General features: G+C 46.3%; 1 protein-coding gene across 1 annotated transcript; it reads left to right on the plus strand.

Annotated features, from left to right (window-relative positions):
• Nucleotides 1-16,042: 16,042 nt before the first annotated feature.
• On the plus strand, nt 16,043-17,350 carry LOC136521981 (pathogen-associated molecular patterns-induced protein A70-like). Its single transcript, XM_066515769.1, has one exon. It carries the CDS (start codon nt 16,194-16,196, stop codon nt 16,986-16,988), a length of 795 nt encoding a protein of 264 aa, XP_066371866.1. The 5' UTR covers nt 16,043-16,193; the 3' UTR covers nt 16,989-17,350.
• Nucleotides 17,351-72,089: the final 54,739 nt, after the last annotated feature.

The raw sequence follows: 72,089 nt of genomic DNA on the forward strand, positions 1-72,089 counted from the left end.
AATACCTTCTCTGCAGTAGCCTCTATCTAAAAAGAAGGAACAACTGATGATGCACCAATAGCATCTGGTTGAATCGGCTCTGAGCTTTCAACATTGGTATCTGCAATGTTGACGAAAATTTTAGTTCATAATTATTGTAGAAGAATAAAAGGGACATATAACTTCCTTACCATTAGTTGCATGCTAAGCTAGGGAATCAATAGTCTGAGTATCGACGGCAACAGATCACCTTCGACGCCGACAGGATCATTAAGTGGACTGTCAGGCTCCTGCTCTTGCGTTGGTGTTTCTTCAGGAAGTATTTGGCATGGTAAGAAGCCAGATGAAGGGTGGAAATTGAGTAGATCAAAAAGTTAAAGGAAATGCTCTGACAAGCATCAAGGATAAAACTCACATTTTCTGTTGTTATGGAAGCATCGGTTATTTCAACCAAAATCGGCTCCTTTTTAGGATCAGCCGATTGGGGGTTCAGTTGGTGCTGAGTCAAACGCCTAGGATAGCAGTCCCGTGCCTAGAGCAGGTTAGGACGCAATGGTCGATAACTGTGAAGGAACGGGGTCAACAATTGAATATCATTATGGGAAGGAAATTAATTGTTTACCTGAGCAGCTGACGGTCTCGTTCTGTGGAGCCTCTTCCTAGTAGTGGTTTTCTGGGTTGTCCCTTGAGCCGCCTTGCACTTTGAAGAATGATATGTTACAATAGTGGAGGCAGCATGAGTTTTCATCAATTTTTTCAGTGAAAGCGCAGCCGATCCTATTCTTGAAACTAGGCACGGTGGCTGGTAATCTATAGGACGCCCCTTCCTATCCAAGCTCAGAAGATCAAATTCAGCATCCTAAAAAGGTCGATTAGAACAGTTGGCAGAGGAATTCGTCGAGTAGTTTTCTTAAAAAGAAATGGCAAGTTATCTCTCTGACAGAAGCAAAATTCCTATCTAGAGCTATACACAAAGGGTGAACCAACCCACAGAAAAGATGAGAGTGTCATTCTTGCCACCAGGAGTCAAAGAGAGTGGAAGAGAAGCTGACACTGACCTAATCATGCAAGTAGAGGGAAGAAAGATCTGACCCCAGCTAGAAAACTTTAGAGACTTCTAGTACTTCACTAATATCCTCTCTTGGCCTCAGTATATCCTTAAAGAAAAGTTGAGGGGGCAATTGACCAAAACTAAACCGATGAGCTACAAAAGAGGGGTTGTAGAATTCATAGGTTGGAAGGTTGCCTGGGAGGAAGGAACCTATGGCCATTTTGCCACGACCATGATGAAATTTGGCTGGAAGGACGTAGGGCTTGATAAAGGAATTGAAGATTGCAGCCACCGTCTCATCCGAGCAGCCTGATTCAAATCGAAATTTGAATGGGAAGATCAAATCATTGTCTTCATCCTTGTCGTATGGCAGCCAATTTAGGATGTCTGCATCAAACCCTCTATAAAACTTTTTGAAGAGATGGCCAATGTCAATATCGATTGTTATGACCGATGCAGCCTCACCATAGCTTGTACACTAACAGGTTCTTCCTTCTTCGCCTCTATATTCCTCGTTAAAGTTGGAGGAAGGGAAACTCAGGTTTCTGAGATCAAGCCTTACAATCTTGTGCATGTACCAGTTAAGCCACAATTGTATCAACCACCAGGGGCCACTGATAGCATGCACTGGTACATTCTTCAGTAATTGGGCAGCTACCTGGTACATCAGATGATAAGCGGCTCCTAACACATACTTTTCAAGAGAGATGTCCTTGCCTACTGCTAGATGCCCGCCCATGAGTTTATGATTGTAAGTCGGGCCACAAGATGATCCACAGAAGATGAATCTCTCAAGCCACATGTTCAGAAAGGCTACATATTCCCTTTCACTAACATTTGATTCGTCTTCAATATGGTTCAAAATATAATTGGCCCATCCTGTGTAGTCTGATATCTTGGCAAATTTCTTGGATCCGACACTCAGGTATTCATAAGGCTGTATTGATCCAGTAATTCTAAGGCCGGTCAACATATAAACATCGGCTAGAGTGATCGTCATTGGTGATGTAGACTAGACTCGATCTTCCGAAAGATATGATAGCGTCGATTGGTGGAGACTCGATGTTCACAATCTAGGCTTCGAACCAAGATTGATTCGGACCCCCATAACCGTTACACCACTGCTCCGTTGGTTATCAACCACGCGAACGCGATTGACCTCGCCGAGAAGGCTTTCCTGCAAGCGAATCGAGAACACAAGCAAGAACGGGATGAACATAATCTGAAATTGCAAATAAATATGAGGCTTATGAAATCAAGGAGTTCAAGTCTTTATTCAAAAGGACTAATCGTCCCAGGTGAACAAGATCAAGAACTGGGGCCCTGGTTCACAGCAAGCGGCCTTGGCGGCGATAGTTGCAGTAAAACGATGTCTGTTTCACGAGGAAATCAAGAACTAAATAAAACCCAAACCCTAAGAAGAGTGATGGTTGCTATTTATAGAGTTTTGGGCGTCACCCCCCTAGACGCGCCCCCTAATGGGCCCAAACACGATACATGGTCCAACGGACCAAAAGACGGTGTCGCAGCACCCTGGTAGATTCTGGACGCTGACTTGTTTCGACGATTACCGTTGATTCCGAAGGTCTTTTGACTTGAAACCACTTGAATTGGCTTCCTTATCAAATTAGCTTTCCAACCATATATGGATCGTCGAAAACGGAGTCCGGATGCGTCCTGAGTGACCAGTTTAAGGCAGACTGGTCCTGGAGCCCGAACCGGACTCGAACTTGAGTTGGACTAGGCTTCCACCATGAAAAAGACGAATTGGACGTCCATGCTGGATCTCCTCCTCTACTTGGCTTGTATGCGATGAAGTAGTGATGTCCTCATCAATTGGACTGTGACCAAATACAAAGGCAAAAAGGTCGAGTGAGTTGGAAGAGGTACTGTTAGGAAATTATATAAAACTCAGGCCGAAAAGTTAGGAATCATGCGTATATCTCGGAATGGAACGATTGCGGTATGGTAAACGGATAAATAGGAATTTTGGAATAAAATCACTTTTATCCCAAAAGTGGGGGGCATGTGTTTCCATCAAAATTTGGGAGAAGAACGCGGAAATTTAAAGGCTTCCAAGATTGTGCCAATCAAGGGATCGATTGCATAAGGATCGATATCAGCTGATTCAGATACGACTCTGGAATCAGATCTCTTTGGATGTTGTCAGCAGATAGCGATGATGAGCTACGGTTGGCGCTAGGAAACTACATATCGGACTCTACAAAAGGGAAATATTAGGGTTAAAATTATCTTAAATTAGGAATGTTTTCTTCTATGCCGAAGATTGTAACGAGTCATGCTCGAGTAGGATTCATGTTTAGGCTCTGGGTATAAATATCGGACCCCGGCTATTGTAAGATAACACACAATCAATCAAATACAAGTTACTTACTTTTTTCGGCTCCGGCCACCCCTTAGGAGTAGGAGTAGAGAAGATCTCGGCGAGTTCTTCAGCGAGCAGGGCTGCATCGGTCCGGCCGATCTCCGGCTTATCTGTAAGTACCGTCATGGCTTATACTTCTGTTCATACGGCTGCATTGATCCGATCGACCTCCACTGCGACTCTGGTATAAGCTAGTTATCGACTCTTGCTTAGTTCAAGTACGGCTGCATCGTTATCGACTCTGGTATAAGCTAGTTATCGACTCTTGCTTAGTTCAAGTACGGCTGCATCGATCCGGTCGACCTCTACTGCTCGAACTAGATTAAGGTCAAGTTATCGGCTCTATCTAAGAGTGGTATCCTTCGGATACATTCATTAAGTTACCGATATTGCTTATTGCTTTCATTATTTATTTAATTATAGCAATATTACTTCGTCCGATTAGGATTGATCTAGATCGGTCTTATATCCTGTTTAACCCATCGTTTATTAATCTAAACTGATTTGATCTGCATCTTAAACGATGAGTTATATTTTATCAGCTGTTTTATGTCAATCTTGATCGTGCATAGTGTACGGTTAAGGCATGTCTGGTCTTGAATAGATCTATTGGCTAACGAAAACCGTTCCACGGCCCATTATCACGGCCTGTGTGATTCTGCCTCACACCCCACTGTTAGCACCGTGGAGTGGGGATCGTTACTTGATAGATCTGTTCCTTATAGGGCATGACCTTAACTGTGCGCTATGTCTAAATCGGCTGTTTTAGCCGATATCGAGTGCTTTTACATATGCGGTTCACGCCACGAGACCGTTGAAGTAAAGATAGGTTGAAAGATGTGTTAGCCCCATAATCTTATTATTGTATTATGGCCTACATGATTTTGTCTCATGCCCCACTGATATTGGTAATAAGTTAGGGTCGTCGAATTTATCGTTGTTTCTACGGCCTGCAAGATTCTGCCTCATGCCCCACTGGTCATAACGATAGATGAGATCTAATATGTTCATTAGATTTATCTCTATTGAATGGTTAAATGATGATAAGTTGCTTCTTTTATATAAAAAGAGATTCCGTTACTTGCAGTCATTGGTTTAGCATAAACTAATTATTATTGACATCCTATTGCTATTGACTAATATTTATCTGAATAACGATATTCATCCTGAATGATAACCGATTTTTCTTCCACAACCCCATGAGATTTGACTGATTTATTCTTATGAGTATGCTAAAATCGACTATTTAGTCGATCTCCTTCCACATCGGCTCTCAGAACCGCACATTCGGGACTGTCTGGCAACACCGGCATGTTCCGCCTTAAATTACTGATTAGCTTTCTCTTCTTGTCAATTATAGGGTCAAATTGACTGGCACGTCTCGGGAGGAGTACGCAGGATCGATAATCCCTACGTTGAAGCTAGACGAATCTCCAGCTTCATCGAGCGGACCCTTCCGGCTTGCTCGTGTACCCCGACACAGGACGAAATTTTTGTGCGGACAAAAACGTATGCAACATCTAGAAAAAACACTTAAGACTTGCAACATGAAAACACTTATTGCAACATAAGACTGAAACAATTGAAATATTTCGAACATACTCTTACAACTATGTGTAAAACATATGCAACATCCAGATAAAAAACGCTTGCAACATACGTCTGAAATAGATAAAATATTTTGAACAAACATTTACAAAAACACGCCTCTGAAAAACTTGCAACATGTATCTGGAACACTTTACAACATATGCAACATCCCGATCTACTTTTGTAACATCCATATGAAATACTTGCAATATACCTATGGAACGTTTGAAACACTTGAAACATACGCTTGCAACATGTCAGACGCGACACTCTAGTGAGAGGCGGCCACCATGTCAGGCGCATTGAGAAACTCGATAACCACCTCGATGAGCAGGTCGAGCTGGGAGGTGGCAGAGGGAAGAGCACCACGGGCTTGCCTGCCCGAGCTTCTTTCGCTGGGGGCACCGGGGCGCGCGGAGCTTCGATGTGAGCGCGAAGTACGGCACATCCCGATGCCCATGAGGAGGATGCTGGCGCCGGCTCTAGCAACGAGGGTAGGGGCGGGCGGCAAACGCGAGTCTAGCGGCGCAGCTTGGCGTCGCGGAGGCAAGCGAGGGCCCCGGGGCGGAGGAAGCGGAGGTGGTCGGTGAGCGGCGGGCGAGTGGTAGGGAACGCGGTGACGACCGTGCTAGCTGGGAATGTCGCTGTCTTTTTTTTATTTTGAGAAACGGTAAAACAACGAAGGCAAAGGAAATAGGACTATTGGGCTGGTAGTGCACAGATCCAAGAAGCGCAGCGTCTGAACGTCCGGACACTGCACTGTAGCATTTCCGAATGATTAATGGCCAGCGAACCGAGTGAGTTTTGTTGTGGTGAAATATATTTATCTGGGTTAATTAAGTCCTCGTTGTATATATAACAGGTGTTTGAATTTATCCCAATATTTAACAACGCTATTTTTCAACGGTAGGAGACGTATCTGTTGATAGTCTATCTATGATGATTTCATTTCAAGATCGACTAATTTAAGTCTTTGGAATATGTTTATAGAGATAGAGTGTGTGTGCAAGCCTGTTTAGAAAGATAAAGTGCATGCCTTCGTGTTTGTAAGCCTAAAAATAATAAACATCCACTCCATTTGAGCATGGATAGGCAAACATCGATGCAAAGTGTTTGAATCCAGTGATTAAAGTTTAGAGGTGTCATATCGGGTGTTACGGGGGTGTCACATTGAGTGTTCGGATAGTAATAATAAAACAAATTAAAAAAGTTCTCAGTAATCCGCGAGATGAATTTATTAAGCCTAATTAATCCGTCATTAGCACATCCTTACTGTAGCACCACATTATCAAATCATGGACTAATTAGACTTAAAAATTTGTTTCGCAAATTAGTCTCAATTTGTGTATTAGTTTTGTAATTAGTCTATATTTAATAATCCATACATGTGTCAAACATGCGATGTAACAGGGACTAAAGTTTAGGAGAGAAACAAACACAGAACCTATAAATACATTCAATTTTACAGATTATATCTAATATAATTCGTAAAAATAAATTTATTTATATATCTGCAGACAATCCCGCTTGCATCTCCTGTTGAAATGGACTGCAACGGACGGCCGCGGGCGTCATCGCCTTGCGTTGGACGGATTACCTCATCAGCGCGTGGCGGGAGGGCCCGAGAAGCCGCCGCGAAGGCTACGTGCGCGCGTATCATTATTGATTTCTTTCTTTTCTGGTGGGCGGTTTTAATTAATTAATTAATTGGTACTAACACTCTCCTAACGATGAAGCTTTGCGGCATCAAGTGTGAACAGGGCCTGCCGTTGGCATGATTCACAAATTTTATCACAGATTTTGTAGGGGCTCATCTTGACGTTGACGAAGCATCATAGTTTATGACGGACGGAAGATGGTCGAAGCTACGTTTTTTTTCTCTCACAAATATCAAATTCAGAACTATTGAAATCTCAGGAACCGTTGGAGCCTGTAATTCAGGACGGAGAAACGAACTCAAAGAAAGAAAGAAAGAACGAACGAACGAACGATAGCAATCTAGAGTCCTATAATTCCATAACTGAGCATGTACCATTCAAATAAGACTTTATTAACTAGCAAGGTGATCAGCACAATTGCACGGCAGGTTAGTATAATATATTCTAGTTTTATGCAGCTTAGCTGACACTCTTCCACCCGTTTTCACTCTAAAGTGAATGGTTTCATTACCATTTGTTGTCACCCAAAATAGTTGTTCCACCATAAGCAATCTACACGGTATTTTCCTTTATTGATCAATTAGTTGCATGATCTTGAGGTATATATGAGCCTAAGCTTAGTAAGATAGCTCCTGTCATCTTGTACAATTCACTTATACATCACGCTTGCATATTAATGACACCATCGACATTCTTTTTCGTTAACCGATGTCAATGTTTTACCATTATGTCAATGTTTTACCATTAGCTCTATAGATTTGCCTTAGTTGCGCAGTTTAAGTTATTGGGTCTTATATTCTAAAGCTTTTATATGCTCATTTTAAAACTTTCATACTAAACTATCTTTATTTTTCTATTATTAAAACTGACATCAAGAGATACTTTGAGGTGCAAATTAAATTTGAATCTCCTCTTCTTCCAACTCTAAGATCAAAATTTTTTCTTTGAAATGTGAAGATTCAATCACTTAGCAACTTAGAGATTCTATTTTTTAAATAATGGCGTGTGTTGGTGATAGAGGAATATATTAAGGATATTTTTGAGTAGTGGCAGTGGTGGATGATTTATCAAACGTGCAAAGGGGTACGTTGATTTTATTTTCTTTGATTATTGTGTTAACTTATATGTCTTGAGAATTAATGTGAAGGCTCATTTTGTTGACCAAATACTAAAATAATAGATTGGATGTCAATCTCACAAGACCTGGTAAAAACAAAGATAAATCATAGAAATTCTCATAGAGGTGGGAAACGTAGGGACATAGGTTTGGCACACTCTAATCGCTATATATCGGCAATAGCAACCACTAGATCTATTCTACTTTCTAAAAAGAAATGCCCACCACCTATGCTGTTATAAAAATACTCTAAAGTGACCCTAAATCTATATGTAAATTACGAACATCTTCCATTATAAAAAAATAATTTAAAGTAACCCCCTACTTGTCATTTAAAATACTCACATAGTCACATATACCATTATGAAAAATGATCAAATGTAATCATTGAAAGTAACCTAAAGTAAACCCATCTATATCCTTATGAAAAAAATAATATATCTAAATCCCCAAATTTGTATATAAAACAATCACTCCACCATAATTTGAAATAACCGTATACATTTAATTTCTATCTAAGTTACCTGTATATGTCATCATAAAAGAAATATAACCCAAGTACTTCTATGTTTGCTTCTAAACTATCCACTCGTGGCATTGTTATTGAAAAAGCAACTCAAGATATACATGTATAATGTGTCACCATTCACACCAAGTATATGTAGGAAGCGATTTCAACTAAACATAGTTTAAACACAAGTAGAGACGCCATGCAAAGGGTTAAAGTATGAATAGTGATAGGAAAATATACAGAGAATAATTATTAACAAAAGTTTATTATAACCATATAAGAAAAGTATCAATATGGATGCTGTGTTAGAATATGGACAAATTAGAGAGAGAAAATATATGAAATTTTGGTTAGCTATGGGCCCTAAGTGTATCCATGAATTTGTAACACTCATAGGTCTTAAACTTAAATGTCATGTGCTTCTGCATGGGTTGATGTACTGGTATTGTAGATATTAATTTGTTCCCTCAAGATAATTACTCCCTCCGTCCCACAAAGAGTGTCATGCTCACTTCGAGAAGTCAAACATTTTTAACTTTGACTACACATACATAAGAAAATATTAATATTTACGATGCATGATCATTAGATGATTCGTGGAATATATTTTTATAATAAACATATTTAGAAATACGCATGTTGCTAATATTTTTTATAAACCTAGTCAAACATGCATCCCTTAAACCCGGCTGATTCGCTTCTTTTTTTCATCCGAAACCGTGTTTTTCTTTCACAAATTCCTCCAGATTCATCCAGATAAAATTTTGGAGGAATCTGGATGAATCTGGAGGAATTTGTGAAAGGAAACACTGTTTCGGATGAAAAAAAGAAGCGAATCAGCCGGATTTAAGGGTACGCGAACGGGGCCAAAAGTGTAACATCGACTGCACATTGGCTTGTTGATATAATAAACCGAACATTAGAAAATTGACACTTAAGTACCACCATACCTAGTACAACTCAATGCCCTCCAAATTTCATTGTAGTTTCCAATAATTTCCACCACCATTTATATTATTTTCCCATGTATAGTGATCATCGAATTTGCTTTCGCACCACTATAATAATGTGCATTATTATCGTGTTTTCTCTCAAGGAAAACAATTTTAGTGACTCCAGTGTTCAGTGTTCACATGCCGAGGAGGTCAATGCACCAGCTGAAGCCTCTTGATTGTACTTACACCAGTATTAATCGATGACATTTTATACCAACCGACCAAGCGCACGGTCCAGCCTTGCATATATAAGCTGACGCTACTAGCTTGAGGTGACCAAGACCAAGAGAACCCATGATAGCAGCTTGGCACATGAGGCCGAGGTTGTTAACCTCTCATCACAGGCTGAGACGACACTTATTGGTCCTATTCGGTAGGTAGCTCTCTTAATTTCACACACAGCAGAAGCATGCACACTTGCATTGTGTCCCGACTGGTAGGTAATGTGTGTGCTGTTGAGGTGTGGACACCCAGGTTTGTGTGGCACCACTCCACTCATCAAGGGGTAGAAACCGACTATGATTCATGCGCTTTTTGTGTGTGGTGGTGGAGCAAGGAAACGCCTTACTGGCTTAGGGTTAGCATCACATTTTCATGAAAAGTATTCTCAGGGTTTTTGAAAGAAAATAATGTATATATCCGTCAAGAGAAAGACATTGGGCACAAGTATGTTAAATACTTGGGCACGTTCTGCTTGAAAAGAAATATGTTGCAAATGTTAACATGGCGTGCCAAACCGCGCACTAGAATGCTCGCAACGGAAGATACAGTGCAAATGTACTCCTATACTACTATCATCAGTTGTGTTGGTGATATTTTTAGAATCTACATGTGCTCGCAACGGAAGATACAGTGCAAATGTACTCCTATACTACTATCATCAGTTGTGTTGGTGATATTTTTAGAATCTACATATTTTGCAGTGGGAACATGCCTCTATACCAATCAACCTCCATTCCGGAACCAACTACCAGCTGCTTACTTAATCTCTAGTGAGGTTGTTAGCATCATATCAACTATTCATCAAGTGTGTTGGTGACTTCGTGTTGCACACCAACTGCAGTCTCTTGACTCAGGCAGTTGGAGGATGCGGGGCCGGTCATCAGATTTTTGTGGCCCAAAGTAAGTTAAAAAAAAAAATAGACCCCCAATATTGAGCATCTCAAAAAAAATCTTTCTAAAACTTACTCTCTAAATCATCATTTGGAAAAAATATTTATATAAAGATAGTTTTTATATCTTTCCAGTCTCCAACAACTTTTCTTTATCTTGTCCGTACTCTGAACAATCATTCTCGCTTTCTATCTTTAGCTAGCGAGAAATATGGAATAGATGATTGGCTATATTTAGATAATTATTTAAAGAAGTTGTTTGAGGGTATTTTTCTATCAAAATCTCTATTCCTAATAATTAGGAAGGATGCATAGAGTCTCTTGGAGTTGCTCTAAACAAAGTATCAATTGCTATATAATATATGGAGAGAAAATATTAGATACATGAAAACTTCCTAAGGAAAACCAATGTTGATCTCAAACACTTTCTAGTGCAAATTATAAAGAGAAAGGAAAATTAAAAATGTTATAAATTATTATGTATAACTTATAAATCATAACAATTTCGGAGTATTTTCCTAATCTATCAGTTTATGGTTAAGACACAATAATGTTGATCATCAAACTTAAACACTCATAAATACGCACGCATAATCACTCCTATGAACAAACAAGCGTACATCGTACCCCTATGAACATCTCTAAAAGACTAATGAGCTCGTAATCACTACTGATGGACATCTCATCTACAACTAAAATGATAGTGATGTTAAGTCCTAGAATAAATCCAAGAAAATGCAAATACCTGTGTCAAATAGAGGATGTGAACCCGGTGGACAGACTCCACAATAAGAAACCTAACCAGCTAATTTACGTTCAATTCATGTCTCCACCATACTAATAACGAAACAAGAATTCAGTTCCTGAGACAATGGTCCACCATACACAATAATGGTTGACCATATTAATTTTTTAATTTGTTAATAATTTAGTCTCACTACTTTGATTTTTGCACCCATTAGTAGAGCAAACTCTTCACTAGCCTAAATGGGACACAAATAGTACAACCTGAATAACATGGGTCAAAATCTATATGTCTTGGCTTGTTTGTGACTGCTCCACTTCATCAAAATTAGCTCTGCTCCCCTATAAAGCAGTTCCACAAAATACTTAGAGTTTTTGGAGTACCCCTTTAGGTGCTCCATAAAACACCTGGAGTTAGCCTTCAACTTCACATTTTTCTAGAGCAAAGTTTGTAGAGATGTCCCTGTTTGACAAGCGAAGTTGGAGCAGAGCTGAAAAAGAAAGAGTGGAGTAGTCCCAAACATGCCCTTAATGGGGTCATTATGCCTCAGTCTAGCACAATAAGTTCAAGGTTGGACCTCGCATGCATTTCATTGTCTTTAATCTTTCTAATAACATTAAGGTTGATTTCATGGATTTTGCTACGAGGTAGACTTGGGCCTAGCTATGCGTCTGATGAGAGTCTCCAACCAATACTATATAATAGTATGATGACAATCTATACACAATTATTTTCTTATAATGTTCTAATTGAAAGTTGTAGATCACAATTTTTAACACAAGGCTCTAACAAATGCACCTAGTTAATCAAGCATAAAAGACAAATCAGTAGCATTTAAATACTTTGCACTTCTATCATCCAATTATAAGCAACCTTTTTATTCCATGGGGTCCTCAAAACAGCACCCCCTAACAATCAAAACAATCAAAATGAAGCCCTTCTCTTCACACAACAATTAGAGATAGAATGCACTTCATCAAAACTAGTTGATGCCTCCTTCAAAAATGACAAGTCCACTCTAAAAACAACATCTAGTTACTTTGCTCGTATGTCATCAAATCACAGTTACCTTTTTCTTTTACAGAATCCTGAACGCAGCTAACAATCAAAATCAATGACCTACCTTTAGAAAATCACCCATAAGAGTAAATCCACCTCGTATCAAGTCTTATAGTGTTATAAAAGGCAATCTAAACCATGTGGTGAATCCAAACCACATGGTGAATGTTCTCACAATTCTAATGTCAATATCATGCATGTCGATGACACCTTTCTTTGCTTTCAGTCCTCACATAAAAGCATCATAACATTTAAAATGGAACACACTCTCATGCTCCTTTTATACAATCCAATAGGTTCATCACCTCCTTTGGTAAAAAAAGACAAGTTTGTCCTATTATAGCATTTGTGTACTTCACGTATCTCTTATCTAATTAAAAACAAAGTTTTCCTTCCATAGAAGCATCACAAAGAGCACCCCTAACAACCAAAATCAATTGCCTTAATATAACTAATCAAGATGGTAAACATACATATCATTTTCACACATCTACATGTGTCAATAACATGTTATTGTCATATCTCTAAGAACTCATCATGCAAAGAACCATCACTACCTAGCTAATGTGTTCTTTTCTATTCTTTCACCATCATTATCATAAACAATAGAGAATAGAGATACAATACACATCATCAAAACTTATGGCCTCATAAAACCGAGGTAGCTATTAAAGGCAATCCAAACATCGCCCTTCTAGATGAACCATATCAATGCAACGACTAGACATGCATCAATAGTTCATAGTCTTCTCATTCCTTTAATGTCAATGTTTTGTATGATGGTAGTCTGTGAAAAACTTTTTCTTGTAATTTTTTATTGTGAAACTGTAGATGACAACTTTATTAGCGGAAAAGCCTCATAGAAAAGCATCGCTAACATTTGGAATAGAAACCTGGTTTTGTTCACTATTTCATTGGAACCGTGCTAGTAGCTTGAAACCGTAGATAACACATTTCTTAGCATAGAAGCCTCACAGAAAAGCACAACTAACACTTAAAACAGAACCGACTTTCATGCTCTGTTTCATCAGAACCGTTCAAAGAGGCCTCACAGAAAAGCACCGCTATCATTTAAAATGGAACCCCCTTTCATGCTCTGTTTCATCAGAACCATTCAAAGGGCCTCACTGGAAAGCACCGCTAACATTTAAAACAAAACCAACCATTCATAGAGGCCTCAATGGAAAGCACCACTAACATTTAAAACAGAACCTGATTTCGTGCTCTATTTTATTGGAACTATTCAACTAGCTTGAAACTACAAGCGACGCTTGCCTTACCATAGAAGCATAACATAAAGCAGTCCTAACATTGAAAACGGAACCCGATTTCGTGCACTATTTCATCAAACCCATTCAACTAGCTTGAATCTATGGACGACACTTTTCTGAGCACATAGACATTTATAGAAAAAGCCCAACAAACATTTAAAATTGAACCCGCTTTTTTGTAGTGTTTCTTTAGAATACCGCTCCAATTCATTGCTTGCTTAAAGACAACTTCATCATACCATATCTAGGTACTTTGCACGTCTGTCATCTGATTACAAGTAATCATTTTCTTTAACATAATTCTCGCAAGAGCACCTCACCACAATGCACTATAGTATGCATGCATGTTCCTTCACAAATAGATACCCGTGTATCCTAAAACTTGACGTGCAAAGAAAACACTCAGCAATCTACTGAGATCAAATTCATAAACAATGTACTCCACGTGTCTATTATCTGATCAGAAACAAAGTTTCCTTTCATAGAATCATCACAAATAGCACCCCTAACAACCAAAATCAACTCCCTTAATATAGCTACTCATGATGGTGAATATACATATTATTTTCACACGCCTACATGTGTCAATAACATGTGATTGTCATATCTCTAAGAACTCATCATGCAAAGTACTAGCACTACTTGTCTATTGTGTTCGTCTCTTTTCTTTCACCTCTAGGATCACAAACAATAGAGATACAAATCACATCATCAAAACTTATGGCCTCATAAAACCCATGTAGATTAAAGGAGATCCAAACCTCACCCTTCTAGATGAGCCATATCATTGCAATAACTGGACATGCATCAATAGTTCATAGTCTTCTCATGCCTTTAACGTCAATGTCTTGCGTGATGATGGTTTGTGAAAACCTTTTTCTTGTAATTTTTTTTGTTATTTTGAAACCGTAGTTTATTAGCGCAAAAGCCTTATAGAAAAGCAATGCTAACATTTGAAACAGAAACCTGGTTTTGTGCACTATTTCAGTGGAACCATTCAAGTAGCTTGAAACCGTAGATGACGCATTTCTTACCATAGAAGCCTCACAGAAAAGCACAACTAACACTTAAAACGGAACCTGCTTTCGTGCTCTGTTTCATCAGAACCATTCAAAGAGGCCTCACAGAAAAGCACCGCTAACATTGCTAACATTTAAAACAGAACCGGCTTTCGTGCTCGATTTCACCAGAACTATTCAAGGAGGCCTCACTAGAAAGAACCGCTGACAATTTAAAACAGAGCCCGATTCCGTGCTCTATTTCATTATAATAGTTCAAAGATGCCTCACGGGATAGCATCGCTAGCATTTAAAACAGAATCGGCTTTCACGCTCTGTTTCACCAAAACTATTCGAGGCCTCACTGGAAAGCACCGCTAATATTTAAAACGGAACCCGATTTCGTGCTCTGTTTTATTAGAACCGTTCAAAGATGCCTCACATAAAAGCATTGCTAACATTTAAAACGGACCGGCTTTCGTGCTCTGTTCACCAGAACTATTATTCAAGGAGGCCTCACAGGAAAGCACCACTGACATTTAAAAAGGAACTCGATTTCGTGCTCCATTTTATTGTAACTAGTCAACTAGCTTGAAATTGTAGTCGATGCTTTTCTTAGCGTAGAGGTATCACATAAAAGCATTCATAACATTGAAAACGGAACCCCGATTTCGTGCACTATATTTCATCAAATCCATTCAGCTAGCTTGAATCTGTGGACGACGCTTTTCCTAGCACATAGACATTATGGAATAGCACAACAAAAATTTAAAACCAAGCCCGCTTCCGTGTAGTGTTTCTTCATAATACCGCTCTAATTCAGTGCCTGCTTCTAAAAAGACAACTTTGTTATACCGTATCTTTAGTTCCTCTCCTAAAATTTACTCCCTATCACATCGGATATTTAGACATATGTATCGAGTATTAAATATAGACTAAAAAAATTAATTGCACAGATTGTGATTAATTTACGAGACGATTTTTTTAAGTCTAATTAGTCTATAATTTGACAACATGGCGCTACAGTAAAATATGCGCTAATGACAGATTAATTAGGCTTAATAAATTCATCTCACGAATTACTGATAACTTCTGTAATTTATTTTATTATTACTATCCGAACACTTCCATATAACACCCCGATATGACACTGATGTGATATCCCTAAACTTTACTCCCTAAATTTAAACACCACCCTCATGTACTTTTACACGTCTGTCATCCGATTACATGTAATCATTTTCTTTCACATAATTCTCACAAGAGCACCTCATCACAATGCACTATAGTAACCATGCAATGCATGTTCCTTCACAAATCGATACCCGTGTATCTCTAAAACTCGACGTGCAAAGAGAACACTCCGGCAATCTAATATAGAGTTGGAATGCTATTTATCAGAAAAATTTTATAATACAAGATTAAAAAGGAAGAAAGGGAAAAAGAAGAAGAAGAAGGAGAGAGAGAGCAATCCCAAAACTCACCTTCCATTTGTCCGTTTTCCTGCGTGAGCATGTGCTCGAAACGCCCCCACCTCACTCTCCCCTCTTTAAATAACCCCACTCCTGACTCCCCCTTCTTCCCCACCAGGCCACCACCACCACCACCACCGGCAGCAGCACCTCTGCCGTCCCCGCTTCCTCTCCCACTCCCACTCGCCGTCACCGAAACCCCACCGCCACCAGCCAACCAGATCAAGGCGACGCAGCCCGGGCGGCGCGATGCTGGAGGAGGCGATCCCCGCGCTGCTGAGCGCGGTCCACGGGTGGTTCACCCCCGCCGTGCTCTTCGTCGTCCTCAACATCGTCATCGGCACCATCGCGGTCACCTCCAAGGCCGCCGCCGCCTCGGCGACCGGCGGCGACGAGGAGGGCGTCGCCGCCTCTGCGGGCGCGGGATGGGAGATGCAGCACCGGCGGCTGGCCCGCGTGCCGTCCATGGCGTTCGAGCGGCTGCGGTCGTTCAACGGCCGCTTCGCCGCGGCGGCGCCCGAGCCCGCCGAGGCCGGGGTGGTGGATCTCGATCTGGGGTACAAGCAGCACCCCGCGGCGGCGGAGACGGAGAAGGAGGGTCCCGTCGTCGTGGTCGAGCCTGAGCCCGAGCACGCGGCGCACATGGAGCGGAGCAGGTCGGAGGCGGCGGCGGAGGTGGAGCTGCCGCGGCTCCCGGCGCGCCTGCACAAGTCGGCCAGCGACAAGTCGGCGTTCGCGCACTTCGGCGCCGAGGAGGTGGAGGAGACCGTGCGCGCGGTTGAGGCGCGGCGCCCGGCCACGACGAGGGAGACCAGCCGCGGCAGGCGGCGGTTCCCCGTGGCAGAGCCGGAGCCGGCGTCCGAGTCCGAGTCCGAGTCCGAGGAGGAGGAGGAGGGCATCAGCGGCGGCGAGGTGGACGCGCGCGCGGACGACTTCATCAACCGGTTCCGCCACCAGCTGAAGCTGCAGCGCATCGACTCCTTCATCCGCCACAGGGAGACGGTCCGCCGCGGCCAGGCCCAGGCGGCGGCCCGGGGCGTCTAGTCTCGTGCCAGCCGAGGGAGCGAGATGCTGCAAGAGTCCGTGAAGAGGGGTAGAAATGGATGAAGAGAAGATGCAGAGAAGGCATGCTGGGGGATCGGGAGGGAAGGAGATGGGTAATTCCTGCCCGTCTGCTTTGTTTTTTTTCCCGGTTTGCTGTTTCCTGGTGCGAGCATGTCGTAGCTCCTCCATGCGCTTTTTTGGATACAAGAACCTTGCGCAATGTGGCAATGCCATCGCATCGCATCATATAAGTTCATAATATGCGAATCGATAAAAGGAAACCCGTAGCTGTAAATTATGGCTCTGTTTGCTACCATTTCTGCTCCATGTTCTTTACTGTTTTTCTTTTCTTTTTTTTGATTGAGACTATATGCTCATGCTTGATAGTAACGATGCCATGATCACAGTCACAGGCAGCGATTCTCTTCTCTTTAACGTCTGCTCTGTTTGGAACAGAGGAATGAATGCCGCAGCGAATGTTGGTGCTCTGCTCTTAGCAACACGAACAATGCGTAGTAGCTGGAACAATCCCGCAAATCCGCAATGCTGATTAACCCTGTATTTCTCTGCGAACGGCACTGTTCGATTGCGCTGGAGCGCCACTGGCGATTAAGATAAGACACGGGGCGATTACCGCCTACGTAGTAGTCAGCAGGCATGAGCATCAGAGCACAAGCTGATCCCTTTGAGATTCCTCTAGAAACCTGTGTGAGGCGCATGGAGTACGGACAAGCGCCGAGGCCGAGCATCGAATCGGCGATCGCGGGAGCTCTCCAGTTTATTACCGCGGCGGGCACGCGCTGGCATCTGGAGCTGTCCCCCTGCCACGTCGTGTTCGGTCGCTTTCCCCCCCGCTCGTCGCCCTGCTTTCTTTAATCGCCGTCGCCTCGGCGCTCTCACATGCATGCCCACCGGCCGCGCCGCACGGCCGCATTGCTCGCTGCTGGCGACTGCTGAGTGGTGACACGGCACCACCTGCTCTGCCCCTGCCCGCTCGGTTACGCCCGCCCGTGGCCCGGATAATAATCTGCCATCCTTGCCACCACCTCATGCTCGACCTCCACGTTTGGTGCTGCTCGGCGCACCATTGTATTGCCATCGGTTGTGTGGCGACCCTTGCCGTGGGAGTGGTTGCCGGCGGACACGCTCGGCGGTGAGCACGGCAACGGCGCCGTCTCGAGCAGAGGAACACGGGAAGGGAAGAGACGTTTAGGGAACGAGTCTGTCTACCCAATAACCATACATTTTATGCGGTTTTTACATATGATTTTTTTTGCACCATAGAATTAAGATCCAACAGCCTCCAGCCTTCTTCTACCTACAACATTCTTCTACTTCCAGACAATCACAAGATCACCTGGAACAATTTTTTTCTATGCAAGGATAAAAAAAAAATCCGTCACGTCGACTCCACGTCCCGCGGTTCTCTGACGTATCAATACAGGCCTCGCTCCGCGATGCCGATGCACGCCATCGATGGCGATGGATGCCGATGCACGCCATCGATGGCGATGGTAGCGTCCATCCCACGTCAGAGTAGTGCAACTTCATACACGGACGAATCTGGATGAAAAGAGAGAGGGAGTGAGGGGGAAAAATTCATGTGTTTTTTTTTTACTAAAACACATGTGTGTTGTATAGCATTTCTGTTAGGGAATTTAGTTTGTTATTTTCGCTGACCACCCGACCACCCTCACAGCAGTCTTAAGGTTCAAGAATTCGTGGGCCTTGGCCCGATAAAACCTTGCGGCCCACGTACCGTCTTACATGCCCTTTCAAGTGAAAGCTCAAATTAACTAACGGTAACTATAAGCAGTCTGTGGCATCCCCTCGCCCTTATGCAGCATCGTGTCCTCGCGATGTAGACGGAACAGAAGTAGCTGTAGCTCCCATTGCGCCCAGTGTGTTGGGCAGGACTGCCGCTGCACCAGAGCTTCAGACACCACGTGTCGTCCGACCAGTTGAAGTCTGGTACCCAACACTCGAGCCGGAGGCAAACTAATAAAAAGAGTCAGCAGATTGAGTTCATCAACTGCCTTTTTCAGTCGAGAACATGGCGTTGGTTTGGTTCATCTTCAGTGCTCGCAATCCTTTCATCCTTCCTATGCAAACATGAGAAGAAGAGCAGGGCACACAGATAGGCTACCTGTCGCTGCATCTCCCTCTGAAAGACAGCTGTTTTGTAGCCTTGCGGGCGGACGGTGGGTGGTTCTTCTATCGCGTTTGTGTCGCCGTGCGTGCGTTTGTTAGATGTGGACGCTGATCTTTGTGTTTGCCCACTAATGTGATGTGCGGTGCACATGCGACCTGACCTTCGGCATCGGATTCTCTCGCCGGAACGAAATGGAACAGGACGAGGATTTTTTTTCCTTTTCTTTTTGACTAAGACAGAGTAGACATGATGCTTTTCTGATGAAGTGGAGCCTTTTCATGACGGCCTTTTTGTTCTGACCAACTACATATCACCGTAACTCTCACTTGGTAACCAGAAATGTACTACCAGATTTTTTTATGTGTAAGGTCCCGTTTGGTTTCTAGGGAATTTTGGAAATCTAGAGAAAAAAAGATCTCCGAATTCTAAAATCTTGTCTAAACATATTAGATTTTATTGAATTTTAACATATAGAGATACAGGATCTAATGAAATGTGCTAGACTTTTTAATCGACACTCCAAAAAGCCTATGAGGAACAGAAGTAAAAAAAATGCCCACCGTGGATGCACATCCGTGTCCGTGATGCTCGAGAAGACATCCATTGTCCGTCCCCAGATAGCCCGTGGGATGTTTGGTTCGTTGGCCGCGCCTATTCGTCCGGTTCGTTTGTGCTTGTTTGGCTTATAAGTCGTACTTTTTCAGTTAATGAATAGTACTTTTCTCTTACACTAAATTAGCAAACAGTACTTTCAGCCATGGCTTATTAGCTAAACAAGATCAAACGAACATAGCGAACATGAAGCAGCCACACACAAAAAAAAAAGGTAGATGTTTGGTTCATGCCTCAGATGTGGCGATCATACTTTTTTTTAGCACAAAACTCGCCACAAGTGATTGCAACAGCCAACAGGTGACTGAGGTTACGAGTGGGAAGGAGGGTTTTGGGGGATTGGAGGTGTTACTGCTATGTCTATGTATGGGCATGCCGGACAAGCACTAGGTGGCGTCGTGGTGGTCTAGCAAGGGGACAGCGGGGCCAACTGGCCGAGGAAGTGGCAGTTGCAGGGAGCGGAGGCAAAGGAAACAACCCCCGCTACCGCTAGCTAGCATGGGCATGGCAGAGGACTGCGGTGGCCAATCCGGCGGCAGATGGGCGGGGGTAAGGGTGGACGAAAACCTGGTTTGGTGTCGCTCGTCACCTTGCTCCGTCCTTGGCTCCGGCGATGGTGCTCGGCGATGTGCGACGACTGCGGCAAGCACAACGACCTCCTTGGACTTTGTCGTCATTTTCTTTTCGTCCTGTTCGCTTGCGTACTTTTTCAATCAACCAACGTTATTTTTTTCTTATACTAAATCAGCCAACGATACTAATCAACCAATATTATTTTTTTCTTACACTAAATCAGCCAACGATACTTTCAGTCATGCACCCTGTTCGTTTGATCGTAAACAATCGTAAATTTCCAGTCAGAACAGTATTTTTCTCTCACACCAAACCAGCCAGCAATAATAATCCACGATCGTGTACGATCGTTTTAGCTCCAGACAAATAGGCTGATGGAACATTCTCTCAATGCGTGTGTGCTGGGACAGCTGTCCCTTCCGTATCCTTCTAGTACCTGCCTGTATTTGTATGAATGCGTGTGTACGTGTTCTCCATAAGTCTTAATACAGGTATGTTTAATAAAAAAAAACCAAAATCAAAATACGAGCTGGGAGTTGAACTCGAGCTGTCCGAATCGTTCTTTGACCGTAAAATCCTTTCGGCCTTTTTTGCCAGGAATTGAGAGGGATGAGAAATGATTTAATAATAAAATGAGAAGAACTTTCTATATATTGGTTTTAATTTATGGGATCTAAACAAGCCCTTCAAGATATTACTCCTCCTATATCTTGTAAGGTTTACAAGGTACGTGATTCAAATATTATAAATCTTTGCTCGACAATTTAGCCAAAAATAACTATTATAATACAAATTCGATAGAATTAGAGTTATAATCAAATGTACTACCCAATTATCATAAATCATAAATAAACAATATAATATATGAGTTATTACTCCTCCGATCTCGTAAGGTTTACAAGGTATGCAAATATATTAAGATTAAAATATTATACCCTTTCAAAAAAAAAGAATAAAATATTATAACCCTTTGGTCAACATATTCTATTATAAAACAAACTCGATACAGTTAGATTTATAATCAAGTATACTACCTAATAATCATAAATCATAAACAATATAATATATAGAATGAATGAATTGTTAAAACGTAACCTGGGAGACTGTACTATGCCATACTGCATTACAAACTAAACCAAATATAGTATTGAAGTACCTCCCTATTCTAACATAATATTGAGTCAAACATTTTAAGTTTGATCAAATTTATTAAAAGAATACCTCTATCTATCATATTTATACAACAGTGTTAATCACTAATGCATGCGTGGTTTAACATAAAAAGAATCAAGCTCATCGGTAGGCTATGAAAGACTACCTTTTGATTTCATAAATATCAGATATGATATTTGTATATAACTTAATCAAACTTGAAGTGTTTAATTAAAATTAAAATTATAATTGTGTTCTGTACTTCTACTCCGAAAGGTACTGGATTCCACATCATCATGGCCTCGCACCAAGGTTGGAGCCGATGTACAACAAAGAGTCCAAGATTCATCATTGTGCCTGGTCGAAAGAGCTACTCCACTTCTGACTGGTTGCCGCTGTTCCATTTGTGGCTCTGGTTGGTGCTACGCAGCTGCAGCCTGGAAGCAGCAAGCACGGCCGAGCAGCAAGCATTGTCCTTGATCTGCTATATTCTATGGCGCCACCCGACATGTTCTTAGAAGAGGGAGGAAGCCGAGCATTTCTTTTTTTTTCTTTTGAAAAAGGAAGGGTTCTACGATAAGATCCTCTAAGTACATTGGAAGTGAATAACAAATGTTTATGAACCATATGGATCAGACCTTTTCATAATATGAACCCAGCCTTTTTTAAAAACTTTTTTTCAGTAAAGGCCAGATACGCCTTTTAGCTTGCTAATGATGCGCTGATGCAAAGCGGTCGCCATCTCACTTTCAGGTCCTGAGTTCACAAAGATTTTCAGAATACATAAACATAGACTAATCGAGTGTCCGGCTGGCTATAACCGGCTGGCTGGATGCCTTTTATTTCCAGCAGGAGAAGTATTTTTCTCTCACAAAAAATAATATGAACAGTGCAAACCAGCTGCTACAGTGCTTTTTTAGTGCAGCCGAACAAGGTCTAAGGGTTGTTTGGTTCCACCCTTAAAATTTAGTGGCCCCTCTAAAGTTTATTGATCTCTTGTTTGGTTATAGTGACTAAAGACCACTAAAGCAGCTGTCTTATGTACACTTTAGTTACTTTTAGCTACCTCTTGGTGATTAAAAACCACTAAACTTTAGTGGCCTCTAAACTTTAGCGGAGGTATTTAGCATTTTAGTAGCTAAATAAAAGTGACTAAAGTTTAATCACTAAATTTTAGGAGAGGTGAACCGAACAGCCCTAAGACGATCAGTTTTGATGTGAAACCGGCATGGTTCGGCCACCGGCACATGCGAGGTGTCATGCAACGTAAGCCCGTTCGTTGGTTGGTTTCTGGATTAATAAACCTAATGGATGCTAATTGTTTATGAAAAAAAATACTGTACTATAATTAATAAGCTGGCTGAGATAAACGAGCGAGACTGGATAGGAGCAGCGGTTACAGTGCAGTGCAGGGTTAGGTGCCACTAGCCTCCCCTGCCTGCCTGCCGGTGTCTTCAAAGCAGAGTAGCAGACGTCCACTCTTTTCTGGCTTCCTGCCGCTGCACCAGTAGGGTTGCTGTTTGGTTCATGAAACTTCTAAAATTTTTGTCGTATCGAATATTTGGACATATACATAGAGTATTAAATATAGATTAATTATGAAATTAATTGTATAACTTATGACTAATTTACGAGATGAATCTTTTAAACCTACTTAGTTCATGATTTAACAACGTGAGTGCTACAGTAAACATGTGCTAATGATAGATTAATTAGACTTAAAAAATTCATCTCGAAAATTAACCTTCATCTATATAATTGATTTTATAATTAATTTATATTTAATATTCTTTATTAATATCTAAAATTCGATGTGACATAAATTTTAGAAGAGACTATAGAACCAAACACCTTGAGATTACGAGTACCTCGTGCTTGGAATACGATGGATGGGGATGGGGATGGGGATGGGCACGTCCGCGTCCTTTGTTGCATTCAGACAAGTTGATTCTCGTAAATTTTCTGTATGTAAAAAAAAAATCTGTGTTTCAAAGGGGCTTTAAAATAGATTTCCTACTTCAAACTTTTTGAAGGCGAGTATTTCAATGAATCAGTGATGGTGGATTATCGGTGCCGACGATGGTTAGGGCGGCAAAAGTTTTGAGGGCAACGACGGAGACCCCATTTTTTCATAGGAGGTCATATTCCCTTGTTGTCTTATCTCTGAATAAAAATCTAGTCTGCTTTCTATGACAGATGACGACAGATCTTTTGCGTGTTGTTCTTTCTAGAAAATGTTGGCTGTGCTCGCTGCAGCTGAAACCGCGGCTTTTTTTTGGCTGCTCCGACAGTAAATCATGAGAGGAGTTTCTGCGGCTGTAGCTGCAGCCAGCACTGTGAAGTAAGGGTCTGTCTGGTTCGTCCAGCAGCTACTAAATTTAGTAGCTTTTAATCACTTTAATAATTTTTTAACCAAACACTATGACTAAAAGCTACTAAAAGAGATTTAGTCATCTCTAGTAACTCTGGAGTTACTAAAAATGACTAAACCGTTTAATAGCTACTAAAGTTTAATAGCTTGAACCAAACACCAGTTAAGGCTCGTTCCCTTTGGTTAGGATTGAAGCTAGATAATATTCCAACTAATCAATGTAATATAAATAAGCCTAATCATTCTGAACCCTTCCAAAGTTTAAGAACAAGCCTAAAACAGACACAGTGATACTTTGGTCTTTGGCGGATGCACTCTTCCGTTGTGTTTAAACCTTGGTGCGGGCTCTCTATTATCTCTCGTCTGGGTCTGTAGTTATTATCTTGTGATAGAGACCTTTTGGGCTTATTATAATACCCTGTTCGTTTGAACTTATCAGCCCGGCCTATTAGTCATGGTACAGTGTTTTTCTCTCACATCTTAGATAGTGTTTGGTTGGTGACAAGGGGTGGGATAGGAGTGGGATGATCCTGCTTTGGAGCTGTTTGGTTGAGAGGTGAGACCGTCCTATATTCGTCAGTGGATGCCGTGACTCCCATCTTTGTTTTTTTGACGGACAGAGTCGTCCTCCCTAGGATGAGCCACGACGGGGAAGACGAGCGCGGGCAGCGAGAGGTGGCGCATGTGGGTGAGCTCCGGCGCCGGCCATGCTGCGCGGTTCATCTCTGCCGCCAGCCATGCCGCGCGGGCGAGAAAGAGGCAGTGGCGCGCGTAGGCCCGGCAGAGCAGGGGGAGGAAGAGGAAGAGTGAGTGAGGTTTGGCGCCACAGCGTGGCCCAACCCTGCGAGCGCGCGGGCGGGATCCGACCTTGTACTGTGTGGCTGAGCTCGCCGGCGGAGGAAGTGCTCAGTGGCTCGCTGCCGAGCTCAGGGCAGAGGAGGCCCATGGCGGTGGGCGGCTGAGCTCGGGGAGGAGTACGGAAGAGGCACGGGGCGGGCGGCTAGCTGGCCTCGCCGGCGGAGGAGTCCCCAGGCGGGCCATGGCCGTGCTTGTCGGGGAAGAAACGAGGGGCGACGCGTGACCAAGGTATGGAGCAAGCGTCGGGAGGAAGAGATAAGGAGAGAGAGAGGAAGATATAAGGAGAAGAGAAGGAAAAAGAGAAAAAGAGAAAAACTTACAAATGGATCCCACTTGTCGGTAGCTCATTTCACTTTTTATGTCTCTGAACCAAACACAAAATGGATCGATCCCGTCCCTCGTCAACCAACCAGAAAATAGAGTCATCCTGTCCCCGTCCCGTTCCATAAATCAGAGACAGGACCGTCCCACTCCACCTTGACTCCCAACCAAACGCTACCTTAATAACAATTCATAAAACACACATGCGGCTGCAGCTGCAAAAACACACCTATGTGGTACTATAGCTAATACAAGCTGCACCTGCAATGGCTGCACCGAACATGACCATGAATTGTTTTGCGATAATGATACAATTAAGACGTCCGGACGCCTCCCACCGCTCACTCCCGCACACATCATTCGCCCAATGACCCTATCCGCTCCTCCCGTCCGTGCGCCTCAATGCTCGCTGCGTCGTTTCCTTCCTATGTCGTTGTGCCTATCCGCCCACCCCACTCCTCCTCATCGCCGTTGATCCCATAGCGTCGCGCCGCATCCCTTGCGGTCTCTCCTCCGTGCTGCCTCCCCACACTACCTCCTCGCCGTGACCGCCTCCACCGAGCCGGCAAGCCTCCATGACAGATGCTCCAACATGCAAGCGAGGGGATGAGATTTGTGATGTGACGTTGCGCCTGCTGGCTAGTTGCCCGTGCCACTACCGCACGACAAGGTCCATGCGCCGTCGACCTCCGCGCCGGCATGCCTCGCTCTATTGGTCCAAACAAAGCCTATGTTGCAAGAGTATGTTTTAAGTGTTTTAGATGTTTTATCTGGATGTTGCAAGTGTTTCATCTTGATGTTGCAAAAGTAGATCAGAATGTTGCACATGTTGCAGTGGTTATACACGTATGTTTCAAGTGTATGTTTCAAATGTTTTATCTTGTTTTCCAAACGTATGTTCTCAAGTGTTTCATCTAGATGTTGCATATGTTTTCACACATAAAGTGTTTTCAGGAGTTTTTTGCAAGTGTTTCATACACGTGTTTCGAGTGTTTCGGCTGTTTGATACGTATGTTGCAAGTGTTTCAAAAATAGATCTGGTATTGAAGCTAGTGTTTTAGATGCACATTTCATGTGTTTCATCCGCCTTCAGACGTATATTACAAATGTTGCATCTAGATGTTTCAAAAGTAAATCGGGTGTTGCATCTCTGTCATCGCTTTTCTGCTGCCTCACCTTCACCTCTGTGTCTCCTCCTCCTCCCGACGCTGTTTGGGCTTCCACCGCCCACTTCCCCTCTTCTGGATACTGGCAGAGCAACCTATTGTAGTCACCTCTGCAGCTGCTGGCTGTGTGCATGCACGTGAGAAGTGGAGGGGCGCAAGCTAGGACTCCCCACGTGCAGTTGCATGGGTCAGGCGGTGCGGGCCTATAGGGTCGAGATGGCAAACTAGAGGTGGATGAATAGTCCTTTCTAAAACTTAATCGCGTCGGCTAACAAAAACAAGTGCGGAATTAAAACTATCGGTCTAGCCAAGACTACACCCCTCTATCTATGTTCTCTAGTACCTTGCAAAGATCATAATTAAGCAACTAACATGCCAAGCTAGCTAGAGCTCACCTATCCTATTATAGGAGCAAGGTCACACAAACCTATGCCACTAGTATTTTGCACACCGAGGAGCTCCTTCACAATTCTAGAAAGCAAAAGCACAAAGCTCCTAAGCTCACTGGCAATGCTCAATAATAAGGCAACCAATGTCAAATTAGAGAGCGTAAATACTTAGCTACATAAACTAAGAAATGTGGCTAACAAGATTTCACAAACCAAATTAGCCATGCAAGGGAGCTGTAAGGAAAATGGACTCTAGGCCCATTTACTTTGGATTTTGGTGTTTGATGACCAAAATCACAAGATCGTGAAGAAACAAGCTCATGGAGGTGACCGGACGCTGGACCGGATGTTGGTCTCATAGAGGGGCTTGTAATCTTGTGAGATCACACCAACCGCGTTTGTTGTATGGCCGCCACTGTGTACCGAAGGGAACAAGGCCCACGGCGGTTTGGCCGAAAGCTTGATAGCGAAGACGACGGCGAGCATCCGAGAGAGGCTTGTCGAAAGACACATCAGAGGCCCACTTACACATGGGGAAGGCCCAAGGCTATCCACGGAGTTACCCAATCGGGAGCTTGGCCCTTGTGAGGGATTCCTTGTGAGGGGCTCCAACGAGGACTAGGGGGAAGCTTGCATGCTTCTCGATACCTCGGTAAAAATAACATAGTCATCGATGGGAGTTTATATATCTCTATCTTGCTCTTTAGTTTCCACATTTACATTGTCTACATTACTCCTTTTGCGGTAGAGATAGCAACACACGAGCAAAACCATAGTTGCACATTTAGATAGTTTATCTTTTGCATAGATTTTGCTAAGGATAGAAAAAGAGACCATAGTTTAGAAGTAGAATTTTAAGTTGCCTAATTCACCACTTCCCTCTTAGGCATCATGGTCCCCTACAAGTGGTATCAGAGATAGGTTGGTTCAATTTGGACTTTTGGCTTAATCGCCGCTGAGCCGACGCTATTTAGAGTGGTTGGGATAGATACCTCTAGGTCTCTGCACTTTGATTGCACTAACTTCCCCTATTATAAAGCTAGAATCCCAATAAACCCATGAAGAGTGAAGAAAAAGAAATTCATTTCAATGCTAGAGCTAAAAATTGCTTGTTTGAATCTTTTAGAATGGATGTGTTTAACCAAGTGTTCACTTTGAATATGGCACATGAAATTTGGTTAAAACTTCAAGAGCTCCATGATGGCACATTTAATGTCCATGAGCAAAAACATTGTTGAAAGGATCAAGATGCCCAAGAGGAGAGGTGAATTGGGCAAATTCTAAAATCTTTGCAATAATTAAACCCTACGGTTAGCTCACTTCACCCCTTGTGCCTAGAAAGTGTTTCTATTGTTCTACCGCACAAAAGTTTAGCAACCTATGTTCCAATCCTACTCTAGCATGACAATTCTATGAATGTAAAGACAAGAATTGATTTGCTCAAAGTAAATGCTCAAAGTAAAGAGAGAAGGAGGAATGTGGTGATGTTTTGCTGAGATATCAGAGAGTCGCCACTCCCCACTAGTCCTCGTTGGAGCACCCGCGCAAGGGTGTATCTCCCCCTTGATCTGCGCAAGGATCAAGTACTCTCTATGGGTTGATTCTTCGACACTTCGTCGCGGTGAATCACCCACAACCACTCACAACTTGAGTTGGGTCATCCACAACCTCCGCCGGATGATCACCACATTCCCAATCACCACCAAGTCGTCTAGGTGATGACAATCACCAAGAGTAACAAGCATGAACTCTCACTTGACCACGACAAGACTAATGAGAAGGGTGGATGCACACTTTGCTACTATTGCTTTCACTAATGAGGCCTCTCACTTGGATTCTCAAATCTCAATCACCTCACTTGGACCTTGCTCTTCTTGGCACTCTCAAGGGTGTTTCTCAGCTATTGGAATGAGCAAAAGTGATCCCTTGATTGAATAGAGGAAGTATTTATAACCCCTCATTCAAAACAAACCGTTATGTGCCTCTACGGGGTGATCGGACGCTCTAGTCAGTTCACCCGCCTCTATGTAGTTTAAGTTGTGACCGGACACTGGCCAGCGTTCGGTCAGCACTGACCGAACGCGTCCGGTCACAAAAACTGCCCTCTAGAACCTTACTAATGTTGATCGGACTCTGGCACCCAACATACGGTCACTTTGCTGATCAGCGTCCGGTCAGTAGCTGAAACCTTACCAGTGTCTGGTCATCGCTCACCGGACATGTGCCATCTGGAATGATCTGCTGCCTCGGACTAGAAACAACTGTCACTAACACTTCTGAGGCAAGGCCTCGATCCATACTGATGAGCTTGGCCATGAGTTGACTGACAACTGCCAATGAGACCTCAACAACACTGACTCACTGCATGATGGAATAGATCGGATATATATGAATAATTTAAATATACGTCTAAAGATATGAAACCCTAAGAAAGCAAGCAATAGATACAAAATTGGAAATGAGGGCTTGCTACCTGATGAACCGGTGAATTGATGAGAAGAGGAACGAATCGAGGAACCACCGGATCGGCAATGTGAGGCTAGGGTTAGGGTTGTTGCAATTTGGCGTGGATCGGCCATGGAGATGCAATGCGAGGAAGCTGTCGGCTCTGGCGCTAGGGCACGGTGTGCGACTCTGGTCAGATAGCGTGGTAGATTGTGTGAGGAAGGCATGGGCACGGATGGCGTGGGCGCGGCGATGCAGCACAGTGGCGTGGGACGGCAGCGCGGGAGCGGCACGGACTTCATGAGCAGGGCGGCGTGGCGAGTGGTGTAGCATGGCTAGGGCACACGGCATGACGGCTTGGGAAACGACGATGTTGGCATGGGTGTAGATGCAGAATAGGTCAGTGCTGCGGCGTTATATGGTGCCCCTCGATGGATCAAAAAAGGAAACGAGATAAGAGTTGGAATCCCACACGACTTCTATTGACTGGATGCTCCGGTGGCAACGACCGGACACTGCCACCCAGAGTCTGGTCGACTCCAGAGAGGTCCAAATCCTCTGGAGTCACGACTAGACACGTTCGATCACAACTGACCAGATGCAGCCAAAGTCTGGTCGATCCTGACTTTATCTTCTTCGCATGACCGGACATAGGATCACCTTTTGACCGAACGCTGGGAGAACATTGTTCTAGCATCCGGTCACTCCTTTGCAGCATGGTTCACCTCCTATGAACTGACCGGACATAGGGGAGTAGAGTCCGGTCCAACATCCAGTCACTCCTTTTTAGCAATTCTTCAAAGTCCTTCGAGCTGTCTATTCCCAATCGAGTCCCAACTTCAATAAGATCCAAATAAATACCAATTGGGACTGATGTGAGTGACCTCTCTCAAACCCTCAAAATTTTCAAAAATATTTTGCCTTAGGGTATAATTCTTTTAAAGAAAATAGGCAATAAAAGGGTGATTGAAGAGAAATGACAAAATAACATTCATGCATATGCAATGCAATACTTGAAAGTAATTCTAGTTGTTTGTCAAGTTTGATCCAAGGTTAAGCTTCTTCACACGCTTTTCGGCGGTTATCTTAACCATGTTAGACAAGCCCTAAGTGCATTACCATAAAGTAAACATGTTGTATATTACAATGCAATGCAAGGGACAACACAAGCTTATTTTCTAGTGAAGTTGCTAAAATCAAGCACCATAGTCTAGCAAAGTTTGTTTCATGTAAAGTTTTTGTGCATAAAAAGCACCCGCAGCAATGTATTCCACTTCAGCGGTGGATGAAGCCACACTATTTTGCTTCTTAGAGGACCAAGACACAAGTGATCTACCAAGCAAATGGCATCCTCCGGATGTGCCTTTTCTATCCACTTTGCAACCGGCATAATCCGAATCGAAATAGCCAACTAATTCAAATATAGCTCATTTGGGATACCAAAGGCCAATGCTTGGTGTGTGCTTAAGATACTTAAGGATTCTTTTTACGGCAATCAAATGAGTTTCCTTAGGATTAGCTTGAAATCTAGCACACATACACACACTAAACATGATGTCGGGCCTAGATGTGGTTAAATATAACAAGCTACCAATCATAGAGCGATAGAGAGTTTGATCAACTGTGTTACCTCCCTCATCTAGGTCGAGATGTCCATTAGTTGGCATTAGTGTCTTGATTGGCATACATTTATCTATTTTGAATCTCTTAAGAAGATTATTAGAATATTTCTCTTGAGAGATGAAAATCCCTTCTCTCATTTGCTTGACTTGAAAACCAAGAAAGAATGTAAGCTCCCCAATCATTGACATCTCGAACTCCTTCGACATTAATTTACTAAACTCTTTGCAAGAATCTTCATTTGATGATCCAAAGATGATATCATCAACATACACTTGACAAATGAAGATATGTTCATCAAGCTTCTTGGTGAATAGTGTGGTGTCGACCTTCCTAATGGTGAAGCCCTTCTCAATGAGGAAATCCCGAAGAAGCCCATACCAAGCTCTTGGGGCTTGTTTAAGTCCATATAACGCCTTGGACAACCTATAAACATGATTAGGATATCTAGGGTCTTCAAACCTGGGAGGTTGATCAACATAGACTAGTTCATTTATAAAGTTATTTAAAAATGCACTTTTCACATCCATTTGATATAGTTTCATTTCATGATGTGATGCATATGCAAGTAGGATACGAATGGCTTCTAGTCTTGCAATCGGTGCAAAGGTCTCTCCAAAATCCAACCCTTCAACTTGAGAGAACCCCTTTGCAACTAGTCTTGCCTTGTTCCTCACAACAATGCCTTGATCATCTTGCTTGTTGCGGAAACCCACTTTGTTCCAATAACTCTTGCACCTTTTGGTCGCTCTTCAAGAGTCCAAACTTCATTGTGGGTGAAATTATTCAACTCTTCATGCATGGCATTTATCCAATCTGGATCTTGAAGAGCTTCTTCTACCTTAGTAGGCTCAAAGCAAGAGACAAAAGAGTGATGTTCAATAAATGAAGCAAGCTTTTGAGAGCGAGTCATTACTCCCTTTGATGGACTCCCTATGATAAGATCTTATGGATGAGCTTATAGTAGAGGTGAATTTCTTCTATCAACCACTTGAGGGGGAGGTTGTGGAGCATCAACATCATGTGCTTGTGTCACCATTTGCTCGTGGAAGACATGAGTGTCTTTAATTTCTACTCTCCCATCTTTATCACCATTTTGTGGCACATTTGATGAAGAAGGTGGATTGATCACTTGCACATCATCTTCATCATCATTAGGTTTGATGTCTCCAACTAGAATGTTCTTCATAGCCTCCCTCAATCGTTCATCACCTACATCATCAAGATTCTCATGTGCTCCTTGGAAGCCATTAGATTCACCAAATTCCATATCATATGTTTCTTCAACCAAGCCAGTGACATGATTAAATACTCTATATGTTTTGGACTTTGATGAGTAACCAACAAGAAAACCAATATCACAACATCTTTGAAACTTCCCTAGGTGTTGTTGTTTCTTGTAGATGTAACATTTGCAACCAAACACCCTAAAGAAGGAGACATCCGACTTCTTCCCATTGAGCAACTCATAAGGTGTCTTGCCAAGAAACTTTTGAAGGAATAGGCGGTTGGATGCATAGCATGCGGTGTTGATAGCTTCTGCCCATAGTGCTTCGGGAGTGTTGTACTCATCAAGCATTATTCTTGCTAGTGTGATCAATGTCTGGTTTTTTCTCTCAACTACACCATTTTGTTGAGGAGTATATGTTGCGGAGACCTCATGCTTGATCCCAACTTCATCACAATAAGAGCGGTGAAATTGTGATCGGATGCGTCTGCCAGATGCTGGCAGCGTCTGATTAGTTGATTACGGCTCTAACGGTTGGGATGAGAGGACGCGTCCGATCAGGACGACTTGAGCGTCTAGTGAGTAATAGAAAAGTAGGATTTCATCCCCAACGGTTATTTTCTTAGTGGGCCTTATAAATGGACCCCCACTGGCCATTTGGGCTGTGTGGAGCTGAGGAAACATATCAAGGGTGCTAGTACACCATTTTAGCGATCTCCACTTACATAGTGCTTAGTGATTCATTAGGTGATTAGTGTATGTGCTTTACGAAGTGCTTAGGTTGATTAGACCACCGCTTATGCGCTTGCTCTAGGGTTAGGCCTAGTGTTTAGTGAGGTTTGCATACCTCTTACCACTCGGTGCTTGCGTGCACCATTGTTATACATCGTATGGGCTTGTAATCTTGCGAGATCACACCAACCACATTTGTTATGTGGCCGCCACTGTGTACCGAAGGGAACAAGGCCCGCGGCGGTTTGGCCAAAAGCTTGATAGCGAATACGGCGGCGAGCATATGAGAGAGGCTTGCCAAAAGACACGTCGGAGACCCACTTACACATGGGGAAGGCCCAAGGCTATCCACGGAGTTACCCAACCAGGAGCTTGGCCCTTGTGAGGGATTTCTTGCGAGAGCCTCCAACGAGGACTAGGGGGAAGATTGCATGCTTCTTGATACCTCGGTAAAAATACCAGAGTTATCGATGGGAGTTTGTATATCTCTATCTTGCTCTTTAGTTTCCACATTTACATTGTCTACATTACTCCTTTTGCGGTAGAGATAGCAACACACGAGCAAAACCATAGTTGCACATTTAGATAGTTTATCTTTTGTATAGATTTTGCTAAGGATAGAAAAAGAGACCATAGTTTAGAAGTAGAATTTTAAGTTGCCTAATTCACCACTTCCCTCTTAGGCATCATGGTCCCCTACAAGTGGTATCAGAGATAGGTTGGTTCAATTTGGACTTTTGGCTTAATCGCCACTGAGCCGACGCTATTTAGAGTGGTTGGGATAGATACCTCTAGGTCTCCGCACTTTGATTGCACTAACTTCCCCTATTATAAAGCTAGAATCCCAATAAACCCACGAAGAGTGAAGAAAAAGAAATTCATTTCAATGCTAGAGCTAAAAATTGCTTGTTTGAATCTTTTAGCATGGATGTGTTTAACCAAGTGTTCACTTTGAATATGGCACATGAAATTTGGTTAAAACTTCAAGAGCTCCATGATGGCACATTTAATGTCCATGAGCAAAAACATTGTTGAAAGGATCAAGATGCCCAAGAGGAGGGGTGAATTGGGCAAATTCTAAAAATCTTTGCAATAATTAAACCCTACGGTTAGCCCACTTCACTCCTTGTGCCTAGAAAGTGTTTCTATTGTTCTACCACACAAAAGTTTAGCAACCTATGTTTCAATCCTACTCTAGCATGGCAATTATATGAATGTAAAGACAAGAATTGAATTGCTCAAAGTAAATGCTCAAAGTAAAGAGAGAAGGAGGAACGCGATGATGTTTTGCTGAGATATCAGAGTCGCCACTCCCCACTAGTCCTCGTTGGAGCATCTGCGCAAGGGTGTATCTCCCCCTTGATCCACGCAAGGATCAAGTACTCTCTATGGGTTGATTCTTCAACACTTCATCGTGGTGAATCACCCACAACCACTCACAACTTGAGTTGGGTCATCCACAACCTCCGCCGGATGATCACCAAATTCCCAATCACCACCAAGTCATCTAGGTGATGACGATCACCAAGAGTAACAAGCATGAACTCTCACTTAACCATGACAAGCCTAATGAGAAGGGTGGATGCACACTTTGCTACTCTTGCTTTCACTAATGAGGCCTCTTATTTGGATTCTTAAATCTCAATCACCTCATTAGAACCTTGCTCTTCTTGGCACTCTCAAGGGTGTTTCTCAGCTGTTGGAATGAGCAAAAGTGATCCCTTGATTGAATAGAGGAAGTATTTATAACCCCTCATTCAAAACGAACCGTTATGTGCCTCTACGGAGTGACTGGACGCTCCGGTCAAGGTGACCGAATGCTCTAGTCAGTTCACCCGCCTCTATGCAGTTTAAGTTGTGACCGGACACTAGCCAGTGTCTAGTTAGCACAGACCGAACATGTCCGGTCACAAAAACTGCCCTCTAGAACCTTACTGATATTGACCGGACTCTGGCATCCAGTATCCTGTCACTTTGCTGATCAGGGTCCGGTCAGTGGTCATAACCTGACTAGCGTCTAGTCATCGCTGACCGGACATGTCCAACCATCACTGACCGGACATGTCCAACCATCACTGACCGGACGCGTTCGATCAGGATTCTCCCTCTCTGGAACCTTACTGGAGTTGACCGGACTCTAGCACCCAGCGTCCGATTACTCACCTCTCAAAGTCCGGTCATGACCGGACTCTATGCCAGCGTCCGGTCACACCGAAACCAGCATCTAGTCAACATTTGACCCTCCATTCACTTCTAACTCGTAATCATATGTGAATGAAGTTTGCTCCAATTGATCTAAGGGCTTTTTAGGATCTACCTAGTGCTAGATTTAATAAGTGTGCACCAAACCTAACCCACTAGACTCACCTAGGTCAAGCTACCCGTCCATAACCCCTTAATAGTACGGCCAAAGGAAAAACAAAGTCCTAAACTACTCTAAGTGTCTCTTCAACACCAAACGACACTTAGAACTAGTCCATCCTTAACCTTGTCGTCTATCCTTTGAAAACTAAAATGATTTCCATCATAGGGTGCATGATAACCATGATTGCCCAATCAATTGCCATTATCCTGACCTAACTTAATTGCATCTGCAAAACACACGTTAGTCATAGTAATCACGTATTGTCATTAATCATCGAAACCCAACAAGGGGCCTAGATGCTTTCAATCTCCCCCTTTTGGTGATTGATGACAATACTACCTCGAGTATGTAAAAGAGATGAGGTTTTCAACATGCTTGGTTCATATAAGCTTTTGACAATAAGAACGAAAGAGATAGGCAAGCTTATATGACCCAAGCCAACATGATATACTCAATAGATATGAAATAAGCATGAGTACAAGTAATAAAGCTCATTTGCATCAGAGTTAAACGCAGAAGCAAAGCAAATGAGCATATCACAAGTGATATGATATATAAATAATTCAAAGTAGAGAGCACACATGTCACATATCACATGAATATCACAATCACGTAGATATCACTATCACAAAAATATAGTTTGATGCACGAAAGTAAACACATGAATGCATAATAGTGTATCACACAAACAAACCAAATATAATAGATAGACTCCCCCTAAAGTATCGCTCCCCCTAAGTCTAACATACTCTATCCCTCTCCCCCTTTGGCATCAAACACCAAAATCGAAGGGTCGGTGGGCGGGGCTACAGCGGATGAGTCAGACGCTGAGGTGCGAGGAGTGAGCTAGAACTGTGTGCCATCATTATCTGATCCTGAGCTCTAAGCTGTATGACCCTCTATAGCTAGAAGTGATGCTGAAGTGGTCTGGGATGAATTAGGGATTGGTGCGGCCTGTGACTCTATAGGTATACTATAGCAGGTGGCTATAATGATGCAACAGAAGAAGGGAGCGTCTCTGTAGTCCCAGTAATAGGTGCAACTATGGAAGGACCAAGGACTTATAGATATGGTAGAGTAGGCTGCCCTGTCAACTCATTGAAGGTAGCACCAAGGCTCTTGAGAGATGAAAATCCCTTCTCTCATTTGCTTGACTTGAAAACCAAGAAAGAATGTAAGCTCCCCAATCATTGACATCTCGAACTCCTTCAACATCAATTTACCAAACTCTTTGCAAGAATCTTTATTTGATGATCCAAAGATGATATCATCAACATACACTTGACAAATGAAGATATGTCCATCAAGCTTCTTGGTGAATAGTGTGGTGTCGACCTTCCTAATGGTGAAGCCCTTCTCAATGAGGAAATCCCGAAGACGCTCATACCAAGCTCTTGGGGCTTGTTTAAGTCCATATAACGCATTGGACAACCTATAAACATGATTAGGGTATCTAGGGTCTTCAAACCTGGGAGGTTGATCAACATAGACTAGTTCATTTATAAAGTCATTTAAAATGCACTTTTCACATCCATTTGATATAGTTTCATTTCATGATGTGATGCATATGCAAGTAGGATACGAATGGCTTCTAGTCTTGCAACTGGTGCAAAGGTCTCTCCAAAATCCAACCCTTCAACTTGAGAGAACCCCTTTACAACTAGTCTTGCCTTGTTCCTCACAATAATGCCTTGATCATCTTGCTTGTTGCAGAACACCCACTTTGTTCCAATGACTCTTGCACCTTTTGGTCGCTCTTCAAGAGTCCAAACTTCATTATGGGTGAAGTTATTCAACTCTTCATGCATGGCATTTATCCAATCTGGATCTTAAAGAGCTTTTTCTACCTTAGTAGGCTCAAAGCAAGAGACAAAAGAGTGATGTTCAATAAACGAAGCAAGCTTTTGAGAGCAAGTCATTACTCCCTTTGATGGACTCCCTATGATGAGATCTTGTGGATGAGCTTGTAGTACAGGTGAATTTCTTCTATCAACCACTTGAGGGGGAGGTTGTGGAGCATCAACATCATGTGCTTGTGTCACCATTTGCTCATAGAAGACATGAGTGTCTTTAATTTCTACTCTCCCATCTTTATCACCATTTTGTGGCACATTTGATGAAGAAGGTGGATTGATCATTTGCACATCATCTTCATCATCATTAGGCTTGATGTCTCCAACCAGAATGTTCTTCATAGCCTCCCTCAATCGTTCATCACCTACATCATCAAGATTCTCATGTGCTCCTTGGAAGCCGTTAGATTCACCAAATTCCATAGCATATGTTTCTTCAACCAAGCCGGTGGCATGATTAAATACTCTATATGCTTTGGACTTTGATGAGTAACCAACAAGAAAACCAATATCACAATGTCTTTGAAACTTCCCTAGGTGTTGTCGTTTCTTGTAGATGTAACATTTCCAACCAAACACCCTAAAGAAGAAGACGTCCGACTTCTTCCCATTGAGCAACTCATAAAGTGTCTTGCCAAGAAACTTTTGAAGGAATAGGCGGTTGGATACATATGATGCGGTGTTGATAGCTTCCGCCCATAGAGCTTCGGGAGTGTTGTACTCATTAAGCATTGTTCTTGCTAGTGTGATCAATGTCTGGTTTTTTCTCTCAACTACACCATTTTGTTGAGGAGTATATGTTGTGGAGACCTCATGCTTGATCCTAACTTCATCACAATAAGATTCTATGTTTGTGTTGTCAAATTCCTTTCCATTGTCACTTCTAATCTTCTTTAGCTTCAATTCAAACTCATTTTGTGCTCGCTTGGCAAACTTCTTGAAGCATGATGCAACTTCAGATTTGTCATGAAGAAAGAATACCCATGTGTATCAAGAGTAGTCATCAACAATCACAAGACAATAAAGATTTCCTCCTAAACTCTTGTATGTTATGGGTCCAAATAAGTCCATGTGAAGGAGCTCTAGCACTCTTGTTGTTGACATGAAAGCTTTTGTAGGATGAGTGTTTGCAACTTGCTTGCCGGCTTGACATGCACTACAAAGCTTGTCCTTCTCAAACTTCACATCTTTCAACTCTCTCACCAAATCATTCTTCATTAGCTTCTTGAGTGAGCTCATCCCAATATGAGCAAGTCTTCTATGTCATAGCCACCCTAGTGTTGTTTTGGTGAATAGACAAGTCTTCAAATTAGCATCTTCGAAGGTGAAATCCACTAGATATAGGTTGTTGTGTCTAAATCCTTTGAATATCACTTGATCATCATCTTTCTTAGATACAACAACTTCCTTCTCGATAAACAAGCATTGGAAGCCAAGATCACATAATTGTCCAACGGATAGCAAGTTAAAACTCAATGAAGCAACATATAGCACATTTGAGATTGAATGATCATTTGATATTGCCACTTTGCCCAATCCTTTAACTTTGCCCTTTGAATTATCTCCAAATATGATTCTTTCTTATCCATCTACTTCTTCATATAGTGAGGTGAACATATGAGGATCACCGGTCATATATTGTGTGCAACCACTATCAATTACCCAATGACTTCCACTGGTCTTGTAGTTCACCTACACACAAGAGATCAAGCTTTAGGAACCCAAACTTGTTGAGGGCTCTTGACTTTCTCAACAAGTGACCTTGCTACCCAAATTTTCTTAGGCCTATTCTTATTGGGAGGTCCTAAGAACATAACTTTCATCTTTTCACTAGAGTCCTTTCTAAGTATGTAATGAGCATTGAAAGCAAAGGGTCTAGCATGCTTGGGCAAGGGTTGTGGTGGTGGAGTTTGACACTCATGGGTAAAGTGGCCTTCTTATCCACACTCAAAACACCTCTTTGACTTTGGCTTTGACTTGTGTTGTTGTTGTTGAGCTTGAGCCTTCTTCTCTTGGTTTGCTAAATACCTAATGCCACTTCTATCCATCTTCATGACGGTATTCATTAGTAGCTTACTTTGAAGATGCTTGCCTCTTGTGAACTTGCTCAATCTAATCTTGAGATGCTCTTTCTCCAATTTGAGCTTCTTGTTCTCTTCCTTGAGTGCATCATTATTTTTGTCTTCCTTGAGTTTCTTGTTCTCTTCTCTGAGCTTCTCATTCTCAAGAATCAAATCACCATCATGATCAAGAGTTTCTAGCACTATAGTGTTGGCAGTTTTGAGCTCTTCAAGATCTTTCTTGAGCTTTTCATTATCATGCTTGAGCTTGACATACTCATCATAGTTGTTGGTTTCAACCACTTGCTTGCCTTTGCTACTAGATCCTTGCTCAATGCTCTCAATAATTAAATCATCACATGATGTAGCTATATCAATCTTAACAATATCGTTAGTAGCATCATGTGGCTCATTGGATAAAAAATCTTGAGCAATAACAAGATTATCATGATTTATCTTGAGAGTTGTATATTCTTCTTTTAGCATATTATGGCTAGTGATGAGCTCTTTATGCATCCCCTCGAGTTTATCATGTTTATCTTTAAGCTCTTTCTTAGAAGATTTGAGCTCCTTGAGTTTGGATGACATAGCTTTATTTGCTTCTCTAAGCTCAACACTAGCCTTTTTGGGTATATCACATTTAGCTAAAAGAGAATCATTATTAGCTTCTAGCTTGTCATTCTTAGCTCTAGTCTTTCTAATGATCTTAGTATATTGATTTAGCAATTTAACAAGATCATCATATGAAGGCGATTCATATTCATCATCATCACTATCACTATCACTATTATTATTGTTAGCATGATCATCACCACCACTATCATCATCATTTGGTACCTTCTGTTCACCCTTGGCCATAAGGCATAGGTGTGTAGAGGATGATGGCGGTGGTGTCGGTGAAGATGATGAAGATTCAATCACAATTGTGTCCACCTTCTCATTATCACTATCATCATCGGATGAGCAACTTGATGAATCAATATCTGTGAGCCAATCCCTGATGATGTATACCTTCCCATTTTTCTTCTTATGGAAGTCCTTCTTCTTGTATGGCTTGTTTTTCTTCTTCTCATCTTCATCTTCATTACTTGAGTCATCTTTCTTGCCCTTGTACTTGTTCTTGTACTTGTCTTTCTTGGGCATGGTGCATTGATGTGCTAGATGACCAAGTTCTCCACAATTATAGCAATCCATCTCAGAGATTGGCTTCCTTCTTGTGCTAGTGAAGAACTTTTTCTTACCATCGAACTTGATGCCACTCTTGTTGAGCTTCTTTAGAATCCTGGTGGTTCTTCTCACCATGAGAGCAAGACTTGCATCATCAACTTCATCATCACTTGAGCACTCATACTCAATTCTTGCTTTGCCCTTCTCTTGGCTAGCCTTGAATGCTAAGTCTTTGTCTTTCTTCTTGATAGAGGATGAGCCATCTTGTGGTGTGATGTGCATGTACATCTCATGAGCATTAATCTTTCCCAAGATTTGAGTCGGTGTAGCGGTGGAAAGATCACCTTGATGAAGCACGGTAACAATATGTCCATACTTATCAATGGGGATGACACTCAAAAATTTTCTCACAACATCGGATGATTGTATTTGAGTAAGTCCAAGCCAATTGACTTTCTCTATAAGAACATTCAAGCGTGAGTACATTTCATTAGCACTGTCTTTAGGATGCATCTCAAAAGAATTAAGCTTTTTCATTACGAGATGATAATGTTCCTCACGCTCGCTCTTAGTTCCCTCATGGAGCACACAAATGTTTGACCATAGTGCATGGACATCCTTGTGGTTCCTCACCTGGTTAAACACATCTTTACAAAGGCCTCTAAAGATGGTGTTTCGAGCCTTTGCATTCCATTTCTCATAGTGTCGGGGACCAATAGTAGGGTATCCCAGAAGGTGGAACCGATAACCACCGAACGTGAAAAACTTCTGGATGCATAAGGGCGCCATGTCATCCCTTGTTCGAGTGATAGGAGTTCGGTTCCACCTCGCCCGACACCTTTGGGATGGGCTCGGTCTCGCCCGAGGGCCAAGGGATAAACTCCATCTCGCCCGACGCCTTGAGGGCGGGCTCGGTCTCGCCCGAGGGCTGAGGGATGAATTCCGTCTCGCTCGATCCTAGAGGGGCAGGGTCAGCCTCACCCGACGCCTTTGTGGGATAACCCTGCCTCGCCCAAAGGCTCAAGGCTAATCTCCGTCTCGCCCGATGCCTATAGGGCGGGCTTGGTCTCGCCCGAAGGCTAAGGGATGGATTCCGCCTCGCCCGATCCCGGAGGGATAGGTTTAGTCTCGCCCAAAAGATAGGGATTGGTCTTCGTCTCACCCGACGGCCCAGAACGAGCCTTGCCCTGATCGATATCTATCCCTCATAAAGATGGGTACAGGACGAGACAAGACGTTCGGGTCAACCATGACTCCAACGACCATACCCTGCGCCCTAGCAGGAAAAAGACTGCCAGGGAACGACAGGACTGATGCTTTAGACCCTTCCGGGCGCCGCAGAGGCCAAAAGGTATTACAGGTGCGTGCACCTCACCCTGTAGAGTTGTAGGCGCTGCCTTCAGCTCTGGGACACGGAACCCAATGAAGATATACGACAACCGCTATGCTCCAAGAACGGATTTGCTATCTCCACAAACGACAGATATTCCATCACCACGCTGTGGACCCGAGGGAGCGGCGCCCTCTTCCCAACCGCTCAGGTCCTCCTAGTCAGAAGGCCTTGGCCACGGCGCTACACCGAACCCTGACCCTGAATTCTCCCAACAAGGAATCGTGGGAACCAGAAGGCGCATGGAGCAAGGCTGGGAGAGGCTCATAAGTCAAAACCACTGTACTACAGCCCATACCCTACGCGGGGCAGCGCTCTGTGACTAACCTGACATCCTATAAAGACATCGACAATATTGTAAGCACTTATCTTCCTTCGCACTCATCAGAATGGAGGACCTAATCAGGTAGACGTGAGCCATAAGACTAAGTAGAATACACATCCTAGAGTCCTCACCCTTGTAAAGCCGGCCCCTTCATCTATAAAAGGGGATGCGCTTCCTCCATCAAGGGGACAGAAAAAAGAGGACCGAACAATAGAACACACTCATACACACATTCAAGCAGCTACGAAGCTCCTGACCACCTTTCAATCCTTCCATTAGAGACTTGGGACCAGTCCCTCTCTCGGCAGTTTGTATCCCTTACTACAGACCATTCACGGTGCTAATAACACAAGCAGCAACAAACTGGACGTAGGGACGTTCCGCCCGAACCAGTATAAATCCTGTGTCCTTTAGCGCACCATCCGAGCCTAACGCGCATTACTATAAATTTACTTGCCGGTGCTTGTACGAAACACCGACAGTTGGCGCGCCAGGTAGGGGCTTTGCGCGTTCCAAATCAGGTCTCGGATGGCCACCCACGCAATCACTTGGGCCCCGGGCGCACACGTGCGTTTCGGCGACCTGGATTTCATCATCACATTAGGAGGAGAGCTGGCGCTGACTCACTCAGCCGCTCCATCTCCCCCTTCCATCAACCTCAGCCGTCTCAGGCTTGAGGGCCCACCGGGCAACTCCCGGGGATTCCCGTCACCCAAGGAGGCCTCTCACAACGCCACCATGTGTCCGGAAGGGTCCGTATGGAGCGCCCCGACAGCGTTTCCGTTCGGTCTCCGCAATGCTGTGGCGACCGCTGGTCGCCTTTTGGCGCTACGTGTGGTTCAATCACCCATGGACATTGAGTTCGTAGGGGCGATTGAGCGGGGTACGGAGACCCTCTACGAGCTCCTCAACGAGGAGCCTGTATCGCTCTCCAGCTCTGATTCTCGACGACGCGAACCCGACACCAGCCAGCGTGCACCCTCAGTGCGTCCCACCAAGGACGCATCCATACACCAAACACCGCCAGCCGGCGGGCAGCCCTCTGTCATCCCAGTACATCAACGCCTCGACCGTGGCCGCGATGTACGCAGCATCATCGACGCCCGGAGACGTGCCCACGGCGACAATGGAGAAGCAGCGCGCCGCGGCTATCATCCCCGATGTGGCGGGCGCTACGACAGCAACGAGGACTGAAGCCCGAGCCCTGTCCTGCTAGGCCCTTAGGCCTTTGGCAGGCACATCCTCAACGCTGTGTTCCCCCTAAGGTATCGACCGCCTACGAATATTCCTAAATATTCTGGCGAAACAAATCCTGGGCTTTGGCTCGAAGACTATCGGCTTGCATGTCAGGCCGGTGGTGCGAGTGATGATAACTTCATTATTCGCAATCTCCCGCTGTTCTTGGCTGACTCGGCACGAGCATGGCTGGAGCACCTACCGTCCAATGCTATTCAGAGTTGGGCGGATCTGACTGAGATCTTCGTGGGTAATTTCTAGGGCACGTACAAACGCCCTGGAAACCCATGGGACCTCAGGAACTGCCATCAGAAGGCTGATAAAACCTTCTGCGGGTACATCCGGTGCTTCTCCCGACAGTGCAACGAGCTCCCGAATGTCGCCGACGCCGACGTGATAGGAGCCTTTTTGTCCGGAACGACCTGCGAATCCCTGGTCCACAAGCTAGGACACAGGGGCCCACGAACTACCAAGGAACTCCTGGACATCGCCACCAGTCACGCCTCTGGAGAGGAGGCGGTTGGAGCCATCTTTGATCGCTCCGACGGAAAGACAAGGCGGGACGAGGACGCCAGCGAAGGCGCCTCCAACCGTCCCGCCAAAGGGAAAAATAAGAAGCAACGGCACGACAACTCACTCATGGCCGCTGCCGACTGCAAAGGTGGCCGGAAGCCCGCGGAGGGCACTCCGAACCACTTCGAGAAAATGCTCGAGGGGCCATGCCCAAACCACGCCTTCCCGGCCAAGCACCTATACAAGGAATGCGGCCTTATGCGCAAATACTTGGCCGGGGGCCTGAACAAGGGGGAGCAGGGGAAGGATCCTATTCCCACCACTGACGACACGGAGGAGAAGGACGACACCTTCCCAACTCTAACTGGTGCCCTCATGATCTTCAGAGGATCAACGGCCTACGACTCCAGGCGCCGCCAGAAGGTCGCACGTCGAGAGGTCTATACCACTGGACCAGCCATGCCTGCTTTTCTCCGGTGGTCGGAATCCGCCATAACCTTCGACCGGACCGACCATCCGGATGCCATCCCACACCTGGGAAGGTATCCGCTTGTCATCGACCCGATCATCGGTCCAAAGCGGCTCACCAAGGTACTGATGGATGGGGGCAGCGGCCTCAACATCATGTACGCCAAGACGCTCGATGAGATGGGCGTCGACCGAACGCACCTCCGTCCCATCCGAGCACCTTTCCATGGCGTCGTGCCTAGAAGGCAGGCCGTGCCACTGGGACAGATTGACTTGCCCGTCACCTTTGGGGATCGATCCAATTACCGGACTGAAACCCTCACCTTTGATGTAGTGGGGTTCCCGGGGACTTTCCACGCCATTTTGGGGTGACCATGTTACGCGAAGTTCATGGCCATACCCAATTACACGTACCTGAAGCTGAAGATGCCGGGCCCCCGTGGGGTCATCACCATCGGCACCTCCTTCCAGCGCGCTTACGAGTGCGAGGTCGAATGCTGCGGACACGCATCCGTAGTCATCGCATCCGAAGAGCTCGCCACCCTTAGGGAGGTCATTGAAGGGACACCCGATGCAAAGAAGTCATCCAGATCGTTCGAATCGGCAGAAGGCTCCAGGGACGTCCTCTTGGATCCTAGTAGCTCCGAGGGCAAAAAAGTCCGAATCGGGACCGCGCTCTCCTCCACATAGGAAAGCACGCTCGTCGACTTCCTCTGCGCCAACAAGGACATCTTTGCGTGGAAACCCTCGGATATGCCGGGCATCCCGAGGGAGGTCGCCGAGCATACCTCTCCAGATCCTCCCGGGCTCCAAGCCAGGTGAAACAACGCCTGCGCCGCTTCGACGAGGAGAAACGCAGGGCCATCGGCGAGGAGATAGCCAAACTACTGGCCGCAGGATTCATTAAGGAAGTATACCACCCAGAGTGGTTAGGCGAATCCTGTTCTTGTCCGAAAAAAGAGCGGGAAATGGAGAATGTGTGTTGATTATACTGGCCTCAACAAAGCGTGTCCAAAGGATCCATTTCCTTTGCCATGAATAGACCAAATAGTCGATTCCACCTCGGGGTGCGAAACCCTCTGCTTCCTTGACGCATACTCAGGCTACCATCAAATCGCGATGAAAGAAGTCCGACCAGCTCGCGACATCTTTTATCACGCCCTTCGGATCATTTTGCTACGTTTCAATGCCGTTTGGTCTGAAGAACGCTGGGGCAACGTACCAGCGCTGTATGCTTAGTTGCTTCGGAGACCTCATCGGGCGAACCATTGAGGCATATGTCGACGACATCGTAGTCAAATCCAAGCGGGCTGACCACCTTGTCGCCGACCTTGAACGCACCTTTGCGAAACTCCGGGCAAACGGCATCAAACTCAATCCCGAAAAATGTGTTTTCGGGGTACCGAGGGGCATGCTGCTCGGCTTCATCGTCTCCGAGCGTGGCATCGAGGCCAACCCAGAGAAGATATCAGCCATCACGAGAATGGGCCCGATCCAAAACATAAAGGGGGTTCAGCGGATCACAGGGTGCCTTGCCGCCCTCAGCCGATTCATTTCACGCCTCGGCGAACGAGGACTCCCCCTTTATCGACTCCTGAAGAAAACTGACCGCTTCGAGTGGACAGCCGAGGCTCAGGAGGCACTTGACATGGTTAAATGATTTTTAACTAAGCCGCCGGTCCTAGTTCCTCCATGCTGACGGAGAATCTCTCCTACTATATATATCGGCCACCACCCAAGTGGTTAGCTCCGCCTTAATAGTAGAGCGAGAGGAAGAGGGGCACGCCTTCAAGGTGCAGCGCCCTGTATATTTCATCAGCGAGGTGTTATCCGACTCCAAAACCCGCTACTCCCAGATCCAGAAACTCCTCTACACCATCCTCATCACCAAAAGGAAGCTACGCCACTACTTCGAGTCACACCCCGTGACAGTAGTGACGTCGTTCCCCCTCGGCGAGGTCGTTCGTAGCCATGACGCTATGGGAAGAACCGCAAAGTGGGCACTCGAGCTGATGGATCAGGGCATTTCTTATGTCCCCCGAACGGCGATCAAATCTCAGGCACTAGCTGACTTCATCGCGGAGTGGACCGAGGTCCAGATGCCACCAGCAGCCGTCGATCAAGAGTACTGGATAATGTACTTCGACGGATCGCTGATGAAGAAGGGCGCCGGAGCAGGACTAGTCTTTGTATCCCCCCTCGGGGTGCACATGAGGTACATGGTTCGGCTTCATTTTCCCTCATCAAACAATACTGCAGAATACGAAGCGCTCATCAACGGCCTACGAATCGCCATCGAGCTGGGCATCCGACGCCTCGACGTCAGGGGCGACTCTCAGCTGATCGTCAACCAGGTCATGAAAGAATCAGGCTGCCACGATACCAAGATGGAGGCGTACTGTCAAGAGGTCCGACGCCTGGAGGACAAATTCGACTGGCCTCGAACTCAATCATATCCCCAGGCGCCTCAACGAAGCGGCCGACACACTCGCAAAAGCAGCATCCAGCCGAGAGCCAGTTCCAACAGGCGTCTTCGCCAGTGACCAACACAAACCCTCGGTACGCTACGCGGGGTCGGAACAAGCCGACGGTGGCCCTTCTAGTCCGACCCCCAAGGCCGATCCGCCAACTGTTCCTCCCGACCCCGAGGTCATGGAGCTTGAAGAAGACCCAGCAATGGAGTCCGATCCTCCCAATGACTGGAGAACGCTTTACCTCGACTATCTCCTCCACGACGTACAACCAATCGACAAGACAGAAGCCCGACGGCTCGCGCGACGCGCCAAATCCTTCGTTCTTGTAGAGGGCGAACTCTACAAACGAAGTCACATCGGAATTCTGCAACTTTGTATCCCTGGCGAACAGGGAAAACTCCTACTGAGCGACATCCACGGTGGAGCATGCGGTCACCATGCCGCACCAAGAACCTTGGTTGGGAAGGCATTCCGACAGGGTTTCTATTGGCCCACCGCAGTAGCCGATGCCGAGCAAATTGTACGCACCTGCGAAGGGTGCCAATACTACGCTCGGCAAACACACCTCCCGGCCCAGGCTCTCCAAATGATCCCCATCACGTGGCCCTTCGCTGGTCTGGGGGCTTGACCTGGTTGGGCCACTTAAAAAGGCGCCCGGGGGCTTTACCCACCTGCTTGTCACCATAGACAAGTTCACAAAATGGATTGAAGCTCGGCCAATATCCACAATCAAATCCGAGCAAGCTGTGCTGTTCTTTCTCGACATCATCCATCGCTTTGGAATACCGAACTCCATCATCACAGACAACGGCACGCAGTTCACCGGTAGGAAATTCGTTCGTTTCTGTGATGAACAACACATCCGAATCGATTGGGCAGCCGTCGCGCACCCCCGGACGAACGGACAGGTCGAGCGCGCAAACGGCATGCTTCTTCAAGGCCTCAAACCTAGAATTTTCAACCGGTTGAACAAGTTCGGCGCGCGTTGGCTCACTGAGCTCCCGGCTGTGCTCTGGAGCCTAAGGACGACTCCTAGCCGGGCCACCGGCTACACACCCTTCTTCATGATCTACGGTTCCGAGGCCGTTCTCCCGACGGACCTCGACTATGGAGCACCAAGAATCAGAGCATATGACGAACAGGGAGCCGAGGCATCTCACCAAGACGCCATGGACCAGCTGGATGAGGCCCGCGACATCGCCCTCCTCCGTTCAGCTAAGTACCAGCAAGCGTTACGGTGGTACCACAGCCGACGGGTGCGGGGTCGAGCCTTCAACGTCGGAGACCTCGTCCTCCGTCTTGTGCAGAGCAACAAGGATCGCCACAAACTCTCCCCAGCCCTGGGAAGGGCCCTACATCGTCGCTGGAAATACTTCGCCCAGGCGCCTACCGGTTGAAAACCATCAAAGGCGAGGTCTTCACCAACGCCTGGAACATTGAGCAGCTACGTCGTTTCTATCCTTAAAATAAGCTTACACTTTTCCTTATCAGTTTTTGTCTTAACAGAACCCCGATCCTTAGTGACTTCCGACCCCTGCAAATCGTGAGGGGTCAGACCTCACTCGGGGGCTGGCATGTGATCGTAACATATGTCATGTGTAATACAAGTATTACGCTTGCAAAAAATCCCTGTGTTATACTTACAAACATTCTCTAAGTTTTCCATTCGCCTCGTAAACGAGTCTCGAGGGCTAAGATCTTGGGAACCAATTCTGAATACAACTGGTAGGACTGCGAGACACCCACGCCCCAGCGGCTGCAACCTCTTTGCTCACCAGTTCAATCAGAATTAGTTCGCCCACGTTCCTAGCTTCCTATGACTTAGACCATGAGAAGAGTTGGAAAGCACTAAAATTGTTCCTACAGAAGAGAGAAAGATAAAAAATGACTTGCCATAAGCAAAGGATGTAATTTTGTTCATTTTTTGCACAAATTCACCACTTACAAAGTGATGTCATTACAAAAAAGGAACAATATACTCAGAGGACTGTTTACTCGGGGGCTTCCCCACAATGTTATTTCATTACAGTCTCGGCTCAGCTCTACCACAAGTGCTACTGCGGTCGCCGCGCCACGCTCTCCATCGGTGACGTCCGGGGCGTGTACACGGGCCTAGCTCGTCTACGGCGGTCGCCGTGCCACAGCTCTCCATCAGCGACATCTTCGCTGGATCCTCGAAGGCGCCACCATCTACGACGCCTCCGCCGGAGCGTCCGGGGACTACGCCATCGTCGTCAGCCGCTGACCCCGGCTAGCGACGCCACCGCCATGACATCTAGGGGACTACGCCATCATCCCCAGCCATAACCCTGACAACGGCGTATGGGCAGGAAACGCCTCCCGCCAAGGGAGGAGCACAGCGAACGACGGCGCAGTCAACGACGTACGACGCCCACCGACGCCTCCTTTCCTTCAGCAGCAGCGACTCCTCAGCAAGGGCCGCGCGCACCATCTCATCTACGTTGGATAACCTCTGGCTCGACATCACGCACCAGACTCACGAGCAAGTTTGTAAGTTCTCTATCTCTCTCTGGCATTACTCTTCCTCACTCAGGAACTGCCGCGACGCACGGACGCGTTCGGCGGAAAGGAAGAAGAAGGAGAGATAGCGGCTCGGAGGCAGAAGGGGAGGTGGGATGAGAACTCCTCTCCCCCTCCCTATTTAAAGAGGAGGCGCTGTAACTAAGGAAAGGCGAAAGGTCGGACGAAAAACCCTCTCCCTTCCCCTTTTTTAATACGCAATCAATGCTGATTGATATCTGAGGGGACGCGCCAGAAGTGATGGGACGAACCCCGGTCTACGAGGCGTTCCTCTTTGGTCAAACTGAACACTGCCTGGGTATGGCCCGCCACTGACCCGCTCCGGACACGGCGATTAAGGCACCCACATAGGCAGACAACTTTTCGCCTCCCCATGCAGGACCACGGATGACCCGACGACGGGACCTTTCAGATCTCCTGGGTCGGCCGTTCGGCCCAGAAGACACGACGAACGAACGACCAAAGAAAGATAAGCCTCTCAGCTTTCTCACTTTATGCGCTAAAATTCAGTTCGCAAGATTCCTGACCCCGTCAAATAGCAGGGACGCGAACATCACTCGGGGGCTGCCGAGGATGACTACCAGTCTAGACATCCTCTTCACCCGACCCCTCCGTACGCTTGAAACTAAGGGCGCGACATACAGGCACAAAGCTTTGAGTAAAACTGGACTGAACTAGCAAACCCTACGCCCCGATAGCTACGGTGTTTCTGTTCACCAGAAAAATCCTACTCAACGCCCCTCGCGTCTCTAGTTTCGACGTCTGCCTTCTCAAAGAAGGGATCGGAGGGGTCCGCCTACAGAATCTCCCCCAAAGGAGAAGCTGTCAGGCTGCCCAAGTTAATCGAACAGCTCGGATCGTCACCGAGACACGAAAACAAAGAATGGCAATTCTTACGCAGGTTTTTCCAACCTCGTCACAAACGTCAGGGCCCGAACCCATCTGGTAGGAGCTTTTCCGCCACTCATATCACCAAGGTAACGTTACCGACCCCGCCTTTATTTTCAATTAAATCTTGCATTCAAAACATTTACATATGCAGAAAATTGCATCCCAACGATTCGTGTCGCACCACGAAACGGCTGTCGCCTCATTCGATATAGGCAACCACAGGCTGAGGTTCGAAGGTCGGCCCGCGAAGGGCTCGAGGCCGCCTCACGCCGAACAGAGCCAGGGAGAGATAACCGAGACGAGCCCCAGCGGCCCTGCCCGACCCCGCTCAGAAGCGAAACCGGGACGTCTCGACCTTCTCTCGTTCGATTCTAACCTCGAGCCAAACCCATAGAATCTCCATCGAGGAGAGGCCATCGGGCCCCCTGAGCTTATCGAACGACTCAGGCATCTGCCGGGAGGCGGGTTAAGAAGTTGTGGAGTGCCACCAGAGGGCTCTGCCGACCCCATCAGCAAATGATGGACCCGGATTCCGCACGAACGTACCCGTTAGCGAGCTCGTTGAGCGCGGTACTCAAGCCGTCGAGGCAAGTGTCGTTCACTCAGCCCCTCCGATTGCGAAAACCGAGGACGGGGTAACACGCAAATAACGGCCGACCCCTATCAGACCCTAACAAGGCTCGGGGGCTCGGGCCAAACAATGCAGGGACACAGGTTCAAAGGCCCCACCTTGCCGAGCCCATAGAGTCCCCAGTTGGGATTTCTGTTGGAAGACAGGGCGGGGATTATTGCGATGACATCCATTGTCACCAAAACCACGATTCCGGTCTCCAGTAACACCCGACCCCAGCAGGTGCGGGGGTCGGACCTTACTCGGGGGCTGTTAAGGTACGGCCACCTCCTTTCCTTCCTTCGAACAATCTCCTCGCATTATAATCAGCGGCATAATTCAGGGGAACATATTGGTAAGACCGTAAAAAATCAAATCGCAAAAAATCAAACAAAACGAAATTAAGACGCAAAAGCACGAAAGGCGTCTAGACTCGAAAAGTACCAACACTTGTCCACATATTACATATAAGCTGTTCTCGAAATTGTTCGATTAATTACTCCCGCAGGAGGGAGAACCATTTCTTTCAGACTGTCTGCCAGGTTCTTCGCAAGGGGAGCGACCATCTTCTCCATTTCCTCCAGCTCTTCATCCTCGTAGGTGGACGGAAAGCCTTCGCTCATCACCTTAGGTTTATTTCCTTCTCATAATGGGCGTGGGCGACGGTGAAGGCCTGGGTAATCCCGGCGTGAAAGGCACTCTCCTCAAGTTGGCCCACCCGAGCCATGATACCTCCGACACGAGCCGCGAGCGGGCTGGTCTCCACCGGCTCCGTCACATTCAGGGCGTTAAGGACCACCCCGACCGCAGCTTGTAGAAGATCGTGCTCATCGCTCTCAACCTGAAGGGCCCTTCGCGTATAGGCAGCCTCTTTCTCCAGCTTGGTGGCGACGTTCTCAGCACTCAACCTTCCTTCCACCGCGTCACCAAGCTCCGCCCGGAGAGAGCGGACCACCTCGACGTCCTCGTCCACCTTCTGCTAGAGGGCTGTGGCCCTACTCTCGGCCTTCCACCGGAGGTCCCGCTCCATCTCCAGCTCCTTCAGGACTTCGCCGGCCTTCTCATTGGCCACGGCATTCCTCTGCAGCAGCTCATCTCGCTCTTTTTGGAGTCTGGCAATCTCCTCTCCATCCAGCTTAGACCTCGCCGATAGGTCCTCGAACATCCCGTGCGCCTCCTCCGCATCCTGACGCGCCTGGGCCTCCCGCTCCTGGACAGTAGCAAGCTGGGCGGCCATGTCTGCTCGCAGCCGGGCCTCCTCGGAAAGGCGATCCCACTCCGCCTTCTGTTCGCGGAGGAATTGGGATTTATTCCTGGCTACGAGCAACAAGAATCTGAGGAGGAAGAAGACTGATATCAGAAATGCGAGAACACAGAAACACACGAAGAAAGAAGAAAGTCCAGAAAATACCTGAGTGGTAGGGATAACGATCTCACGGAGGGCTCCTCTGGCCTGGTCCAGGGCGTTCAGCATGGTCGAGATCCCGATGTCAAGACCCTCCCGCTCCATGCTCTCGGAATGATCATCGAGCGAGAAAAGAGCCGACGTCGGGTCCTGAGCAGCCATCCACTGGAGCGGCGGCTCCCCCCGCGCAGGGGAGCGGCTTCCTCCCGACAAAGGGGCCGGTGGCGGCTCCCTCCTGACCCTGTGCGGCACCACCGCCGCACTCGAGGACCCTCCTGGCTGGACCCTCCTCCGTCTGGACCGCTTCGGGCGCCACGGGCGGATCCACATGGGCGCCTGGCGGCGCGGATTGCACCACGCCCTCGGGTGCCACCACGACCGCGCCCGGCTGATCCTGGCTTGGCGTAGTCACGATCACCTTCACCGGCGGTATGCGGTCCTCGGCCGGCTGTTCCACGCCCGCCACGGAAGAAACCGCTCGCTCAGTAACCTCCGCGGGCGTGGGAGCCACCATGGACGCCGTCGGTTCGGCCAACGCGGCCCCAACGTCGGCACCACTCCTGCCCGAAATAGGGGTGACTCCAGGCGACGCCGTCTGTCCCGCTTGAAGGGCGAGACTCTTCTTGGGTGCCAGCCCCAGGGGGTGACCCGTCCGCAAGAACCTACACAAAGGTAATAACCGTTAAGTCAAAATAAAAATGGAAAAAAGGATGAAAACAGAGGAATCAAGAGCTTACGTTGACGTCCTCGGCCGGCGGAAGCGTTTTGGGGACGGATCCCCAGATCCCTGCCCTGACTCGTCCGGACGGGACCGTTTCGTGCCTGCCCCCTACTCCGGGGCAGGGGGGTTCATCTCGTCGGGCGCGGCGCCGGAGTCGCTCCCCTCCATCATCTCGTCGGGCGCGGCACCGAAGCCGTCCCCCTCCATTGTCTCACGGGGCGCAGCACCGGAGCTGCTCCCCTCCATCACCTCGCAGGGCGCGGCATCAGAGCCGGGCGTGGCTCCGGTGCCACCCTCCTCCATGATCGCCTCAGGGTCGGAGGCAGCAAGCCCGGCGTCCCCCGTCCACCGATCCTCGGCCGGCACGCCGTGCGAAGCGGCGGACTCGCCGGCCTCCACTGACCTCATCGATTCACTTCCCTCTGCGTGAAAAGCGAAGGGCCCCTGCATGGGTGGGTGGCCACTTGTCAGCGTTTCCTCATCCTCCAGGACGCCCCAATCCACGTCGACGGCTACCTCGTCGTCGTCAGTCATCATCATCATCATCGTCGTCATCCTCACTGCTCATGTCCTCTCCCTGATCCCGTGCCTCCTGCTTCAGTCAGTTTCGCCTTCTTCATCTCCTCCTTTGCTTTCTTGTCCCGCTCGGCCGCGAGTCGATTCGCCGCCGCCACAACCCTGTCCTTCGGCAGCGGAGCCAGGACTATCCTTGAAGACAAGCCCCCTCGGCTAGCCCCAACATCACAAAAGCAAGTATTAAAAAAGGGAGATTCAGGAGAAAGAAAAGAGTGCGGGAGAAGAGGGCTTACGAATTCGAAGAACCCTAGGCTCCGGCCGCATTGGAGGATGCCCGGGCACCGGATACACGATGTCGAGGACCATGCCGGCGGAATCCTTCGTCGGCTCCGTCGCCTCCTTGACACGCTGCGCCACTTCCGAATAAGGGAGCGCCTCGTCAATGAGCACCGTCCCCTCGAACGATATCTCGGGCATCATACGATGCAGGGGAAGCACACGCGCCATCAGTGGCGCCACCCTCCTCACGTGGTAGGCGCCGATAATCCCCGTCCCCTTTACACCCTGACCCTTCAGGGCATGGAGGGCGGAGAGAAGGTCGGAGATGTGTTTCTTGTCTTTAGACTGGACGCCCCAGCCCCATGACTCCGGGGCATCCACAATAAGACGTCCAGTGTACTTCGGTAGGGTGGCACTCACGTCATCCCTAACATAAAACCACTGCGAATGCCATCCCTTGTTGGATGTCGCCAGACTGCATGTATGGGTAACCCTTCGACCGGGTATGGCGCAGATGAATGCTGGCACACCCCATCGGCGCGTTTACTTCTTTCCCCCCAATCTTTCTCTTCGATAGACTAATGCTAAAGAAATACCGCCATAGATCAAAATGGGGGTCGATCCCCAGGAAACCCTCGCACAGGGCAACAAACACTACCATATGCTGAATCCCATTGGGAGTTAGATGCTGCAGCTCTACCTCATAGTAATCTAATAGCCCCCTGAAGGAATCTATGCGCGGGTACCCCGAATCCCCGCTCATGGAAGATGGCAAAAGAGACGACATACCCTTCAGGCGGCACCTGGCTCACCCTCAGTCGCCAGGAAGCAACCACTCCTGGACGGCGGACAATGGACGGAGAAGGCCACAGTGGACGAGGCCCTCCAGACGCCGGGAGGTGATGCTTGATCTGCCCCACAACTCCATTAAAGCAGTAGGAGGGAAGGGCAGGCGCGAGCTTGACAGTGGCTGGAACACGAACGCAGGCCGGTCGACGGTGGCGATGCGGGCATGAGCGGCTGGAAAGATTGGCGGCGGATGTTTCAGAACGCAAAGGAAGGGGAGCGAAATACGGAACCCTGGGGGCGAACTCCGTGGTTTTATAGGGGGCGACGGACGCGAGAAGGGCAACCGTCCGCCTCGATCTCCGTGCCTGCCACGCGCGCCACCGCGTCACGTCGCGGGACACGCGCCCGCAGTCCCTATCCTCTCACCCCAAAAATCTCGGCGGACGGTTCGCCTTCCCCAAGCGAATCCGGACTCTCTACCCACCGGGGAAACGCAAGCCACAAAGGCCTGTTCTTTTCTCTTTGGCCCACCTAGGGCCCAGAAACTCGCCGGCCGACCCAACTAAGAAGGAATCCACGAACGATCCGCCATCAAGGGCAGAAGCACCAGTTAGGACAGCCCCGAATCAGTTCCCAGCGAACGGAACGCCACGACCCACTCGGAAAAACATCCAGTTGATAAAAAACTAAGTCCTTCAGCCTTACCCTGTGAAGGGGCCGATACAACCCCCCGGGCGACTCTACTCGAGTCACCCGGGGGCTCGAGGGCTACACCCATCGGGTGCGCTCGCACGCACCCGCCGGCAAATTAGCTTCGACGAAATCAAAAACACCCTCCAGGCGGTTCTACTCGAATCACCTAGAGTCTCGGGGGCTACTGTCAGGGGACCAATAGTAGGGTATCCCAGAAGGTGGAACCGATAACCACCGAACGTGAAAAACTTCTGAACGCATAAGGGCACCATGTCATCCCTTGTTCGAGTGACAGGAGTTCGGTTCCGCCTCGCCCGACACCTTTGGGACGGGCTCGGTCTCGCCCGAGGGCCAAGGGATAAACTCCGTCTCGCCCGACGCCTTGAGGGCGGGCTCGGTCTCGCCCGAGGGCTGAGGGATGAATTCCGTCTCGCCCGATCCCGGAGGGGCAGGGTCAGCCTCACCCGACGCCTTTGTGGGATAACCCTGCCTCGCCCAAAGGCTCAAGGCTAATCTCCATCTCGCCCGACGCCTATAGGGCGGGCTCAGGTCTCGCCCTAAAGGCTAAGGGATGGATTCCGCCTCGCCCGATCCCGGAGGGATAGGTTTAGTCTCGCCCAAAAGATAGGGATTGGTCTCCGTCTCACCCGACGGCCCAGAACGAGCCTCACCCTAATCGATATCTATCCCTCATAAAGATGGGTACAGGACGAGACAAGACGTTCGGGTCAACCATGACTCCAACGACCATACCCTGCGCCCTGGCAGGAAAAAGACTGCCAGGGAACGACAGGACTGATGCTTTAGACCCTTCCAGGGCGCCGCAGAGCCCAAAAGGTATTACAGGTGCGTGCACCTCACCCTGTAGAGTTGTAGGCGCCGCCTTCAGCTCTGGGACACAGAACCCAACGAAGATATACGAGAACCGCTACGCTCCAAGAACGGATTTGCTATCTCCACGAACGACGGATATTCTTCACCACACTGTGGACCCAAGGGAGCGGCGCCCTCTTCCTGACCCCTTAGGACCTCCCAGTCAGAAGGCCTTGGCCACGGCGCTACACCGGACCCCGACCCCGAATTCTCCCAACAAGGAATCGTGGGAACCAGAAGGCGCACGGAGCAAGGCTGGGAGAGGCTCATAAGTCAAAACCACTGTACTACAGCCCATACCCTGCGCGGGGCAGCGCTCTATGACTAACCTGACATCCTACAGAGACATCGACAATATTGTAAGCACTTATCTTCCTTCGCACTCATCAGAATGGAGGACCTGATCAGGTAGACGTGAGCCACAAGACTAAGTAGAATACGCATCCTGGAGTCCTCACCCTTGTAAAGCCGGCCCCTTCATCTATAAAAGGGGATGCGCTTCCTCCATCAAGGGGGACGGAAAAAAGAGGACCGAACAATAGAACGCACTCATACACACATTCAAGCAGCTACGAAGCTCCTGACCACCTTTCAATCCTTCCATCAGAGACTTGGGACCAGTCCCTCTCTCGACAGTTTGTATCCCTTACTACAGACCGTTCACGGTGCTAATAACACAAGCAGCAACAAATTGGACGTAGGGACGTTCCGCCCGAACCAGTATAAATCCTATGTCCTTTAGCGCACCATCCGAGCCTAACGCGCATTACTATAAATTTACTTGCCGGTGCTTGTACGAAACACCGACACATAGTTCACTTCATCTCCTTGAAGGTGCGTGGGATCCCAAGGTTTTGGGAATCCTTGTGAGCCGGCTCTAAGTATTCCAACATCTAGAGCTTCTAAATACGCCTCCATGTGGATTTTCCAATATGAAAAATCATCCCCCTCAAAGATAGGAGGGGGTCCATCCCTGTGAGACATCTTTCACTAGGCGGTTAAACCTAAATACGTGAGCACAAGGCTCTGATACCAATTGAAAGGATCAAGATGCCCAAGAGGGGGGTGAATTGGACAAATTCTAAAAATCTTTGCAATAATTAAACCCTACGGTTAGCCCACTTCACCCCTTGTGCCTAGAAAGTGTTTCTATTGTTCTACCGCACAAAAGTTTAGCAACCTATGTTCCAATCCTACTCTAGCATGGCAATTCTATGAATGTAAAGACAAGAATTGGATTGCTCAAAGTAAATGCTCAAAGTAGAGAGAGAAGGAGGAATGCGATGATGTTTTGCTGAGGTATCAGAGAGTCACCACTCCCCACTAGTCCCCGTTGGAGCACCCATGCAAGGGTGTAGCTCCCCCTTGATCTGCGCAAGGATCAAGTACTCTCTACGGGTTGATTCTTCGATACTCCATCGCGGTGAATCACCCACAACCGCTCACAACTTGAGTTGGGGTCATCCACAACCTCCACCGGATGATCACCAAATTCCCAATCACCACCAAGTCATCTAGGTGATGACGATCACCAAGAGTAACAAGCATGAACTCTCACTTAACCATGACAAGCCTAATGAGAAGGGTGGATGCACACTTTGCTACTCTTGCTTTCACTAATGAGGCCTCTCACTTGGATTCTCAAATCTCAATCACCTCACTAGGACCTTGCTCTTCTTGGCACTCTTAAGGGTGTTTCTCAGCTGTTGGAATGAGCAAAAGTGATCCCTTAAGTGAATAGAGGAAGTATTTATAACCCCTCATTCAAAATGAACCGTTATGTGCCTCTACGGGCTGACCGGACGCTCCGGTCAAGGTGACCGGACACTCTGGTCAGTTCACCCGCCTCTATTCAGTTTAAGTTGTGACCGGACATTGGTCAGCGGCCGGTCAGCACTGACCGGACGCATCCTGTCATGAAAACTACCCTCTGGAACCTTACTGATGTTGACCGAACTCTGGCACCCAGCATCCAGTCACTTTGTTGTTCAGCGTCCGGTCAGTAGTCGGAACCTGACCAGCGTCCGGTCATCCCTGACCAGACGCGTCCGATCAGGATTCTCCCTCTCTAGAACCTTACTGGAGTTGACCAGACTTTGGCACCCAGTGGCCGATCACTCACCTCTTAGCGTCCGATTGCATCTAGATGACTTCACCTTGATTAAATAAACTGACCAAACTCTGCACCAGTGTTCGGTCGCACTGGAACCAGCGTCCGATCAACATTTCACCCTCCATTCACTTCCAACTCACAATCATATGTGAATTTAGTTTGCTCCAATTGATCTAAGGGCTTTTTAGGAGCCACCTAGTGCTAGATTTAATAAGTGTGCACAACACCTAACCCACTAGACTCACCTAGGTCAAGCTACCCGTCCATACCCCCCTTAATAGTATGGCCAAAGGAAAAACAAAGTCCTAAACTACTCTAAGTGTCTCATCAACACCAAACGACACTTAGAACTAGTCCATCCTTAACCTTGTCGTCCATCCTTTGAAAACCAAAATGATTTCCATCGTAGGGGCATGACAACCATGATTGCCCAATCAATTGCCATTACCATGACCTAACTTAATTGAATCTACAAAACACATGTTAGTCACAGCAATCACGTATTGTCATTAATCACCAAAACCTAACTAGGGGCCTAGATGCTTTCAATTGTCTAGCTAAACAAAATTATGATTCCTTTACAATGAATGATAATGAGCTTGTTCATGATATGTATTCTCGTTTAAATCTAATTATCAATGAGCTCCATTCAATAGGATTAACAAAGCTAGATGATGCGGACATCATGAGGAAGATCATCTCTGTGCTACCATAAAAGAAATATGCAAGCATCATCACCATCCTTCACAACATGGTGGACTTGAGCAAGATGACCCTGACCATAGTCATTGGTAAGATAGTGGCATTGGAAATGTCATGCAAGATGGGTCAAGAAGAAGCCTCTTCATCAAGCAAAGGCAAAGCTCTCGCATGTAGCGAGAAAAAGAAGATGAAGGGCAAGCAAGTCGAGACAAGCTCAAGCTCAAGCTCCTCAAGTGAAGATAAAGAAGATGAGGATGATGATGATGAAGATGAAGATTCAAGTGATGATGATCAATCTTCCTTCTCCACCTCCGAACTTGATGAAGAATCAATCAAACTTATCAACAAGGTGAAGTAGATGATTCAAAGGCTCAATGTAAATGGTATGCTCATCCAAATTCAAGATATCATCTTCACCAATTAAAGAAATGAGCAAAGAAAATGAGGATGCTATGGATGCGGTGAGTTGGGGCACTTTGTGGAAGTTTGTCCAAATAAGCTCACACCCAAGACAAAGAAGAAGGCATGCAAGAACCAAGCCCTCACATCAATAAGGTCATGGGATGATTCTTCCAGTGAAGAAAAACACCACCACAAGAGATGAGGCCGCAAGCACTCATCATCAAGTTTTTCTCGTGTGTGCCTTATGGCACGAGGTAACAAAAGCTCATCCTCTAGTGAGAGTGATAGTGATGATGAAATGCCTTATGATGAAATTGTGCAACAAAATCTTAATTATGCTAAAGTTTGTACTAGTCAACAAAAGAAGCTCAAAAAAATAAAAGAAAAGCTAGATAGTTCACAAGAAGCATATAAAACTTTGCTTGAACAATATGAGACATTTGTTGATCTCAATATTGAACTATCTACTAAAATTGAGCAACTTGAGGCTAGTGCAACAACAAATACTTGCACAATCAATGATGAGCAACTTGTAAAGAAAAATGAAAAATTAAAAGAAAAGCTAGCTAGCTCACAAGATGCTTATAAAAGTTTGCTTGCTAAAATGGAAACCATGTGCAAACCTTGTATGAGCTAACTGATAAAGTTGTTAATCTTGAAGCCATTGGTACAACCCCCTCCAAGGCATCTAAAAAGAAAAGTTCTATCTTTAACATTTCTAAAAAGGATGACTCTACCTCTTGTAATGAATTATGTTTAGACTTACCCTTGTGCAACCAAGTTTGTGTTGAGAAAGTTGTTGTAGATACATGCACACAAGTGGTTGCAAAGGAGAATGAGCAACTCAAGCAAGAAGTGGCTCGCCTCACCAAGGACTTGACTTAAGTGAAAGGCAAGATAAAGCAAGCCCAACTTCATCAAGATAACACCTTCAAGGGAGTAAAGAAGCTTGATGAAGGACAAACCGTGGTTTGCTATGTATGTCACAAGGAAGGCCACAAGTCATATGAGTGCAAGGTGAAGAATGGGGAGGAGCAAAGAAGAAAGAGAAGAAGCAAACAAGCAAGCTCTCCAACACCTACACCAACAAGGTGGACAAGAAGGCCTCCACACCATACTTGTTAAAGAAGAAGAAAAATGACAAGGTGGTGGCCATCAAGGTGAACAAGCAGGCCAACAATTGAGTCAAACGCTTTTAGGTGCCAAAGGAAATCATCTCCAACATGAAGAGCACCAAGAAGGTTTGGATCCCGAAAGGGAAGTGAGAAGTCTGATGAACTTCATAGAGTTTGGAGACTTGGCAAAGTATGGATGCATTTCATGGGGTGCATCATGATGAACAAAGTAATTGCCAAGTGGGTTAGTGAATACTATGGACCAAAATTTCCCTTCCCATGTTAGGTAACTAGATTTAATTTCCTACAAGTAGTATCTTTAAGCATCTAGTTACTTTTCATGCCTTGGTTTGCATTTGCATGTTTAATCTTTTGTCATGCATACACAAGGTAAATCATATGGTAGGCTAGCTCGGTTTCACTTCTAACCCTTGGAGCAAACCTACATGGTCTAAATTGTTTAGGAGCACGGCACATTGCTTGCTTTACAATTGTTCATTTAATATGTGCCAAAGTCCAAATTGTAGATAATTTCTCCTGAATATCACCTTCGAAAATGAATCTCACATTCATGTAATGTCATCTTTCAAGTGGTATTTTTTATTCTAAAAATCAATGTGCATGTCTCCTACAAGTATTCCATACTTGTGTGCACAAATTTAGGGAGAGGTTACTCTACAAGTTGGATGCTTTGAGACTAACACCTTTTCAAGCTTATCATGTGTGTAGTAGTCTCATTGCAAGAAAAATGGAGTCCCTAGAATTAAGCATCATACTTCAAATATCCACCACCTATTGCAAGTGGTAGAAATCATATTGGTTTCCACATGTGATATTTCTAAACCGATATCATCATGTTGATTTCACTTTGGTTTTTACATGCTCCCCATACATTATATAGATTAAACTCCTTTGAGCATTAATTTGTCAATTATGCATATACTACATTCTCCATCACTTGTATGCATATATTTAGGGAGAGCTTCATATATGTAATGAGAGAGTCAAATTTTGTTACCTATTCCACTCCACATATAAAGGATCACAAAGTTTGACCCTCCCTTGTGCTACTAATGTCTTCCTTTTCGGTGTTTGATTCCAAAGGGGGAGAATTTATAGGACCAAAAGCAAGCATTAATTTGTAGGACCAAAAGCAAGATCATAATAATTTATAAGTGGTAATGGTCTGCAAGTGGTAATGGTCCAAGAAAGGGAGGATAGTTGATTATGGATTAGTCTATGTAATGGGGAGAATTTGTAGGATCAAAAGCAAGGCTTAAATCCATAATACCACATGAGAACATTTGTAAGGGCAAGATAAGCTTTCAAGTAGTATCTTTTAGTCTTACAAGTGGTATCTTTTAGCATCATATAACCTTGCCCTTTTGTAGTGTATCCTAGAAAGTAGATAGTTTTTAAATTGCAAATTTTTAGTATTTGCTTGCTTTGGTCGTGTTGTCATCAATTACCAAAAAGGGGGAGATTGTAAGGAAAATGGACCCTAGGCCCATTTACTTTGAATTTTGGTGTTTGATGACCAACATAACCAAATTGGACTAATGAATTTGCAAGTGTTTGTTTTGTAGTCCAATAGGGTGCAAGACGTGACTTGGACGAAGGCGACGTGATGATCCGATGATCAACACTATAAGTAGGACCTTAGAAGCACAAGAGAAGACCCAAGATATTAAGCATAGTCCAAGCATGAAGATAGAAACCAAGCTAGACACAAGATCGCGAAGAAACGAGCTCACAGAGGTGACCGGATGCTAGTCTTACAGCGATCAGATGCTCCGATCAAGAGGCTCGGCGTCATCAGCAGTGATCGGACGCACTAATGGCACTATTCATCATCACTGGCAACACATTCAGTACTGACCAGATGCTAGTGGCAAATTGGCCGGACGCAGGACTACAACGTTTGATCGAGTACAGAGAGGTTCCAGAGCGGTGAAATTGCGACCGGACGAGTCTAGTGGCATGTGACCGGACACTGGCAGCGTTCGATCAGTTGATCATGGCTCTAATGGTCAGGACGACCGGACACGTCTGATCAGGATGACTGGACGTGTTCAATTAGGATGACCTGAATGTCCGGTCAGTAGCAGAAAAGCGGGATTTCATCCCCAACGGCTACTTTCTTAGTGGGGCTTATAAATAGACTCCCAACCGACCATTTGGGTTGTGTGGAGCTGAGGAAACATATGAAGGGTGCTAGTACACCATTTTAGTGATCTCCACTTGCATAGTGCTTAGTGATTCATTAGGTGATTAGCGTAGGTACTTTTCAAAGTGTTTAGGTTGATTAGACCACCGCTTATGTGCTTGCTCTAGGTTTAGGCCTAGTGTTTAGTTAGGTTTGCATATCTCTTATCACTTGATGCTTGCGCGCACCATTGTTGTACATCGGAGGAGCTTATAGTCTTGCGAGATCACACCAACCGCGTTTGTGGTGTGGCCACCACCGTGTACCAAAGGGAACAAGACCCGTGGTGGTTCGGTTGGAAGCTTGATAGTGAAGATGGCGGGGAGCATCCAGGAGAGGCTTGCCCCGAAAGGCACATCGGAGACCCACTTGCATGTGGGGAAGGCCCGAGGCTATCCATGAAGTTACCCAACCAGGAGCTTGGCCCTTGCGAGGGGCTCCAACGAGGAATAGGGAGAAGCTTGCGTGCTTCTCGATGCCTCAGTAAAAATACCGGAGTTATCAACGGGAGTTTTCATATCTCTATATTGCTCTTTAGTTTCCGCATTTACATTGTCTACATTACTTCTTTTATGGTAGAGATAGCAACACACGAGCAAAACCATAGTTGCACATTTACATAGTTTATCTTTTGCTTAGGATTTGCTAAGGATAGAAAAAGAGGCCATAGTTTAGAAGTAGAATTTTAAGTTGCCTAATTTACCCCACCCCCCTCATAGGCGTCATAGTCCCCTACAGGAGCTACTTCTATGCTACACAAGCAAGAAGGTAACTAGTGAGCTACACAAGCTAACTAATTACAAGAGCAACTACACAAGCACAATGTATATGAAAGTAATTACAAGCTTGTGTAAGGGAATTGCAAACCAACGGGAAGAACAATGTTGACACAGTGATTTTCTTCCGAGGTTCACATGCTTGCCAACACGCTACGTCCCCATTATATCGACCGCTCACTTAGTGGTTCGGTGGCTAATTGGCATCACCTGTCAAGCCCGCACGTCGGGCACCGCAAGAACCTATCCTAAAAGTGAGGGTAGCTCAACGACACACTCAATTAGAGTTGCTCTTCGTGGCTCCCACCGAGCGAGCACAATGCCCCTCACAAAGCTCTTCTCCGGAGCACCACACAAGCTTCTTACGGGCTTCGATGGAGACCACCACTAAGCCGTCTAGGAGGTGGCAACCTCCAAGAGTAACAAGCACCATCGGCTTGCAAGACGACAACCTAGTGCCACTCGATGCAATCTCATGATGCAATCGCACTAGAATCGCTCACTCACTTGATTGGATGAACACTATCAAGCTCAAGTGAGTTAGAGGGCTTCTAAGCACTACCACATAAGCCACCAAGGCTCTAGTGTGCTCAGCAACTAGCCCAAGGCTAGCTAATGCTTGGTTTTATAGCCCCCAAGAAAATAGAGCCGTTGTACCCCTTTATTGGGCACTTTTCGTACTGACCAGACTCGTAGGTCATAACGACCGGACGCACAGGTCATAGAGTCCGGTCGCTAGGATGACGCCACGCGTCCCCTCCTTTTGAAGCCGACCGTTGGGCTTCAAAGGCTAGCTCCCACGCGTGCATACTCTTGACCGGATGCGCCTAGGTCCAACGACCGAACGCACCGATGCCGAGTCTAGTTACCAATGCATTTCTACACAACTGACTGGACTCACCTTTATCGTATGACCGAACTCGACTCTATCAGCGTCCGGACACTTCCAAAGAGCTCTTTTGATGACCGAACGCAACAGGTCATCACTTGCTGGACTCTTTGTGCATCTGACCGCTCCTGGACATGTTGAAAACACTGACCGAACTCTGTGACTGGACTCGCATGTGCTGATCGGACGCGTAGGTCGCAGAGTTCGATCACAGACCTTTCAGCGCTAAAACAGCTATAACTCTTAGCTTCGAACTCCAATTTCGATGATCTTGGACATTTTGGAAAGCTTACTCAGAGGTCTACACATCCCACATGCATACTTGATCCAAATCACAATGGATCAAAACAGTATTCCAATCCAAGGACCATCCTATAGTTCAGAGTACACCAAAAAAACTTTATCTCTTCTCTAAGTTGATCCACAACAACTCCAACTTCTTCTCCTTTACAAATGTGCCAACACCACCAAGTGTACACCACCAAGTGCAAGTGTGTTAGCATTTTCACAAACATTTTTCAAAGGATTAGTCACTCAATTTACCACGCCACTCGATCCTAGCAACATCGCAAAGTTAGATCGCTCAAGTGGCACTAGATGACTGTGGGGGTATTAACCCCTATACCCTTACGTCTAGACTTGGGCCAGCCCGGACCAGGGGGTCCGGCCCACCAGAAGACAACGCATGGCCTAGCCAATTTGCTCAGAGTCCCACGCAAGGAATCAAGGCAGATTTGGAGATCAAGCAAGATCCTGGTCAGTTAGAATAGGAATCCTTATCCGACCACCTATGGCAATTGTAACTGGTTAGGATTAGTTTCCAGATCTGTAACCCTACCCCTTAGACTATATAAGGCGGGCAGAGGACCCCTCTCAAAAATCATCTGATATACATACAACAATACAATCAGACATAGGATGTAGGTATTACGCCTTCGCGACGGCTGAACCTAGATAAAACCTCGTGTCTGTCTTGTGTCACCATCTCGTTCGTAGCTTGCGCACCTATCTGCCGATAATCTACTACCTTGGGCATACCCCTAGGTAGACTGCCGACCATATTTTGTCGACAGTGGCACGTCAGGTAGGGGGTGTGCGTATTGCTCCCCAGACGAACAAGATGGCCATCATCCCCGGTTCCATGGCTATGCCGAACGGCCTCACGTTAACCATCGGCCAGATCACCTAGACCACTGGCACCGACAGCTTCATCGCCATGACCACGGGGGAGGCACAGATCCAATCTGTGTCGACCACTGCTTCGCCAGCATCAGCTATGACTCTGACCATGTTGGATCTGGCTCTAGCCACACCAGCATCGTCTTCAGCCACGCCGACCACCCGTCGTTCGCTTCCTCGCTACAAAGGGAGGCAGATCGACAATACCGACCTGCTCGACTCCATCGATCGGGTCGGCACCAAGCTTGCTGAAACCCTAGCTCTGGTAGATTCGATTCAAAATCAACCTACTGAGCAGGTAACCACTACCCACAACAGATCTACCCGACCAGCTTAGGCCAGTCATCCTGCACGACTCGGTACGGATCTCGTGGTCACGTCTACTCCTGAAGGGCACTCCGTTCGTCGCCGACCAGCCCCCGTAACGGGTCTCTGGCTCTCTGAGTGTGAAGCCTTGATGGAGAATTACTAGGCTCAGCCCTACGACATGCGAAACACTGCTTCCAACTACGCGTACAATATACAACGCTGCTCGGATTTGTGTTTTATACATCGACCTTGGCCAAAGCCACATGACTTCATCAACATGGTTTGGATCGAGGAGTATCAAGAAGGATTAGTCCACATAGTTCAAGAGGGCGGCTCAAGCTCCCCGTCCGGCATCGCATCTATTGGCTCCGTCCACACTAAGCTCCAGCATCGTGACAATGAAGAAGTTGAATACGATATGGATATCCCAGACCACTCCCCAGGGTTCCCACGATTCTCATCCTTCCCACCAAGGTGAGGAGACTTGATCAATGTCATCAGTAATGATGAACCACCGGCGGTTGGTGAAACATAACAAGAAAGGCTAGCACGCGAAGCACGCAATATTGACCGGTTTAGCCGCAGACAAGCCAAAGCTGAGGTAGAAGAGGAGGCACGACGCATAAGGGTCCAGCCATGCGATCTCAACAATGCCTTTATAGGGTAGGGGAAAAGTAGGTCTTCAGGACTCTAAGCGCCAACGTAGCTGTTGCTATGGCGATAATGCAACGACTACCCAATACCCTGGAAATCCAGGCAATTCGTGATGATGTGCAAGCCTACCTGACGGCTGCTATAGCCTAGACCACAGAGAATGCAAACCAAGCCTAGGCTCCATCAGTCTTAGTCGAATCAAGCCACAGTCACCGGTACTCAAGTCACTCACAACCACCCAACCAACGTGGCTCGCGCAACAACGACCCACTAGACAACCGTCAAGGCAAAAACGGTGGTCATGATGGTGGTCGGGACGACAACCGCCGTGACTACCGGGACGACAACCATCGCAACAACCGTGGCAATCACCGCGATAACCACGGTCGTGGGGTCAACTAGGGTGGCAATCGGGATCACCGTGATGGCAATAACGATCTCCGCCATTACCTCGGAGAACGTGATCTGCGCGATCGCATTAACCAAAGAGTCAACGACCATGCATCACACAAAAGCTATCGCCATATGGAATATGATACTACCCATGGCTCTCCGGGTTTGAAGCAGTTTACTCCTCACCTCCGCCAAGTCATGTGGCCAAAAAAACTTCAAGCTCGAAAAACTCCAGAAGTACGACGACAAGGAGAACCCCGAGTTATGGGTCATGCTCTACGAAACTACATGCAGATCAGCCATGGCTGACGAGCATGTCATGTCTAATTACTTCCCAATCGCCGTCGGCCATGTAGGCCACCAATGGCTGGTCGGCTTGCCGGCGAATTACTTTGATTCTTGGCAAGAGCTCAAGCAAGCATTCATCGACAACTTCATTGCTACTTGCGAACAACCCGGCAACAAATATGATCTGCAGCAGATTCGAGATCGCAAAGATGAGCCACTGCGCGAGTACGTTCGACGCTTCTCGGAGATGCGCATCAAGGTCCCATCAATCTCCGATAATGAGGCAATCGAAGCTTTCATCATTGGTCTCCGCTTCCATGATGCCCTAAGGGACAAGCTCCTCCACAAAGGGCCTGAATTAGTCACAGCGCTCCTAGCTACTGCTAAAAAATGTGGACGCCGACGATGCTAAAAAGATAATCATTGAAGAAGCAGCAAGGGTTCCATGCTTCGACCACTCCCACACCACGATGACTACCGCGGCAACCGTGGTCAGAACGATAATTTTGATCGCCGCAACCAGCGCAACAATTCTCGTGACCACCACGACTAGCGTAATCAGCGGTGTAATCACCGTGACGATTACAGGGGCAAGCGTGCTCGGGAAGATGACGGCGAAGTCAACATCATTAAAAAAGGTGGCGAACATCGCAACTATGAAGAAGACTATGCCAAAGCATTGAAAGGACCCTGTCAGCTCCATCCCAAGTCAAACCATACCATGGAGAATTGCCGTGTTCTCAAATCCATCTACACACACCAACAGGCTCTGGATAAATCCAACAAGCCTAACGACATAGGGAAGCAGCGTAACGAGGACAATGATGATGAAGACATAGATCCTCGTCACAAGTACGTCAAGCCAACCGACCGCGTCCACACCATCATTGGGGGCAAAGTGTCCATCGAGACCAAATGAGAGCGCAAGCTGCTCGCCCACGCTTGCTTGAACGTGGCCAATGCCGACAACCTCATTGTTGATCCGTGGCTCCCTCCTTGGTCTCACCGTGAGATCTCCTTCAGCAGAAAGGACCAATGGGCTGCAATACCTGAGCCAGGGTGTTTTCCTCTGGTTCTCGATCCTTGTATCAACAAGGTTCGGTTCGATAGAGTGTTGATTGACGGCGGCAGTTCCATCAATATACTGTTCAAGAATAGTTTGCCAGCCCTAAAGATAACCTAGGCTGATCTCAAGCCATACGAGGCATAGTTCTGGGGTGTTCTCCCTGGATAGAGCTCCACACCTCTCGGGTAGATTATGCTACCTATGCAATTTGGTACCCCATACCACTTCTGCACCGACTACGTCAACTTCATGGTTGCCGACTTCAAAGGCACCTACCATGCTATCCTTGGTCGACCAGCGCTCACCAAGTTCATGGCCATACCTCACTACAGGTATTTGGTGCTCAAGATGCCAATTGAGAAGGGAGTTCTAACTCTCAGGGGCAACGTATATGCAGCTTACACCGACGAGGATGACAGCTTCAAAATGGCAGAGGCTCATGACCTCTCTATTCGCATGGCCGAGACCACGCTCGACGCCAAGCAGACCATAGCCGACCACCTAGAGATCCTAGAGCTCGAGGCCCCATGCAAAAACATCAAGTCCAAAGAGCACAAAGAGATCCAGCTAGTCGACGGTGATCCCAGCAAAACAGCCCTTATCGGGGCCAATCTAGATCCAAAATAGGAAGACGCGCTCGTCAGGTTCTTGAGGAGCAACATGAGCGTGTTCGCATGGAAACCCACTGACATGCCCGGTGTACCTCGGAACTTGATCGAGCACTCCTTAAATGTTGATGGCAAGGCCAAACCCATCAAGCAGAAGCTACGATGGTTCACTCATGACAAAAAGGAGGCTATTAGGGCAGAAGTTACACGACTTTTTGCAGCTAGATTTATCAAAGAAGTGTATCATCCAGAGTGGTTAGCCAACCCGGTTCTTGTACGCAAAAAGAATAAGGAATGGAGAATGTGTGTTGATTACACTGATCTCAACAAACACTGCCCTAAAGACTCCTTTGGCTTACCTCGCATAGACGAGGTCGTAGATTCAACTACCGGTTGCGAGCTGCTTTCCTTTCTCGATTGCTACTCTGGTTATCACTAGATCGCTCTTAAAAAGGATGACTAGATCAAGACATCCTTCATCATGCCCTTCAGCACCTACTGCTACACAACCATGTCGTTCGGGCTCAAGAATGCTAGGGCTACCTGAAAGCATCTAGGCCCCTAGTTGGGTTTCGGTGATTAATGACAATACAAGATTACTATGACTAACGTGTGTTTTGTAGAGACAATTAAGTTAGGTCATGGTAATGGAGATCAATTGGACAATCAAGGTTGTCATGCCCCTACGATGGAAATCATTTTGGTTTTCAAAGGATGGACGACAAGGTTAAGGATGACTAGTTCTAAGTGTCGATTGGAGTTGGAGTGACACTTAGAGTAGTTTAGGACTTTGTTTTTCCTTTGGTCGTACTACTAAGGGGGGTATGGATGGGTAGCTTGACCTAGATGAGTCTAGTGAGTTAGGTGTGGTGTACACTTGTTAAAACTAGCACTAGGTACCTCCACAATAGCCCTATAATCCTATGGAGCAAACTTCATTCACATATGTTTGAGAGTTGGAAGTGAATGGAGGGTCAAATGCTGACCGGACGCTGGCTCCAGTGTGACTGGACGCTGGCCGCAGGGTCCGGTCAGTTCATTTGATCAAGAGACTGTGTTCGGTGCGACCGGACGCTGGAGAGGTCAAGTGACTGGCACTAAGTGGTAGCGTTTGGTCGACTCCAGTAAGGTTCCAAAGAAGGGAATCTGCGACCGGACGTGCCCGATCGGTGCTGACCAGACCCTAGGGGTTCAGCGTCCGGTCAAGTACAGTAAGGTTCCAGTAAGGGTTTAATACGACCAGACATGTCTGGTCAGGGGTGATCGGACCCTGCCTGCGTCCGATCAACACATTTTCACTGGAATGCGGGTTGAACTGACCGGAGCATCTAGTCAACACGACCGGAGCGTCCGGTCACCCCGTAGAAGCTCATAACGGTTCGTTTTTTAGGCTGCCTTATAAATAGAAGCTCCACTCATGTGTGGAGTCACTTTTGCTCATTCCAACAGCTGAGAAACACATTTGTGAGTGCCAAGAAGAGCAAGGTCTAGTGAGGTGATTGAGATTTGAGAATCCAAGAGAGTAGCCTCATTAATGAATCAAGAGTAGCCAAGTGTGCATCCATCTTCTCATTAGGCTTCGCATGGTCAAGTGAGAGTTCGTGCTTGTTACTCTTGGTGATCGCCATCACCTAGATGGCTTGGTGGTGATTGGGAGCTTGGTGATCACCCGGCGAAGCTTGTGGGTGACCCAACTCAAGTTGTGAGCGGCTTTGGGTGATTCGCCGTGATGGAGTGTCGAAGAATGAACCCATAGAGAGCACTTGATCCTTGCGCGGATCAAGGGGGAGCTACACCCTTGCGTGGGTGCTCCAACGAGGACTAGTGGGGAGTGGCGACTCTCTGATACCTCGGCAAAACATCACCGTGTTCCTCTATCTCTATTTACTTTGAGCAATTCAATACTTATTTTTACATTCATAGAATTGCCATGCCAGACTAAGTTTGGAACATAGGTTGCAAGTCCGTTGTGCGTTAGATCAATAGAAACACTTTTCTAGGCACAAGGGGTTAATTGGGCTAACCGTATGATTTGATTATTGTAAGAAAATTTAGAATTAGCCCAATTCACCCCCCCCCTCTTGGGCATCTTGATCCTTTCAATTGGTATCAGAGCCTCGTGCTCATGTTTTTAAGCTTAACCGCTTAGAGCAAGATGTCTCACAGGGATGGACCTCCTCCTATCTTTGAGGGAGATGACTTTCCATATTAGAAAATCCGCATGGAGGCATACTTAGAAGCTCTAGACGTTGGTATTCTTAGAGCCGCCACACAAGGCTTCCCAAAACCTCAGGATGCTACTAACCTACAAGGCGATGATGTTAATTATGAAAAATGAAATGCAAAGGCTCGCAACACCATCTTTAGAGGTCTTTGCAAAGATGTGTTCAACCATGTAAGGAACCACAAAGATGCCCATGCACTATGGTTGGACGTTTGTGCGCTCCATGAGGGAACCAAGAGTGAGCGTGAGGAACGCTATCATCTTGTCATTAAAAAGCTAAATTCATTTGAGATGCTTCCCAAAGAATGTGTTAATGAGATGTATTCATGTTTGAATGTTCTTGTAGAGGAAGTCAATGGGCTTGGACTTACTCAAATGTCACCATCTGACGTTGTGAGAAAGATCTTGAGTGTCCTCCCCATTGACAAATATGGGCATATTGTGACCGTGCTGCACCAAGGTGATCTTTCCACCGCTACACTGATACAAATCTTGGAAAAGATCAATGCTCATGAGATGTACATGCACATCACGCCACAAGATGGCTCATCCTCTAACAAGAAGAAAGACAAAGACTTAGCATTCAAAGTGAGCCAAGAGAAGGGCAAGGCAAGACTTGAGTATGAAAGCTCAAGTGAAGATGAAGTTGATGATGAAAGTCTTGCTCTCATGGTGAAGAAGACCGCCAAGATGCTAAAGAAGCTCAACAAGAGTGGCATCAAGTTCGATGGCAAGAAGAAAAAGTTCTTCACAAGCTCAAGAAGAAAGCCAATCTCTGAGATGGATTGCTACAATTGTGGTGAACTTGGCCATCTCGCTCATCAATGCACAAAGCCCAAGAAAGACAAGTTCAAGAATAAGAACAAGGGCAAGAAAGATGACTCTAGCAATGAAGATGAAGATGAGAAGAAGAGGAACAATCCATACAAGAAGAGAGATGGTAAAAAGAGAGACTTCCACAAGAAGAAGAGTGGAAAGGCCTACATCGTCGGTGATTGGCTCACGGACATTGATTCATCAAGTGGATCATCCGATGATGATAGTGATAATGAGAAGGTGGCCGCCATTGCTATTGATCTTTCATCTTCACCGCCACCATCGCCATCATCCTCTACACACCTATGCCTTATGCCCAAGGGTGAACGCAAGGTATCAAATGATGGTGATAGTAGTGATGATGAACATGCTAGTGATGGTGATAGTGATAGCGATAGCGATGATGATGATTCACCTTCATATGATGATCTTGTTAAAATACTAAGAAAATACACTAAGATCATTAGGAAGAGTAGAGCTAAAAATGAAAAGCTTGATGCTAAAAATGATTCACTCTTAGCAAAATGTGATACATTAGAAAAGGCTAATGATTGAGCTCAGAGAAACTAAATG

Source organism: Miscanthus floridulus, chromosome 18 (genome assembly GCF_019320115.1).
Source record: "Miscanthus floridulus cultivar M001 chromosome 18, ASM1932011v1, whole genome shotgun sequence".
Classification (NCBI taxonomy): domain Eukaryota; kingdom Viridiplantae; phylum Streptophyta; class Magnoliopsida; order Poales; family Poaceae; genus Miscanthus; species Miscanthus floridulus.

Excerpts from the sequence above, each read along its gene's own strand:
- LOC136521981 (XM_066515769.1), top strand. The coding sequence starts at position 16,194 with ATGCTGGAGGAGGCGATCCCCGCGCTGCTGAGCGCGGTCCACGGGTGG.